This window comes from Peromyscus eremicus, chromosome 3 (genome assembly GCF_949786415.1).
Source record: "Peromyscus eremicus chromosome 3, PerEre_H2_v1, whole genome shotgun sequence".
Classification (NCBI taxonomy): Eukaryota; Metazoa; Chordata; class Mammalia; order Rodentia; family Cricetidae; genus Peromyscus; species Peromyscus eremicus.
In genome coordinates, this window is record NC_081418.1 from 135,452,710 (window position 1) to 135,513,657 (window position 60,948).

Sequence of the window (60,948 nt, forward strand, 5' to 3'; positions counted from 1 at the left end):
GCATTTCTGAGGATGACACCTAAGGTTGTGTTCTGACCTCTACATGCATGTGTGCCCACGTGTGCACATACCTGCACACTCATGCACACATATCAACACACATACACATATACACACCCATATACAGGACACACTCACATTTACAAAAGTAAAGCCAAAACATTTCTGTGCGCACACTGGTCAGTCAGAATAGGGTGTACTATGACTTATGACCAAAGAATATGGAGTAATAGGTGGGGATAAAATGAGAAGTATATGACTATGATGCTGAGGGAAGACAGAAAAGGGAACCACAGAGGGATATTGTTGTTGGTTATTTTCTTACTCTTTGTCTCTTTAGGGGCCTGCCACCCAGCTCCCAAATAAATCACACACGGAGGCTTATTCTTAATTATAAATGCCTGGCCTTAGCTTGGCTTGTTTCTTGCCAGCTTTTCTTAACTTTAACTTAACCCATCTATCTTTTGCCTCTGGGCTTTTACCTTTCTCTATTTTTGTATATCTTTCTTTCTTATCCCATGACTGGTTGTGTAGCTGGGTGGCTGGCCCCTGACATCCTCCTTCTTCTCTTGCTCCTAGATCTCTCTGTCTCCCCCACCCCCCAGATTTCCCCTTTTATATATTTTCTATGCTTGCCAGCCCTGCCTATCGTTTCTCCTGCCTTGCTATTGGCCGTTCAGTTCTTTATTGGACAATCAGGCCTTTTAGAGAGGCAAAGTAACACAGCTTCACAGAATTAAACAAATGCAACATAAACAAAAGTAACACACCTTAAAATAATATTCCACAACAAGATATGGCTCTGTGGTAAAACATTTGCTTAGCATGCATGAGAGAGTTGGATCAGAGCCCCTACTATGAACAACTAGTAGGCTGGCTTTATTGTTATGGGGAGCTCACCAGAGATGACTGCTCAGAGTTTAGAGAGTCTTTATCCCAGCTGCCTGGGACCCAAGTGTAATGCCAAGTGTTTAGAGCAAGGGGGTTTAAAAGGCAAAAACCACATCCTGGTATCTGGCTCAGCAGCTGGAGGGGGAGGTTTTGTGCAATTAAGCAGTTTAACAGAAGCTAAGATAAGTTAGCTGGGGCATCTTGATCTCAGGTTCTTAGAATAGAGTTGGATAATTTTCCATTGGGCTTTCCATCAAGGAGATCAAATTCTAGATAAACCTAAAATGGCCCCAGAAAATTGAATATAAGATGGAGGAGCCTTTGCACTGTCTTGACCTGTCCCATTGTCATGCATATTATTTTTTAAGAAAATATGGTTTGAGGAATTAGGTGTCATGATTCACTCATCAATGAAGATACCGAGTTTCTATGAAGTTCAATGTCTTGCCTAAAGTCATAATTGCTAATGAGTGGCATGGGTAGAAAACCCAGGACTTTTGATTTGGAATCCTATGTGCTTACTGTGATCTATGTGTCTCTGTGTATGGATTATCTCAAACTGCCAATCTTTTACCACTGCTAGAGTTTTGGCAAAGGGGGCAGAACAGAGCTGAGGAGAGGGACAAGGACCTTTTGCAGCCAGGTGTGTCAGAGTGTGAACCTTCTTTGGAACAAAGATCACAGTCCATTGTATCCTGGCCTTTGTTCACAAGAACACATCCGGGAGAGGTAGTGCTCCAGGTCAGGTGAGGCCTGGGGAGGTGAACATAGGCTCTAGAATCCATGGCGTCTTGGGGCTGTTTGTGTACAGTGTGACGACTCTGCCTATAATCATTTTCGGGGAGGAACTTTGCAGGCTTTTGGCAACTGTCTCTAAGGCCTGTTTTTTCATGTCCTGACCTACAACTGGCTGCTTTTACGGGACTGGATACCAGCCCAAAGGCAGCCTGACCGTAGGCTGACAGAACCACGATGCAGATTTGGTGGCCAGGGATGTGACCAGACAAGAGAGTAACAGTGAGCTGGGCCTCTTGGCAAAAGGCAGAAGCAAGAAGATAACAGAAAAAAGGAACAAAAAGGCCACCTGCTGGAAGGATGACCGTCTCCAAGGAGTCCTGGGATCCTGACCCCCCAGCCCCTAGGCCCTTTTTCTGTGAATCCCTTGAAGAAGTCCCCTTATGATATAGTCCAGTGATGGAACACTTGTCTGGCATGCATGAGACCTGGGTTCAATTACCAGCAACACATACACACACACACAAAAGAATTTGCTCATCTTAGAGCTCAGTTGGGAGGTCCCTTAAGTAATCTGCTGCTTGTAGCATCAAGCACTCGTGTGCATTTTATATTTACTCCTTTTTGTCTTTCTCCAATGCTAAGGACAGAACCCGGGGCCAGCTAGGCAAGTGCCCGCCACTGATCTGTATGCCAAGCCTCCATGTTTCCTTCTTCAACTGTTTCCAAAAGGCCCAGAAGGGAACACGCTGGAATATCTCCTTCCTTCTCTTCTGGCAGGCTCTCTCCCCCAGAGGCAACCGTCTTTACAGATTTTGGAGGCATCTTTCCATCTAAGCAGACAATCACATTCTGTCCCGTTCTTCCCCTTTTGCACACAAATCTTAGCACACTATTCTCATTGTTCTGTGGCTTATTTATTTATTTATTTTCTTTGTAGTTGTGGAGGATTAATTAACTTTTCCTCTCAGTGAGAGCAAAGATTTTTGAGATGCTCTCTGTAGCAGGATTGTCATCCTCTTTCACACTCCTTTGTTCCTTCCTGGGTGGTAGGGGGGAGGGGCAGCAGAGGCCAGGACCCGTTGGGAGGGTGTGCGTTTGTATCCATGCATGCACGCACCTGTGCATCTGCAGGAGGGGCTTCCAGAGAGCTCTACTGCGGATGCCTTTGTGAGTCAGCTTTCCGTCACTGTGACAAAATACCTGGAATAATCACCCTGAAGGAGGAGACATCTACTTAGGCTCATGTTTTTGTAGGTTTCTTCTGAGGTCCTGGTCCTGACTATTGGGTCTGTAGTGGTCCATCATAATTGGGGGGGGTGTTCACCTTGTGATAGTCAAGAAGGGAATGGAGAGGAAGAAGAGGATATTGGTTGGGGTCCCATTATCCTCTTCAAGGGTCCATCCCCAATGACCTAATTTCCTCCCGTTAGGTTCTGCCTCCTGAAGATTCCGTTTTAGCCCCAGGTGCTGGAGACCAAGCCTGTAATCCATAGGTCCTTGAGAAACGCCTCAGATCTGGTTGAAAGGCCAGTTCTAGGGCTGAGGTCTCACTGACAAGCCTCAAGGCCTGACCCTTGCTTCAGTTTCTGCCTCACAATGAGGGATGATGAGAATATTTTCTGGACATGTTGGAAGGATGGACTGAGGACAGGTCCAGCAGCTCTTTCGTGAGTTCTCAGGCCCTAGGCAGTCACAACCTAAAGGATGTCCTGACCTCTACTCCCATGATCATTCTTAGCTGAGAGCAAGTCCCTGCTTCCTGGTGTAAATAGAAAGCATTCCCAGCTTCCTACCATTCAGGAAGCTGAGGCAGGAGGATTTCCTTGAGTTTGAAGACAGCATGGCTACACAGTGTGTTCTAGACTGAGTTACAGTATGAGATTTGAAACAACAAAGTGGTGTGTGAAGTGATATTTTGATGAGATGTGTCTGAGGAGATGGAGGGTAAGCATGGGAAGGTAGTGAAGCCAAAGGAAGAAGGGAACAGTAGATACCTGAGGCTGGGGAAACCCTGGTGGCCATGTGTCTGTGTCCTCCAGTGCCTTGCGTGGCCAGGAGTGTCTGGGTTCCCAAGTGTGATGGGCCTGGTTCCTACCCTGGCCACCTGTGACCTCTGTTCCTCATCTACGGAGTGAGCCCTCTCTCAGGGCACCTCCATGTTTTAGTCACTTTTGTCTGTTAGACTTGTCACATAGTTTGCCATCAGAAGCATGTGGACACAACAGGAACGTCTTTCTCTGAGTGTAAAGATAGGGATATTTTACCTTTCAGTGATGTACCCATGAATCAGTGTGCCAGTGTGCCCCAACCAGTGGAAGGGCAACTAGAGAAACTGTGTGACTGTGTGTATTGTCTTCTTCTTCTTCTTCTTCTTCTTCTTCTTCTTCTTCTTCTTCTTCTTCTTCTTCTTCTTCTCCTCCTCCTCCTCCTCCTCCTCCTCCTCCTCCTCCTCCTCCTCCTCCTGCTTTCTCTTCCTCATCCTCCTTCTTTTTTTTTTTTTTTTTTTTTTTTTTGGAGACAGGGTTTCTTTGTGTGACCGTGGCTGTCCTGAAACTAGGTCTGTAGACCAGGCTGGTCTCGAACTCACAGAGATCATCCCCCTACCTCTGCCTTCTTAGTGCTGGGATTAACTGTGTTCTTACTGGACAAGCCCCCTTTCCACCACAGCCTTTCCAAAAGCTGCTCGAGGGGCGAGGCATGGCTCAGTGATAGGGAACTTGTGTGAAGCCGTGGGTCTCATCTAAGAAAGCTGCTTGAGAACCGCACTAAAGTTGGAAGGGACAAGACTTGGCAAGACTTTGTGTAAGGCATGCTGCTGTGGGATGTATGGCAAATGTGTTGCTAATTAATCAATAAAACACTGATTGGCCGTTGGCTAGGCAGGAAGTGTAGGCGGGACAAGGAGGAGAATAAAGCTGGGAAGTGGAAGGCTGAGTCAGAGAGACACTGCCAGCCACCACGATGAGAAACAGCTTGTGAAGATGCCGGTAAGCCACGAGCCATGTGGCAAAGTATAGATTAATGGAAATGAATTAATTTAAGCTGTAAGAACAGTTAGCAAGAAGCCTGCCACGGCCATACAGTTTGTAAGCAATATAAGTCTCTGTGTTTACTTGGTCGGGTCTGAGTGGCTGTGGGACTGGCGGGTGACAGAAATTTGCCCTGACTGTGGGCCAGGCAGGAAAACTTAAGCAACAGCATGCAGTTGACGGCTTCTCGAGAAGCCGTCTAGATATAACACTCCTGGTGTGTGATGGCTGTAGAGGCTGTATTAGTCAGGGTTCTACAGAGGATAGATAATAGGAGGTGTGTAGGTGGGTGTGGGTGAGAGAGAGGAAGAAAGAGAGGGATGTGGCAGGAGCAGGGTGAAGGAGATCTTTTAAAAATTCTTTTTAATTATGTCTCAGTGGGAGTATGTGCTCATGGGTGCAGTGGCCATGGGGACCAGGGGTGTCAGGGCCCCAGGCGCTGGAGTTAGAGAAGCAGTTGTGAGTCATGTGGTGTGGCTGCTGGGAACTGAACTCCGGTCTCTAGAAGAGCATCCTGTTCTTTTAACTGCTGAGCTAGAGAGATTGACTCTAAAGTCGTTGACCTTGTAATTAGAGTTTTAGTGAGTCCAGACTGCAGGTGACCATCAGGGCAGAGACCTAGGGAGGGGTCCATGCTGCAGTTCAAGTTTCTCCAGGTTCTAGTCAGTTCCTCAACAGACTGGATGATGTGGATGACGCCCACCTACGTAACCTGGTTTATGCAGAGTATGCAAATTTTCGTGTAACTCTTATCCAACCAAACGTTTGACCAGTTGAGCCCTGTCGTTCAGCACGAATGACACATAAAATGAACAATCTCACACCTGTAATCCAGCACTCAGGAGGTGGAGGCAGGAGGATGGAGAGTTTGAGACTAGCCAGGGCTACACAGTGAAACTCCGTCTTAAAAACCGAAACAAAACTTGGCACACATCTTTAATCTTTAATGAAATCTTTAATCTCAGCACTTGGAAGGCAGAGACAAGCAGATCTCTGTGAGTCCAAGGCCAGTCTGGTCTCCAGAGTGAGTTCCAGGCCAGCCAAGGCTAAAGACAGATTCTGTCTCAAGGGTGGGGCGGGGTGAACCTAAGCTAAGGCTGGGACTGTACTCCAGTGGTAGAGCATTTGTCTGGCAGATGCAAGGCTCTGGGTTCCATCAGCAGCATGCCAACTAAAAACAAAACAAAGTGAACCTCCAAGCAGGCACTAGCCTGGGCACCCACCCCTCAATATCTGGGTAAGATTGTCTCATATCTTTGAGCCCCAGTTTGTGGAAAGCCTAGAGACTTCCCCCAGATTTCGGAGACTATGTGAGTGTGTATCGGGCTGCATTTTCTTTTCTTTTCTTTTTTTCTTTTCTTTTTTTTTTTTTTTTTTGAGACAGGGTTTCTCTGTGTAGCTTTGCGCCTTTCCTGGATCTCGCTCTATAGACCAGGCTGGCCTTGAACTCACAAAGATCCACCTGCCTCTGCCTCCCAAGTGCTGGGATTAATGGGCTGCATTTTTCTCAGTCAGTCTGGCCCCTGTTTTCCACTTGTATCTAGGCAACCATCTTAACACTTTCATCATTCCTATTTGTCAGCCCAGACACCTTTCTTCCTTTATTTCAAAATCCACCCCCTCACGACCTCACCCAGAGTGGTGTGTGAGTGTGTGTGTGTGTGTGTGTGTGTGTGTGTGTGTGTGTGTGTGTATGTGAAACTTTCCAATGATCTAGCAAGACGGGAAGAGTTTAGGCTGCAGTGACCATAACTGGAAAGTGGGTGTCAGATCACAGGGCTTAGAAACGGAGTCTTGCCTGGTGTGTCCACCGTTCCGGTCCTGGTTGCTGGGTGTCCACCTCGTTTGTGCCTGTTCCCTCTTCTTCTGAGTTCTCTCATCACCGCCTAAAGTTTCCCAGATGAAAATCAAATTCCTCCATTTTCTCTGGCAGTGAAGTCCCGCCCTCTCTTGCCCTGAGTCTCTGTCCTGGCTCCCAGCCTCCTTTTGGGTGCTCAATTACAGGCATCAAATGTCTTTCTTGGGTGCCTTTGGGAGGGTGAGGCCAGAGTCCTCCCACAGGAGCTGGGAAGAGGTGACATTTGAGGCTACCTTACACTGGCCTTCCCAGTCCTGGCTAGGTGAGAAGGTCACCTTCATTTGTTTAGCTCATGGCAAGTGATTTGATCTTGTGAGGACAGATGCCCAGTCACTTGTGAGGACAGATGCCCATCACTTGTGAGGACAGATGCCCATCACGTGTGAGGACAGATGCCCATCACTTGTGAGGACAGATGCCCAGTCACTTGTGAGGACAGATGCCCAGTCACTTGTGAGGACAGATGCCCATCACTTGTGAGGACAGATGCCCATCACTTGTGAGGACAGATGCCCATCACTTGTGAGGACAGATGCCCAGTCACTTGTGAGGACAGATGCCCAGTCACTTGTGAGGACAGATGCCCAGTCACTTGTGAGGACAGATGCCCATCACTTGTGAGGACAGATGCCCATCACTTGTGAGGACAGATGCCCAGTCACTTGTGAGGACAGATGCCCAGTCACTTGTGAGGACAGATGCCCATCACTTGTGAGGACAGATGCCCAGTCACTTGTGAGGACAGATGCCCATCACTTGTGAGGACAGATGCCCATCACTTGTGAGGACAGATGCCCATCACTTGTGAGGACAGATGCCCAGTCACTTGGGCTGCAGACACCAGGCTTGACTTCAAACAACTTAATGATACATCTATCTACCTCTGTGGTTCATCCATGGGGAGGGTGGCCATAGGAGGGTCTGGTCTGGAGGTTGTACTTGATGTCTCTGATGGCCACTAGGAAGTCACAGTCCTTCTGCTGGGATAGACGGACTCTTGTATTCTGGTCTTTTGTGTTGCTGAGGTGTCTGCTCTCTGTGAGTGGCACTGACGGCCACACATCCTGTATCCTGGAGTTCAGATCCCAAGCTCTTAAGCCTTTGGGTTCCTGAGAGGTGTGCAGTGGGATGCTGTGGGTTAGGTAGGTCGGCAGACATGGCTGAAATCCTGACTCCATTTCCTGCTGTGGCTCCTGAGTGCCGGCGGCATCAGCAGAGACTGAGCTCCTGGCATAGGCCCCAGTACACCAGACTACAAGCAGACCCGGAGTTCCCTCCGACAAAGCTGCACAGTGACCTGCAGAACTCAGTGGTAATCCGACCTCCCAAGAAACCAAGGCGGGTTAGAGCCAGTGTTCTCAAGCGGCCTGGATTCAGTGGCCATGATAATGAAGTCTCTCGGCTTTCCTCCTTACAAAAATCTCACCTGAAGCAACCTGACCTTAACCAGTTGTTTCCTGTCGCTCTGTCTCCCTGTCCTGCCAGGCAAGAAAAGTCACTTTGAGGTGGCCCTTTTTTCATTCCTTCCCATTACTCAGGCTCTTCAAACAAATCCTGTTTGACAGGATGAAGTGTGGTCTCACTCTAAAATCTCAAATAAAGACAATTTAAGATCTTTACATTTATTATCATTTGTTCGGGGACACTGCATTCCTTTTAGTGCATTCATTCCTTCATTTTTAATTAGTATTGTGTGGATGTGATGTGTGTGTATGTGTGTGTGTATATGATGTGTGTGTGTGTGTGTGTGTGTGTGTGTGTGTGTGTGTTGCCAGGGTCGGGGTGGACATGCTCTGGGATGTGTGTGGAGGTTAGAGGACAACTTTGTGGAGTTAATTCTCTCCTTCCACCTTTCTGTGGATTTGGAAGCTTGAGCTCAGGTCACCAAGCTTCCACAGTCAATGCCTTTACCCACCGAGCCATCCTACCTGCTCCTATAATTTATTTTTATTGGGTTATTAAGACAGAGTCTTGCTGTGTGGTCTAGGCTGGCTTCCAACTCACGATCCTCTTGCCTCAGCATCTCCAGGGCTGGTGTTACAGGCATGCACCACATATCTGGCTTTTCTGTCTTTTTCTTCTCTTCCTTTTTTCTTTTTCTTTTGTGTTTGAGACAGGGTTTCTCTGTGTAACAGCCCTGGCTTCCCTGGAACTCACTTTGTAGACCAGGCTGGCCTCGAACTCACAGAGCTTCTCCTGCCTCTGCCTCCTGAGTGCTGGGATTAAAGGCATGTGCCACCACAGCCCAGCAACGATGGCAACTCTTATAAAGGAAAACATTTAACTGGGACTGGCCTACAGTTCAGAGGTTTAGTCCATTGTCATCATGGTGGGCAGCATGATGGCACGCAGGCAGAAACAGTACTGGAGAAGGAGCTGAGAGTTCTACATACTACAGGCAGCAGGAAGTGAATGCCACTAGACCTTGCTTGAGCTTTGGAGACCTCAAAGCCCACCCACTAATGACACACTTCCTCCAACAAAGCCACACCTACTCCAACAAGGCCACACCTCCTAATAGTGCCACTCCCTATGAGCCTATGGGGGCCATTTTTATGCAAACCACCACAACAACCAAATCCAGGGTGAAATAATGAAAAGTCAGGACAATGATTTCCAAATTGAAAGATTCAATTATATTAGTGGGTTGCAATCAACATCTCTAAATGGAAAATAGTGTAATATATGTAGCAAGGGTAAGTATGATATAGTTGTTTCATTTCATTTATGTGTGTGTAGACATGTGGTATATTTGTGTGTTCTGAGCCACACCTGTCTGGCCGGGTCATAAGACCCAACAATGGTTTAAATGCCACTGGCTATGAGAGCAGGTGAGGAGATAATAGATGGGAAGGTCAGATCACTGGAAAGATCCTTTTTGGGAGAAAGGACAGGTCTCATGATTTGCCAGGGCTTCCTACATGCTAAACCCATGCTCCATCCCCTAGAATGGAGCTACATGCTAGGCTACATCCCCCAGAACCCACTGGAAGAATTTTATTATGAACCCTGAACTCTCTAAGACTAGATAAGATATGGTGCTGGAGAGAAAAGTATTTTTCCAGGATCAAAACTCTCTAAGAGTTGGACATGATGGAACATATCTATAGTCTTAGTACCCTGGAGGTAGAGGTCATAGGTTACCTCAAATCTGAGGCCAGCCTGGTCTATACAGGGAGATCCAACCAGCCAGGATGATATAACAAAACCCTGTCTCAGAAAAATATAAAAAGCATGGGATGGCGGAGGTGGCTCAGTCAGTGAAGGGCTTGCTGGGCAAGGGTGAAGACCTGACTTCCGGTCCCCAGCACCGTGTCAAAACACTGGCTGTGGCGACGTGTGTCTCTCACCCCAGAGATGGCCAATTAAAACCAGCTGGGGCCTGGAGCTCACTGGCCAGGCAGGCTAGCCATTTCTGGTGGAGCACCAGATTCAGTGAGAGACCTTGTCTCAAAGAATAAGGTGGAGAGTGACTGGGGAAGACATCCAGCGTTGACCTTTGATGTCCACACTTAGGGGTACACATCCACAAGTCATGCACATGAACACACATATGATAAACACAGAGAAACATAAGAAAACAAAAATAATCCGTAAGGCATGTCACAGGAGCGGGGAGAGAATTACTTCAAGGTGTCCCTAGTACTTGCTCGGAGGCTGACTTTCAACTGTTGTGTCTTTTACGTCTGAGCCTGCTGCTGGCTCTCTGCTCCCTGGCCATTGTAACCTGCGTTTGTGGTCATCACACCACTATTACAGTTCACCTCCAACCTCCTGAGTCCAGCCTCATGCTACATTCCTGGTTCCTCCTCTCCTCTCCTCTCCTCTCCTCAAAAAAAAAAACCAAAACAAAACACCACCAACAACAACAGAGAGAGAGAGAGAGAGAGAGAGAGAGAGAGAGAGAGAGAGAGAGAAGGAAGAAAGGAAGGAAGGAAGAAAGGAAGGAAGGAAGGAAGGAAGGAAGGAAGGAAGGAAGGAAGGAAGGAAAAGAAGTGTGGCCTTGTTGGAGAAAGCGAGGTTCCGAAAGTTCATGCCAAGCCCGGAGTCTCTCTCTTTCTTTCTCTCTCTACCCGTGGATCAGGATGTAGCTGTCAGCTACTGCTCCAGCAGCATGTGTGCTGCCATGTTTCCCTCCACGATGATAATGGACTAAACCTCTGGAACTGTAAGCAAGCCCTCAATGAAATGTTTTCTTGTATAAGAGTTGCCTTGGTCATGGCGTCTCTTCACAGCAGTAGACCAGTGACTAAGACAACTGCTACGGTTGGTTCTTAGATGAAATGTTGGAGACTGAAGCCAGGGCTTCATGAGTGCACTCCGTCAACAAGCCTACATCCCTAGTCCTTGGATTTCCTTTTAGACCCCCACTGCTTATCAGTGATGACAACATCGAAACCAGGTTGACCAATTTGTGCTCAGCCCTTCCCTGGGCTCTATTAAGTCACTACCCTGCAGCATAGAACGTTTTCCTATCTACGGAGGAAAGCCAGGAGTTCGGGGGTTGACTGACTTACCCAAGGCCACTTTGTGAATGGCTCAGGCAGGATTTGAACTTGAGTCTGTCTCTGCGTTCATAGCCTCCCTCACTAGTAGACTGTCCTCAGAGTCGGTTGACCAATCCCTTGGACCATCACGCTGTATTGTGTGGGGGTTTCTCCCCAGCTGGAGTGTAAACACTTGTGAACATCCACTGTCTTCGCTGAATGTCAACCCTATACCCAGAGCTGTATACAGAGGAAAGGCAAAGACCAGCCTGCTGGCCTCAGGAGATTCCAACCTTTGAGATTAGACAAATGATAAAACTGTCACAAAGCAGGGACAGGTTAAGATCCTGACACTGAGCAGTCAGGAGTGCCCCACCATTTCTTGATGTTTTTAACTCCCTGTTTTTCAGTGGTGGAGGTGGGCCCCAGGGCTATCACTGAGCCATACACTAGGTCTATTTGAAGATTTTTGGTACCTGGTAAAACATCTGTCTCTCCAAAGTAATTGTATAAATCCTTTTGTGGTGTTTGAAAGAAAATGGCCCCCAAAATGAGTTGCACTATTAGGAGGTGTGGCCTTATTGGAGTAGGTGTAGTTTTGTTGGAGGAAGTGCGTCACTGTGGAGGTGGGCTTTGAGGTCTCATATGTGCTCAAGCCACACCCGTGAGATAGGCCACTTCCTGTTGCCTGCAAGATGTAGAACTCTCAGCATCATGTCTGCCTGCATGCCACCATGTCCCACATGATGATAGTGGACTGAACTTCTGAATTGTAAGCAAGCCAGCACAATTAAATATTTTCCTTTATAAGAGTTGCTGTGGTCATGGTGTCTCTTCACAGGAGCAGAAACCTTAACCAAGACACCTTTATTATTATTTATTATTTTATGCATATATGGTGGTGTGCACACATGCATTCATGTTCACATGTTGTTGGCACATGCATGTGTGAGTGCATGTTTGTAGGCCAGAGGTTGACGTCAGGTGCCTGCCTCAACCACTCTCCTCTTTATTTACTGCAGTATGGGTCTCTTGTTGAGGCTGGAGTTTGTGGATTCTACTAGTCTAGATAGCCAGTTTGCCTCAAGGGTCCTTCTCTACTTCCTAAACTTTGGGATTGGACGTGGACTGCCATGTCTGCCCAACTTTTACCTGGGTTCTGGGAATCCAAACTCCAGTCCTCATGCTGGCCTCTGAGACACCTTCCCAGTCTAATTGCTACAAATTCTTGAATACAGATATATTGCTTAGCATTTATACCTTTTCCAGGCTGAGAATGGAGGAGGAGAACAATAGACTGGTGTATCTGACCTACAGGCAAGGCCCTGCCCAGGTGTTGTGTCCTATCTGGCTCCAGGTATCCACAGGCCACATGCCTCAGCTGAAGTCAGACCCTCTTCAGGCCTGGGCCTATTTAGTCTATCTAATCCAGTCACTTTAATCCCACTCTCCTCCGTTTGTCATAGAAAACAGTCACGTGGCCAGTTCTGACCAAGGAGATGTGACAGGATGTCTCCTGAGAGAATCCTAGGAGTAATTTATGTATTTTTAAAGAGCTACATATGGGGGGGGCTACACCTGTAATCTCAGCACTTGGGGGGGTCAAGGCAAGAGAATTATGAGTTTGAAATCAGCTTGGGCTACTAGTGAGACCGTGTCTCACCCCCACCCCCAAACAAAACAAAACAAAATCTCAAATAGCACATACATACATACACACACACACACACACACACACACACACACACACACACACAGAAAGAGAGAGAGAGAGAGAGAGAGAGAGAGAGAGAGAGAGAGAGAGAGAGAGAGAGAGCTCTTCCAGTCTTTAAATACAGACACTATGGGACAAGATGAGGCCTTGACTCGCTGCAGCGATCACGTGACCACACTGGAACAAATTCAAGAGCAAAAACCAATCTACGGACATTCAGCCATGGAACACCCTGACTTTGAACTTCCTGTCTGTGATACAATTTCCTCACTGCATAAAAGTCTTTGACTTGACTTGACGTTAGAGTATGAAGGCCTGGATTTGACCCTTGGAACCCAAGTGGAAAAAGCTGCTTGGTGGTGTATGCTTGTAATCCCAAAAAAACAGATCCCTGGGGCTTGCTGCACAGCCAATCAGATCCACTTGGAGGCATGGCTTCTGGGGAATAATACCCGAGGCTGATTTATGACCTCCACATGTGTGTGTACACACACCTGTAGACCCACATGCACACACACACACATACACACACACACACCCTCATGCACGCACCTCTGACTTTGAGCTTCTCTGCTAATAAGTGCTGGAGGGGAGGGTGGACAGAGAAAAGGGGCGGAGCCAGAGGCATGGGCTGGCTGCTGGAACAGAGATGCAGAAAGCTCAGTCAGTGTGTGGTAAATATGAAGCCAAACGGTCCTCACTGCATCATTGTCCATGCGGCCTCACCAGCATGACGTGTGGGGTCATTCCAGGCCCAGGGTACACGGGCGCATCTTCTCCATCCATGAGCTGTCTCTGCTGAGCCAGTGGATGGGGAGGGCACGAAGCTCCCTCAGTCCTCTGTGCTGCTAATGACACTCATCACTTCTACTTTAGTCCGCTGGCCAGAGGCAGTTACGTGGTCCCTCCACATGAAGCCACTGCCTGTACGATGGTTACGTACCCAAGAGAGGGCAGGGGCCTGGAACCATCAGGTGTGTGTGGGGGGTCTCTGTCATCAGTTCCGTGATGGGTTTAAGCTGGGTCTTTATGGCAGTGGCGGCCAAGGACTTGTGTGTGTGTGTGTTTGTGTGTGTGTGCACATGCATGTGAGAAGTCAGAGGCTGACTTCAGTTGCCTTCCTTAATCACTCTCCATCTTGCCTTTTGAAACATGGTCTCTTACTGAACCTGGAGCTCACTGATTGGCTAGGTTGGCTGGCCAATGAGCTCTAGGGATCCTCCTGTCTTCACACTCCCAGCCCAGGGTTTCAAATGTGTACTGCTGTGTCTGGCTTTTTATGTGGGTGCTAAAGATTTGATGTCATGGCCTCATGCTTGTGTGGCAGGCAGTTTAATGACTGAGATATCTCTCCAGCCCTGGAAAGGGGGGCTTTGAGTGGGTGGTGGGCACAGCAGGTGTTGAGGCTAGGTGTTGATCCAGAGGAGAACCCATTGGGTGGGGTCTGCACTCAAGATGGAGAGGTATATAAACACAGTTAAGAAGAATGAGAATAGAGAGCCTGGAACTTGTGTCAACCTACCTCTGCCCTGAGTTCCTCATGGTTAGGAGCTGCGGTGTGAGCGGGGCTATGTCTTATCAGTTAAGCACCTAGGACTCAGGATGAAATCCACTGGATCCCACACCCTGGCTAGAAGGTAAGGCTCATCCCTTTGAGGGTGAGGATCAGAGGAAGGAAAAGTCACAAACCCAGTCAGCAGGACACACAGGAAATGTCATCATTATCTTGCTAATGAAAGGACTGCTTTCATCCTCTGGATTTGGGCATGTTAGCTTAGGGCGGCTGTGCAGAACGGCCCAGCATCTGCAGATCTCTGCTGCTGGGAAGCTGAGCTGGGGAGAGCCCTGCCCACAGAGCGGGGAATTCCAGGCCCTAACTGAGCTTTGCAGTGTAACCCACAATGAGTGTCCAGTGACTTCAGACAATCCTGCTTTTAGCTCCCTAGAACCTGAGGACTTCGTAATCTTTCAGGGAAGTGTGTGTGTGTGTGTGTGTGTGTGTGTGTGTGTGTGTGTGTTCCTAACTCCTCCCACACCCCCCACCCCAGTTCTGGGGACTGAACCTAGGGCCTCATACATGCTGAGCAGGATCAGGTCATGTTTGAAGCCAGCTTGGTCTTAACATACTGAGTTCCAGACCAGCCAGGGCTGCGCAGCAAGACTGGAAAACAAAATACGAAGGGTTGGAAAGATGTCTCAGCAGTTAAAAGCACTCACTGTTCTTCCAGAGAACCTGAGTGGGGTTCCCAAGTACCCACATTGGGCAGCTTACAGTTGTCTATGGCTCTGGCTCCAGGGGATCCACTGTCTCTGAGCACCTTCACTCTGGTGTACACACACACACACACACACACACACACACACACACACACACACACACCAAACACTCCCAAAACAATGATAATGAACCAAATGAGCTTCAGTCAGCCTCATCATTGTGTGTCTGTACCAGGCACTCTTCACATTTGCATACAGTGGGCCGATCCAGCTGGGCCCACAGTTGCCCAGGATCCACATGTGGTGGTCTCAGATTTCTCCAGTCACTTCCAGGTGAAGCCTTGCGACAATTTTGGGTAGCACAATAAAGTCTCGAGTTCAGAATTTCCTTGTTCAAAATGACCTTTGTTGCAGGTAGTGGTCAAAGTCTCTAATTATAGTTAAAACAATGGTTGCTGTCCCTGTTCAGGGCAGGGACCACCTTAGGGAAGAGAGCTGGGAAACAGCTTTGCTCATTTCTGCTCGCCTAACTGCATTTATTGTTTTTATTTAATCAACATATATTTATACATCTATTAACTGGACATACTAGCGTGGTTCAGTGTGATGTATCTGTATGTGCACACACCGTGTACTGATCACATCAGACTTCTCTCACACTCCGTTCCCCACCTTTCCCTATCCCTTGCAATCACAGTTCTACCTCCAGGATAATCTTTAGTTTCCACACAGGACAAGGAACATGGGAAACTTGTTTTTCTGAAACTGGGCCCATTTCATCTAACATCATGTCCTCCAGTTCTGTTGTGTGACGGACGGCAGATCTCTTTCTTCTTTGGGGCCAAATAATACTCCGCTGAGTATGCGTACCACAGTTTCTTTATCCCCTTACCAGTTGATGGACATCTAGGCTGAATATGCTTGTCGACTGTTTTGAATAGTGCTGTGATAAACACAGATGTGCAAGTATCTTTGTAGCAGGCAGATTACATTCCTTCAGGTATGTATCCTGGAGTGGTATGGCGGGATCATGTGGTAGTTCTATTTTTAGTTGTTTTGAAGAAGAGTGCTGATTTCCATAGTGGCTGGACTAGTTTACATTCTAACCAGCAGTGTATGAGAATTCCCATCAGCACAGCCATTCTAGTGGGAATGGGGTGGTACCTCATTGTAGTTTTGATTTCTGTTTCCTCATGGATAATGATATCGAGCATCCACCCCCCAAATATTTGCTGGTTATTTGAGCCCTCAGGGAACTAGAAATCACCAGCCAGGGTTCAGAGAAGTGTGTGGTGTGATGGGTAATATTACATGTGGACTCCGACATTCTGAGAATTAGCCTCTCCCAGTCGCCCTAAGGGAACCTACAGCTGGAGGAACATGCCTTTCCTCCAGGCAGTGCTGCTCTGCAGGGCCCTAGCCACAGGGCTGGCAGCTGTTTCTTCAGCCACATTACTGCCTTGTTCTCCGAGAGATCCCTCAGTCTGCCAGGACTTAACCAATTTCCCAGATTAAATTTATCCTGATGAGTGACCTATTTTACATTTTGTTTTCCCGGCTAGACCCTGACTCTCCTCTGGTCATTTAACATTTCCCAATCAACTACAATCGAAAGGAGATATAAATTATATACTACATACAGTGGCCGAACTGCTTAAGGAGAAAATGATTAATCTTTGCTCTCGTCGGTCAGAGGCTCCCAGGTGACCTGCACTCAGCCACTTACCTTCACCTTAAACCCAGCAGGTGGCCGAATCACTTAGTCTAAACTATGGCTGTGCTGTCTGGCGCTTGGGCATTGCCCGGAGGATGTGAGGGGGCAGCAGTTGGTGAGGACTTCCAGGCTTGCCCAGAAAGAAACAAGAGGGCAGCCTGATACAGAGGGTGTGGTCGCTGACCTCGGGCTGGGTTTTTCCAGGTCTTCTTGGGGCCGGGCCTTTGTGGGAAGAGCTGGAAGTTCTCCTACCTCAAAAACATTTTTTAATAAAAGATTTATTTTTATTTACGTGTATGTGTGTATGCCCCCTGTGTGAGGGAGCTGGAGTTGTGTTACAGGTGGTTAGGAGTCTGGGAACTGAGCAAGAGCCGAAGTGTTCTTACCTGGACTCAATGTCCTGGCCCCTGCTGTCTCTTTTGATGCCACAAGATTATTTGCCAGACAGTCAGGGGAGTCCCACTTTTTTCAGTTTGTGTGTTTTATCAGCTCCTTCTCTTCATTCCTTTAGGTACAGCAGGAGAGCTGCTCCATGTGGTCCTCAATGTTTCTGTGCAGCTGCGTGCGTGCGTGCGTGCGTGCGTGTGTGTGTGTGTGTGTGTGTGTGTGTGTGTCTGTGTGTGCGCGCGCGCGCGTGTGCGTGTGTGTGTGTGCTTGCGCCCGTGTGTATCCTGGTTTTAATGCCAGGATGCTTTCTCTTTCTCCTTCCTTTGAAATGCCTTCAGTGTACTATTTTATTTATTTTGGTTTTTTGAGACAGGGTAACCCTGGCTATCTTGGAACTCGCTCTGAGACTAGGCTGGCCCTTAAACTCAGAGGTCATCCACCTGCCTTTGCTTCCTGAGTGCTGGGATTAAAGATGTGCATCATTATACCTGGTTTATTTACTTATTTTGAAACAGGGTTGTAGCTCAGGCTTACCTCAAACTTACTTCCTAGCCTGAAGCTAAATTCCTTGATCTTCCTGCTTCGGCCTCCCAAGTGCTGAGATTAAAGGTGAGTACCAGGAAGCTCTGGCCTAGGTATATTCTTTAATTGTGACAGCATCCTTAATCTAAGCCATACCCTCTGACACTGTGGTGCATGCTTGTAATACCAGCACAGGAAGCTTGCACAGGACTGTGAGTTCAAGGGCAGACTGGGCTAGATATCGAGATGCCATCTCAAAAAACAAAAACAAACAACACAACAACAACCACCACCACCAGAACCAGCTTTGCCATCCCACGTGTCAGATGTCAAGACTCATCCTGACGGAAATTCACGTAAGCTACTGCCTCCCACACTCCCAGGCTACCTCAAGGGCTGTGTAACCTGGTCATCAAATGAGTCCTGGGATATCACACCTGTTGGGCCTTGATGTGTTGAGGCCACCATGTTGCTGCTCGGTTACACACAGTTCATACACCCGACCATGGCACACACAGGAATGCCCATGACTTTCTTCTCAGTACTGGGGATTAAATCCATGGCCTCACTCAAGCTATTCAAGCCCTCTACCACCGAGTCCCACCTCAGCCCTGGAAATGCTTATTCTAACTACTGCCCTGGATGTTTCCTAACAGGTGACATGTCTGAGGTAATGGACTCAACATGGATCCAATGTCCAGGGCCTCTGTTCCTGCCACGAGAACAATGTTTTTCCAGGCTTTCCTGAGCGCTGTGGTTCTGTGAGTCAGTCTGAGACTTGTGGGTGCTACTGACTGCCCAGGTAGGTAGAGGTTGGTAGAATACACCCTGCCCCCACAGGGGAACGAGTCCTCAAGGTCTTGCCTGGCCAGAAAGGCAGATCTGGCTTAGGGGCTTTGCAGAGTGGAGGTTCTATGTCAGGAGAAGGGCTGACCTTGTCTGTATTTCCATAAGGGAAGCAGATGGTTTGGGAAAATCCAATTTAAAAGGAGAGAAATTGAATTACTTTTCCAGGGGTCTGATGGCCAAGACTTGAGTGGGGACAATTGCATTATCTGGCCAGGACTCACCAAGCCAGCACGAAGGCTGGGGGTGGCTGCACCCCTCCACGCCCCCTGGTCACTTAGGCCTGCAGAGTGCGGGTTAGCAGAGAACAGCTTCAGTGAGGAGTCCTTATATGGACAACCCTGTCATGGGACTTCTCCTTTTTCCTCAGACCCATTCTGCAACTTAGACAAAACTAATGGCTGACCTGTTTCCACAACCAGAACCATACTACCTGTCTTCAAATGCTTGAATAGAGAAGGGATCCGGGGCCACAGTGAATTGTGGGATTTGAGAAAGCTAACTTGACTCACCCTTTTGGCTTGTCTAGCAAAATATACCCAACATACAACATTCCATTTCCACCATTTTAAACCGTACAACACACTAGCCCTGTTTCTCTTCCTACTTATTTATTTATTTATTTATTTATTTATTTATTTATTTATTTATTGTTTTTCGAGACAGGGTTTCTCTGTGTAGTTTTGGTGCCTGTCCTGGAACTCACTCTGTAGCCCAGGTTGGCCTTGAACTCACAGGGATCCGCCTGCCTCTGCCTCCCGAGTGCTGGGATTAAAGACATGCGCCACCACCATCCAGCACTAGCCCTGTTTCTTTACACCTTCCCCAAACAGAATCTCCAGACTCATTAAACAGTAACTCTCGGGCCAGCAAGATGGATGATGACTCGGTGGGTAAAGGCGCTGGCCACTGAGCCTGAGGACTTGAATTCAGCCCCTGGAACCCACACGGTGGGAAGAGAAGTAATTCTCACAAGTTGTTCGTTGAACTCCATATATGCATGAACTGTGGTATGAATTCCCCCTCCCTGGCTAAATATAAAAATATGCAATTAAAAAGTAACAACCCCACCTCTAGTTATTTCCTGTTTTCCTCTCCCTAGCTGAGTTCCCTCTGATCTACTTTCTGTCTACTTTGTGTCTGGCTTATGTCACTTACCATAGTGTCTTCAAGGCACATTCACGTTGCTGTGTCACACTTCATTTCTTTCTTTCTTTTTCTTTCTTTCTTTCTTTCTTTCTTTCTTTCTTTCTTTCTTTCTTTCTTTCTTTCTTTCTTTCTTTCTTTCTTTCTTTCTTTTTTCTGAGACAGGGTTTCTCTGTGTAATTTTGGTGCCTGTCCTGGATCTCGCTCTGTAGACCAGGCTGGCCTCGAACTCACAGAGATCTGCCTGGCTCTGCCTCTCAAGTGCTGGGGTCAAAGGGGAGCACCACCACTCTCTGCCCTTTTCAAGGACAGGTAATATTCTGCTGTGGTCAACAGTTGCTATGAACATGTCATAGCATTCAGGAATATTAAGTCCTTTTTGTTTTGCTGCAGGGCCTTGCTGTGTATGCAGCCCACACTGGTCTGGAACGGACAGTTCTGCCTCAGTCTCCTGAATGCAGAGGTTATAGGGATGTTTCCCCATACAACACATTTAAAAAAATGTGTACTGGTGTTTGGTTTGACAGTATGTCTGTGCACCACGTGCATGCCTGGTGCACAGAAGAGGTGCATCATATCCTCTGGAAATAGAGTTATAGACGGCAGTGGGCAGTCATATGGGGGCTGGACTTGAACCTGGGTCCTCTTGAAGAGTGGCCAGTGCTCCTAACCACTGAGCCATCTCTGCAGCCACTACTCTCTTTTCTTTCTTTTTCTTTTCTTTTTTTTCTCGAGACAGGGTTTCTGTGTGTAGCTTTGTGCCTTTCCTGGAACTCACTCTGTAGCCCAGGCTGGCCTCGAACTCACAGAGATCTGCCTGGCTCTGCCTCCCGAGTGCTGGGATTAAAGACGTGTGCCACCACCATCTGGCTTCTTCTCTTATTTTTAAAGAATGTTAAAAAGAACCTAAACCAAGCAAAGAGTAGATAACGACAGTGTTTCCTATGCTGCGGTTCCTCACCTCTCTGCACTGCCTGTGGACCAGACTGTGCATGGGCTAAGCTGGAGTCACTGCCTATACTGTGGGGCTCTGTGATCTCTCCATCTGGTGCTGAAGTACACCTCCCAGAATTCCCCGTCCTGGTACTTTTGGTTCAGAGGGGAATGAAGTAGTAGATTCCCTGGGGCCTACATTCTGTCCCTACTCCCCTGGCCACACCTCATATCAGCTCGGCTTGCCCAGCCCTCTTGCCGAGGATCCAGCCCAGGCAGGACTCTCCCGGGGTCAGAGACAAGAACTGTCACAGTTGCCTGTCCCTGGGCACCAGTGGGAGCTTATGGTTCCAGCTGGTTCCTGCTCCCCGCTTGACATCCATCAGTCTCCTCGACTAGCTCCAGGGACTGTGCAGGGACAGATTTCCTGCCATGAAGCCACACATAGGAGTATCTTAGAATGGTTCTGTTCCTTTGACTACATTCTGATGGATGTGTACTTCCTTAGCCTTTCAACCAACAGCTCTTCATAGATAAGACTACTGAGCACTGGCTATGCCCAGCTACCAAGGTCTTGTGCTGGAGGCTAAACTGTGAATATACAACACACTCATGAGACCCTAAAACACCGCCCACTGCTGGGTGAGACATCCCAAAATTGTGTGACATCAGATCAAAATCTCTCATGCCTCAATTTCTTTACTAGTAGGTGAAAATTTCTTTATTAGTAGGCGAGAATGAGACCCACCTTCCAATCTGCTTCTCATTTAGTGCCGTTAGAATACGATGTAGCTAGAAGAGCTGGATGTGGTGGTGTACAAAGGACAACCTCAGCACATGGGAGGCATGGGGGCTTCCTGGAACCCGAGGCCAGGCTGAGCTACAGAGAATTCCCGCCCAGCCTGGACTATAGATTTCATTTCACTTATTGATTTACTTGGTTTTTCCAGACAGGGTTTCTCTGTGTAGTTTTGGGGCCTGTCCCAGAACTCACTCTGTAGACCAAGCTGGCCTCCAACTCACAGAGATCCACCTGCCTCTGCCTCCTGAGTGCTGGGATTAAAGGTGTGTGCCACCACCACCCAACCAAGGACTACAGATTAAAATAATAAAAAAAAAAGCTGAAAATACCTTCAAACTAAGCAGCTCCAAAAAACAAATTTAAAGAAAGCAATACCCCAAGCAGTCCTAGACATTGTTATAATCTTTTATTATGTATCAAATTGTCTTCAATATAACTTACAACCTGATTAAATCTGATAGATACTTTTATCTATTTAAAGGCAAAAAAATTCTCTTTATGTACATCTTCTGTCTAGAGTCTGGCAAATGTAGTACCTTTCATTGCAGGATTTTCGCTTAACATAACAAGCAAAAATAAACAACCAAAAAAAAAAAAATCAAATTGAACCCCCAGATCCCTCGACTACAAATGTCAATGATGAACAGAGCATTAAAAAGACAAACACAGAATAACTTTTGTTTAGAAATGCATAATGAATACTACTATTAGTGGCAAAAATCCAAACAGCCTGACTGTTCAGGGGCCGTTGTTCCTGCTCGGGGTCGGGGCAGACTCTAGACCATTTCTCGGCTCCTGCGGATGGCACAGCACAGGATCATGCTGAAAATCATGCCGAAGATCTGCAAAGACAGGGAGAGTGAAAGGGGAAGAGCGTCCCTCAGGCCAAGACAAGAGACCAGGGCAATGAGGTCCAGGAAGGGCTCTGATGCTGGAGGGATGCAGGCAGGATAACAGGAAGGACAGCCGACTTGGATTCCAACAGCCAGCCAGCCGCTGAGCTTCTCAGCTTGAGCCATTTCCTCAGAGAACATTCAGCTTTAAATGCCCAGTTCAGCGTCTCCAACACAATATGCAGAGGAAGACACTCACCACCCTGTTTCCTTTCTGCGGTGCTGGGAATGCAACCCAGGGCTTTGCCCATTTTAGCCAAGTGCTCAACCTCTGAGCCACAGTCTCAGAGCTCCTACCTCTTAGTAGTAAAAGGGAAACGCTGACAGCACCCACCTGGCCAGGACAGCCAGGGCTGCACTAGCTGCTGACCTCACAGCACTCCTGACAGTGCCTGGGCAGGGCTTAGGAAGAGCGAATCTTCCGTGGACCCCCCACCACTTACCATCACCACGGCAATGCCGATGCCCACTGCTCCAATGATGTGGAACTTGCTGTTGAAGACGTCATTGATGGCCTCTGGGCAGGACTGAGGGAGGCAAACAAGACACAGGTCACAAACAGTTTTGACTTTGAGAAGGCTTCAGAGCAGGGGGAGGTTTGAGGTCTTTCTTTCCTTCCTTTTACGTGCGAGTATTTTGTCTGCATGTGTGCGTGTGCGCCACGTCTGTTCCTGTGTCTGTGGAGCTCAGAAGTGGGTACTGGATCTCCTGGGACTGGAGTTACAGATGGTTCTGAGACACAATGCTGGGAGTGGAACCTGGGTCCTCCGGAAGAGCACCAAATGCTCTTACCACGGAGTCAACTCTCTCAGCACCCCCCCCCCCCCCCACACACACACACCTTCTTTCTCTACTTGGCAGTACTGGGGATGAAACCTGGAGCTTCACCCACCAGGCGAGTATTCCGCCACTCAGAGAGCCCCCTCTGGGGTCTCTTCCCACGTGGCTGGAGAATCACCTATTATTCTGCTTCTGGATTGAGGAAGACTGACCCATCAGGACCTGTTTCTATAGCTTTAGAAGCAGGCTTTCCCTCCCTAGAGTATGCTTGCTTTAAGGCTTTGGGACTTGGGCAGCAGTTGAGGGATCCCAGGTCCTAGAGGACCTTGTTGTATCTCTGATCTGGACTTGGTCTTGCTGCCTCTTGAGGAAAGAAGCCCCAGGGAAGAATGTTGCTAAATTCACCCTTGCCTTTGCAGGGATTTGTCCAAACAGTGGGGCTGGGTGCCAGAAGTTTGCTCTAACTTTACCTTAACCTGGATGGCTTCAAAACCTTGCTTCTTGGGGCAGGTGTCTGAGATAAACTGCTCCACGACGCCCAGCAGGCCACAGCAGTCCAACTGAAGAAAGGAAGCAGGGGTGAAGATGAGCAGGGGGTGGGGTGGGGGTGAGGGTCGGGGTGGGGGGGGGCGGCGGCAGGGCGGGTGGAGAGATAATTAAAAGAGGCATGCCAGCCTGGTACAGAAATACCAGGGTGTGGCTCTGTAGGGGTGTAGCCCAGGGGTCAGTGGTTTCCACTATAGAGGTTGACCTACCGCCATATGGATGGCTTTGAGTGTTTCCCGCTGGGGCTCATCCTTGGTCTTCAGCTTTTGGTAGGTGTCCTTGTAAAATTCCTGGACTTCCTTAATCACCTGCGAGGGACAAACGGATCAGCAGGAGAGATGAGTTTCTAGAAAACGTCTTCACAGATCTCTTCCAGTGTTCGGTTAACCTGCCACCCACGTCATCTCTCTCAGCGTCGCTCCTGCTTCAGCCTCCAGAGCGCCGGGATTACAGGAGTTGACCATCTTGCCTGGCTAAGTTTCTCCTAAGGTGGTGGTGTGGTACCGGGGATCCCCAGCCCCTAGCTCTCCTTCTTTTATCAGTTGGACAGTGTCTTGAAAACAGGGATCCTGCCTCAAGTGTCCATGTTCTTTTCCTCTGTCACCAGGAGTGTCAGGTGCCCCGCCTTCAAATGCTGCACTAGTCTGTGCCAGCCTGGCCTACAACTCCTTCAAGCTCACCATAGAACCTCAAGCTCAGACATGCTCAGCCCAGCAGTCCCCACTCCCATTTTCCCCCCAAACCCCCTATATCATTCAAGGTCCATATTCCCTTCTCTACAAATCAAAAGAGACCCCTCTGTCCAACCTCACCTTTTAAATCCCAAGGTACTTGTTCTAAGAAGCCTTTCTAGGGGGTGGGGGGAGAGCTGCTTAGCTGTGATTGGCAGATACACAGATGGGTACATATATACAATGGCTTCCAAAATGAATAGTTCTTGAATGTTTACTGTGTGGTACCCACACAGGGCAGGCTAAGCTCCACGTTCCCAGCCCTGAGGAGTGCCTGTCCTGCTCCCACGTGGAAACCATACTGGATAAAGAGGTGTGTTCTGTGGAAAGTCCAAGCAAGTGACTAGCCTGGGCCCTTCGATCTTCACCAACCCCCTTCCCAGCTCCGAAACTCCAGTCACTGCAGGACCCAAGAGTTCTTTTGGGAAACTCTTACCTCATCCTTGTGGGTGTAGCCCCAGACGGCCGCAGCTATCTCAATGGCGAAGATCACCAAGAGGAAGCCGAAGAACTAGAAGACATATGGGCCGCGGTGAGGGGGCTCCAGCGAGTCAGTCAGAAGCACCAAAGGGGTGGAGAGCAGGCAGCACGTAGATGCACAAATCAACAGGCAGGAAGGGGGTGACCGGAAAAGCAGAGAGTCCCAAGGCAATCTGGGGAAAATGTGGGCTCAGCCCACTCTAAACTGGTGTTTGAAGGCTGTTAGTTTGGAGTCTGGCGGCAGTATAACACCACTGCCTGGGGCCGTGGGCAAGATGGTGGTGGAAGCCAGGCAGATGCTGCTGGGGCTGAAGTGAGGACACAGGGGAGGCTGAGCAGAGCCCAGCTGTCTGGGCGTGCGCCTTCGTCACTCCGCGCACTCTACCTGTCCTCTGCGTTGGGTCTGGTGACATTTGGGGAAAGGAACGGGATTAAGGTAAGACTGACTCGCTCCTGGGAGTAGAGAAGAATACTCACCAATCCCAGCATGCACTGGGACTCTTGCACAGCTCCACAGCAGCCCAGGAAACCCACCAGCATCATGAGGGCCCCAGCTCCAATCAGGATGTACACTCCTGAGGGGATAGGGAGGGAAAGGACACAGGTTTGGAAACATCAGTTTGGAGACCCAGGCTTCTTCCTCGGTGAGCCTCCATGTTTATTACCTCCACTCCTGGGAAAGAGCCCCCTTTCTTAACCAAACAGCACTCTCCACCTCTGTTCCTGGTTCTTCTCTCCTCTCTCTTCCCCAGAACTCTGCTCCGTCATGTCTATACTCTACCTTATCCTTTGTTTCCCTAGAAGGGGTCCGAGGACAGGAACCCTCAGATTCTACTTAGGACACAACTCTGGTTCAGTCAGCTATGCTCCTTCCTGTTGGCTTGCCACTTGAGCTAATTAACTCAGACCCCTCAAACTAGGGCTAACTGCCTGGGACTTGAGAATATGAGTCCCCTTAGAAATCCCTTCTGCACGCTGCCAGGCACATAATAGGCAAGTGTCCATGTTGGAAATGCTGTTTCTTGTTCTAGTGCAAAGGACACGTATGTGGGTATCAAATCAGAAGATCCTTGTCTTAGCCTCAACACCGCTGCTAACTGCTGTGTGACCTTTACTTAAGACGTGTTTCTCAGGTCTGGAGAGACGGTTCAGTGGTTAAGAGTACTTGTGGCTTAAGGACCAGAGATCGGATCCCAGTACTCAAGTTGGGCAGGTCACAAATGCCTGTAACTTCAGCACTCAGGATCTGATGTCCTCTCTTGGCCTTTGCAGGTACCTCGTACTGCACACACACACACACACACACACACACACACACACACACACACACACTCACATCAATCTTACACGCCAAGAAGAAATGGTTCTGTTGGGAGGAAGTTACTCTAGATTAAGGGTGAACGGATTCATCATGCTGGGGGACAGTCAGTGACGCCACGCCTAAGTCTTCAGTGTGAGTGGCTAAGGGGGAGAAGGGGTAGGAGAGGGCAACGAGTCTTTAACTCTCATCCACATCCAGAGAATGCAAACCCCTGCATCTGGAACCACAGTGGAGATGTATACATGTAGCCACAGCCCTGGCTACATTTATTCCAGCTCATCATGGCTATGCCCATAGAGTCCATCGTACTGTGACACTCCCAAGGAGCCATATAGCTGCTGGGCAGGGACTACCCCTGTGAAGCCCCCTCTGTCCTAAGTCCTCTGGGAAAACCAAGAGAGGTTGTAGTGCCTCCCATAATTAAAGAAAAACATACATATACATATATATATAATTTTTAAAAATGTATTTTAAAATTACGTGTATGTGTGTGTGTCTCTGTTGGTGTATGTACTCATACATGCAGTTGTCCTTGGAGCTGGAGTTATAGGCAGTTGTTAAGCCACCTAACATAGGTTCGGGGAATTGAACTTGGGTCCTCTGCAAGAGCAGTATGCACTCTTAACCCACTGGGCCACTTCTTCAGCCCCAATACCTCCCATCTTGCTGCCCAGAATGCTTGGTTTTGAAGGCCAGTTTTGTAATCCCAGAGAAATTTATTCAGAAAAAAAATTTTATATTTATTCTATAAGATTTTATATATATATATATATATATATATATATATATATATGCATAAAATTTTGAGACAGAGTCTCTTCATGTAGTTCTGGCTGGCCTGGGACTCTATATAGAACAGGTTGGCTTTGAACTCATAGAGATCGACTTGCTTCTGCCTCCTAAGTATTGGGTTTAAAGGTGTACATGACCAGTCAGGTGTGCTGGCAGAGTATTATTCTTTTTGTGTGTCTGTGGGTGGGTGGGGGGGGTGTTATTTCGAGACATGATCTCCATATGTGGCTCTGGCTATCCTGGAACTCTCTCTGTAGACCAGATTGGCCTGGAACTCACAGAGATCCACCTGCCTCTGTCTCTATGCTGAGACTAAAGGTGTGCACCATCATGCCCGGCTAACACACGTTTAATCCCAGTACATGGAGGCAGAGGCAGACAGATCTCTGTGCATTCCAGGTCAGCTTGGTCTACAGAGTGAGTTCCAGGACAGCCAGGGCTGTGTAGCTGGGGTTGGGGAAAGGAGAACTCCAGGCTCAGTGAGACCCCCTCTCAAGGCAATGATCTGGAGAACACAGAGGAAGACACCCGGCTTTCTCTTTTGGCCTCCACGTGTCCACCCGTGAATAAGGTGGTTGGGACTTGGGATGGTGGTATGTTTACTGTATGTGAGGCATGGGTTCCACTTTTAGTACCACAAAAGGGGTAGGGCAACAGTGCTGTCTCCTGGAACTGTGAGGATGTAATCCACACATGCACAGGAAGTGCCAGCGGTTATTAAGCTCAATGATGCAAGGACTTGGTAACCACTGTAAAAACACGTCGTGACTTTTACATCCTTGATACTCTCTCCCTATTCCCCCACTGGAGCCCGAGAGACTTCTTCAAATAGGGGCTGAAAACGAGAGGGAGAGATAGGATGCTTTCTCCCACCACAGAGCACGCTCCATGACAAGAACTTTTGGCAGGTGCCACAGTGACTTCACTGTGCCGCATCTGCAGCACCCGGCATAGGCCTGGACTTTGCAAGCAGGAGACTGTGGGACTGGCCTGCAGCTGATGCTCATAGGCAGCACAGAGCAGAGCACACACAGTGGCCATTTGTGCCTCTCTCGCCTCCTCCCATCTGCCGTGACGTGAAGTCACGTGGGGTTGCTGGCAAACCCCAGGGTGGATGAATATGGGTATTGTTTCTGTGCATGCCTGGCCTAGACCGAGCAAGGGGACAGACGCAGCTTGTCCTCAAGTCATCTTCCTAGCCAGTCAAACGGAGTGGGGCCTGAACTTGGGAGGCGGTGCAGTCCCGTGCGCGGCCCCTGGGGAGGGGTGCAGCGCCAAAGGGATACCACTGAGTGAGTGAGGCATAGTCCAGTCCTGATTTCCGACTGTCACATCAGGGCAAGACAATGAAGGATGAGGTCACTCCTTTGAGCTGCAGAGCGAGGGCTGAATAAATGGGGGGTGGCATTAAGAGATCAAAAGGATTTGTGAGCACATGAAATAGAACCAAGTGCAAACAGACAGGTGCACTTTCCTGAGTCCACACCCCAGTACGGGAGCTTGGACCCCCTGGTAAAGCCAAGGCAGTTGTGGTAGCAGTAAGTGACTCTAAGAGGAGAGAGCATTTCTCATGTAGAGAGAGAGTGCTCCCTGAACGGGCCTCTCGGTTCACATGACAGATCCACCCCAGAAAGATTTTAAATGAAAGGGTCTGTTGGCTTTGACTCTTGCTCCGACAGCTGCAGCTCTGGAGTGTCTGCTGGCCTTCTCTAGTCGGGAGAAAAGACGGCAACCCTTGGAGCAGCCTTTAAGCTACAGAGTGGCCCATCTGGAACGAGGTCTCCCAACCCTAGTGAGTCACGGACCCAGTGTGAGCCTTGGCTTGTATCCACTCCCCACTGTGGCCCTGCAGGGGTAGAGCTCAACCCTTCACGGCTTCCTGAAGGCCGGGTGAGCGTTCACCTCTGAGCTCCACCCCAGCACTTGGCTTATTTATTTTTTTTTAAAAGGAACTGTCCACTGCTTCCTTTCGGGAAAGCTGCTCACAGCCCCACACCCCACACTTGTTAGCAAGGGCTGGCAGTGATAAATGACAAAGTGTTCCCTTTTGTAAAACAAGTGAATGTTAGCTTTCTGTCTGACTCATGGAAAAATTTATTTGTCAGAGGGCCTTCTCCAGGATCTCCGCGCTCAGTTGCTTAAGGGCTGTTTATTGTACTTTTTTCCCCCTTGGGGTCCTTTGCACAGGAACTAGGGTGTTGTGTCTCACCTGTGTATTGGGCTCTGGCTCAGGCTAGGGAGGACACAGCAGCCACCCCTGAAGGCCTCAAATCTGCCTCATAAGCATTTCCCTTTGCCCACTTGTGTGGAAGAGAAGCCAGTCTTCTAGGCTCATCCACACTTGCCTAAAGTCATTGACCCCCAAATAACTGGCCCCCACTCCACTCTCCCACCCACAGCTCAGTGCTCTCTTCCCTCCCACGGCCGGTTCCTCTCAACTCAGAAGAGCCTCATCCCCATTCCGTGCGGCCCAGCATGCTAACTCAGAGAGGTGTGGGTATGCACGCCATGCCGGCTTCCAGTCGGGGAAAACGAGGCAGTGGGCAATCACGGACCAGAGCAGGGAGGCCAGCATACCGAGGACATTTACATCCGGAATGTCCCAACGAGGGGTGGACACTCATGGCTTCCGGCCATGGTTCTAGAAAGACACCATATTAAGAAGAGCTGTGGGTGTGGGACCAGAAAGAATGCAGTTCTGTGACATGTTTGACGTGTTTGTCAGCCTGGGACAGGGTCCTGCTGACAGGATGAATCTACCAGGGCTTGAACTGGAGAGAAGGCTCATGGGAAGCTATCAGCCGTTCTAAAGTCCTGCTTCTCTGCTTCATTACACACGCTGTTTTGACTGTGCAAGCTGTGGTCTCCCCCCAGGAAACCTGAGCAGGTTTCCTGAAAAGTCAGTTGATAGTTAGGCTGGCCTGAGGGTGCCATGTGCAAGGAAGGTTGGCCACCACATGATGTCAGCCTGGGTGTAGCTGGCATCCCTACTTCGTGGGCTGGGAGAACTGTGGTCCACACAAAAGGCTCATCTCACAGTCCAGTGGGAAAGGGGACACGGAGGACAAAGGGTCCTTGGCCCTTTGCCTGGGGACAACAATTTCAGTTTCCCAAAATGTAATGGTCGTGCAGGCAGGGCCCAGACCTACACACCACTCGGTTCCCTGATGTTTTAGTGGCTTTGACAATAGCCCATTGTCCCGGAAGCAGAATAAAGTGTTCAAAGCTTAACTTTTAGAAGGGTTGGTGGCACAGGCCTCTGATACCAGCTACTCCAGAGGCTAAGGCAGGAGATTAGATACCAAGGCCACTCTAAGTAGGTTCAAGGGCAGTGTGAACAACTTTGTGAGACCCTGTCTCAAAGTTTGAAGGGAAAAGAGGGCTAGGGATACAATTCAACGGGAGAGTCTGCATGCTGCAAGCCCCGGGTTCAATCTCCAGGAAGCCCCTACCCCCAAATCAAAAAACCACCCTAAAAACAGGGTCCAATGCAAAGGGGCTGCGTACTGACAGAGCTGAGGGGCAATGGATGCCAGGCCCCAGCAAGGGACTGCTGTCTTCTGCTTTGTTGGTTTATTTGTTCTGTTTTTCGACAGGGTTTCTCTGTGTAGCCCTGGCTGTCCTGGAACTCACTCTGTAGACCAGGCTGGCCTCAAACTCCGATCCACCCGCCTCTGCCTCCTGAGTGCTGGGATTGAAGGCGTGCACCACCACTGCCTGGTTGGGACTGTGTTTTCAATCATCTTCCGGTGTCTTCAGGGAGGACCACTGAAGACCACTTTGACTGCATCATAACCTGCAGGATTAGAATGCTAGGAGGTTCCCAGAGCTGTGCTCCCATGCCTCCACTCACGTGGTCACCGCTCTCTTGCCTCCTTGCATGATTTCCTTTTTCTTTCTTTCTTTCTTTCTTTTCTTTCTTTCTTTCTTTCTTTCTTTCTTTCTTTCTTTCTTTCTTTCTTTCTTTCTTTCTTTCTTTCTTTCTTTCTTTCTTTCTTTCTTCGAGACAAGGTTTCTCTGTGTAGCTTTGCGCCTTTCCTGGAACTCACTTGGTAGCCCAGGCTGGCCTCGAACTCACAGAGATCCGCCTGGCTCTGCCTCCCAAGTGCTGGGATTAAAGGCTTGTGCCACCACCGCTGTCTCCAGCTAACCAGGGCCACGGGTGCAGAGGCTTTTCTCTTAGCCTCCACTTGTGTGAGCTCAAAAGGCTCAGAGAGCCTTACCCTGTCCCCGATAAGGGGGTGTGATAGTCACTTCTTACAAGGGGAGCTCCCTTCACAACCTAGCACAGGGACCTCCAGGGGGACCTGGGGTTTATGATCTAAGACTGAGAACTTGCCCAAGTGCCTGGGCTCTCTAGGTTATGAGATGGGAGGTATACCCTGTTTCTTGTAGCGTTTCAGCGATGGAGCCAGGGAACTACACCAGGAAGAGCTCAGACTTGGGAGCGGTTTCCTCCCAGGAAACCAGCCACCACTGAGAACTCTTCTTCCCACATCTAAAAATATACAGCATTAGCCTGAGTCCTGGGTGATGGAAGAACGAGCAGGTGACCAGGAGCAGTCAAAAGGACGGGAGGCTGAGGACTCAGGATTCTCAGAAGACGCACGGGGACTGTGGGGCCCTTGCCCAGGAGATGGGCCTGAAAAGGTACCCATTCCTGCCCGGGAACCTGCCATCCATCCCCAGGGAGGGATCTCACAGCTCCCTGTGTGCTAGGGCATAGAGTACGAAGGGTCCCCTTGGCATCCTGCTCCCCATCCTCTGTGTAGTGTGGCCCTCCACACCCCACCCCCTCCTGCTCTGGCTGTGGCATTCCTGCAGCCAACTCAAAGCTCTGTTGCTAAAACAAGTCCGGGCACTATGGAAACCTGCTCCCTAAAAACTCTGCTTGTAGTTAAAACACACACACACACACACACACACACACACACACACACACACACACGCACACACACACAAACCAAACAAAAGGCCAAACCATAAACCACAAGTGTTCCTTCTCCCACTTTCTTTTTAACAATAGGGTAACACATTCAGCCCTTCCCCACCCCATTGCCAATGAATAATAATAAAAGGCAGGACAACTAGGAGATCTGGACAGAGAGTTCGGGTGCTTTGCGATTTAGAGACCTCCCTGTTCCCCTGCCTGGCCATGTCTGGCCCCAGGGAGGAGGGTAAGGGGAGACTGCCGGAGCCCTGGAGGAGGGCGGGGGCTGGGGGGCTGGGGTGGGGAGAGGCTGCCTGGAGCCTCAGCCCCTGGTCCCCGCAGCCTGGGAGATGATAACCATGTCAGACGACTTTCTTGTCTTTTGTAAAAATAACTTTGGTGGGTGGAAAGGAAGTGACCACTCACGCTGGGTCCGATGACTGACAGGGTCACTCTAAAAATAGGGGGTTTCCTACTTCCAGACCAGGCGGAGGGGAGCCGAGGGCCGAGTTTACCCAAGCCGGCCACTGTATGAGATGAGGGTGCTCAGTGCCATCTCCTCTTACAGAGGCAGAGGAAGGGACTGAACAGAGGCAGGAAGGACCAAGAAACCCGTGGAGACAAGGGGACCAAGCTGCCTCAAGCTCGGGTGATCCCAGCCATATTGGAAGTGGAAAGCCTCCCCTAAGGCAAAAACAGTCTTCACCAAGGGTGGGGTGGCCTCTTGAGTCTCTCCTATAAACCCCCTTTTTCTTTTCTCTCCTTTCCATATTCTCTCTGTCTCCATCCCTCACCTCTTTATTTTCTTTCTATCACTTGACTCTTAGCTTCTCTTTTGACCTCTTCCTCAGGGCCTCATGCAAGCTCCTCCACCAGAGGCCCCCCTCCCCGCCCCCCCTCTACTCCCATTAATCTTAATCTTGACTGTATACCCAGGAAGCTAGTTTGAGGCGGGGAGGGGAGTCCCTTCTCTCCTGGGCTCTGCAGATCCACGCAGGACAAAGGTTTCTGACTTAAGATTATGACTTAGTTTGGAGACACACTGCGTGTGAACCAAGGCTCCTGACCCCCCAGGAGTGGTAGCAGCCTTGTGAGACTCAACTTCACAGAGAATGGTCAAGATGACAGAGCCAGCTGGCGAGGAGAGAAACCACATCAGTCAGACGCAGACGCACGGACACAGCCCTACACACTCACAAAGCCACCTCACTTGAAAGGGACGGACGGGGCTGGCTCATGCAGCCAGCCTCTCCCAGGCCCAAGTCCCCAGGTCAGCTTGGAGTCTCCAGAGCTGAAGTGCCAACTCCCTGTCTCACCTGTGTAGAAACTGGAATGATTAGATTCTTGCTCAAAGATGCTCTTGGTCTGAGAGTCGAATCGGAGCCATAGTCCAATGGCAAGCACCGCAATTCCGGCAAGCTGCAAGACACACAATACATTGACTGGCATTAGTCCTGACTGCCTGGGATAACACAGCCAACACATGCTGAAGAGATTCGCAAAGGACTCTGGCACCATCCTTTCCTTCTGCCCTCCAAGTGCATCTGGCAGTAGCAGAAGGCGATGGGAAGTGTGTGATCAACCCCTGTGCCAAAATGATCAGTAAACTTGGATTAACAATTCCCTACCAAGGGTGATGGTGCCACACATTTAATCCTAGCACTCAGAGAGGCAGAGGCAGGTGGATCTCTGAGTTAGAGGCCAGCCTGGTCTACAGAGTGAGTTCCAGGACAACAAGGGTTACACACAGAGAGAAACCCTGTTTCAAACCCTTTGAGCCCCCAAAAAGAAAAAAACAAAACAAAACAATACCCTACCAGAAGTAATAATACAGTAGGCAGGTACAGAATACCATACAGCCGTGAAGATACATCATGATGGCTACCAGCTACAAGTATATCTTACAATGTTTAGCAAAAGCAGGGGCCACTGAACTCATAAACTAGGATTCTATATAGTTAAATACCAGTATGCTGTTTAAGCTGCACGCATATAAAAATCTATGTGATAAAGGGAAAAAAAGCAATGGACATAAACTGAGTGATGAGCTCCAGGTAGGGGAGGAAGTGCTAAGCAGGGTGAGTGAGTATCTGGAGTGCTTAATAGGATGCTTAATGATATTTTTAATTGTCATGCTGTGTTGTCCAGGCAAGCCTTGAACTTCTGGGCTCAAGCGATCGCCCTGCCTCAGCCTCTTGAAAGACCAGGTATATACTACCACGCCAAGCACAAATTTGTGACCTTTACCTTGAGCAATGCTAAACCCATGCACGGGGATTGGGGACAGCTGTGAAGTGCTCAGCACATGACATATCAAGACTACTCCTCGCTTACCCGCATCAGCCCTTTACTCCCCACTCGCCCACCCCTGTTCCTGGCATTGTGGAAGCAGATGCTGTTGGGGAGGCTTTCTGCCAAGCCTCTTCATCCCTCACTCCCCAGGACCAGCTGACCTCTCATCCCTGGTACCAGGGCTTGCTGGGGGAGTGACTCACAGTCCTCCAGTGTAGTGGCCGGCTGGATGAGGGAGACAGACCTGATTTTGCTCATCTACCCATCCTAACAGATGCTGTGGGATGGTCTGTATGTCAAGTGTGTTGCTGATTGGTCAGTAAATAAATCACTGATTGGCCATTGGCTAGGCAGGAAGTATAGGCGGGACAAGGAAAAGAATTCTGGGAAGTGGAAGGCGGAGAGAGGCACTGCGAGCCGCCATCAGGACAAGGAAGATGTAAGGTACCAGTAAGCCATGAGCCATGTGGCAAAGTAAAGATTAATAGAAATGGGCTAAATATAAGAGTAAGAGCTAGACAATGACAGGCCTGAGCTAATGGCCAAGCAGTTTAAATAATATAAGAGTTTGTGTGTTTATTTTATAAGTGGGTTCTGGGACTGGCGGGATTTGGTGGCGGGAGCTGGAGAAAAGTTCTCCAGCAACAAATGGCGTCCAACGTGGTGGCAAGAGTTTCCACCTAAAAACTGAGAAAAAAGATTCTAAAACGGAGCTAAAAACAGCTTCCTAAGTGTCTCTCTCAAATAAGCGGCAGCTGCCGGTTTGAGCTACTGGCGGGTTCCTGGCGTGCATGCTCGACCTGCAGTATGGCGGGAATAAGGCCTCTGCAAGTGGCACATTAAGCTGCGTGGTAGATTTAGCCTTTGCAGGTACAAAACAAAAAAAGAGGTTTTTGGGCTACACGCTGCTTGGATAAAAGCATAGACCCACGATAGCTCCCAGAGCTGGCGGTAAACGTAGCCATGTTGGGAAGCTGAGGTGGGCGGAGCCAGCAGCCACAGCTGCTGCAGTTTAAGGCAAGAGATTCACAATAAGACAGATTCAGATGTAATAGTTTACAATGTATGTAAAAGATACGTAGGCTTGAAAGAGACAAAAAAAAGTGATATATAGAGTTATAGAAACAAATACCTAGTTTTAAAAAATAAAGTCTTTAAAGAGACAGTAAAGGTAGTATAAAAAATAAGCCACGTAAAGATGACTACCACACAGAGAATCTGGATTATGTTCTCTTTGATATTCGTAACTACAGAAAAACATTTGATTGTAAAAGCTGTTGAGTTATGCCAAAATGTATATTTTAAAGGTACCTTGACTTCAAAATTTGGATATAAGGATATGTTGCTTTGGAAAAGAGTCTCTGTTCTTGTTTCCACAGAAAGCCAGAGACTATGGATTTGTTCCAGATTAAGATACATCAGGTTTGACCAGCCAAGACCCCCTGAAAGGTCTCCAATGACACCATGGCCCAGATGATTCAACATCCAGAATGGTTTCAAGTCAACTGGCTCAGATATACAGCCTCACGGACTACTCCATGATCCTAAAATTTTCTTTCTGTCTCCAGAAGATACAGCGCCCCCCTCCAGCAGGAAGTAGTAAGAGAAGCTACGCCCAAATTCCCAAATATACCAAGCTGGCTTTAGAGATGGAATTGGCTCACTCCCCCTCTAAACCCAGACATATTGCTCAAAAAAAAAAAAAAAAATGGTTAAGAGATTCTTGTGTCCCAAATCAGAAGAGCCCTCTGGTGTGGGACAGAGAAAAAACAATATTTTTATTTAAATCAGGTTGATTATAAATACAATCTCTTTCTAAAACAAAAAGGGGGATAGTTTAGATATGATAGGATGAAAGGGTAGATTAATGAACCTACTTTTAAAGAGTAACAACTTGTTTAAAATGTTTTACATCGCTATAGATTTTAGTTTATTGATACAAGTTTAAACTTAATTTTGTTATACTGTATATATATTTCTATTCTTGTTTGAGGTATTATGTTTATGTAACTCATTTAAAATTGTAATGGATAATTAAAAAATAGATTAATAGTTAGTCATCTATGATAATATTTGTAGCCATGTTAGTTAAGTCTTCTAGGTATACATAGATATATTTCAGATAGATAGGTAGTCTTCAAACACTTCAAAGACCTACAGAATATGACATTTAAAATGTTTTAAAAATTTAGACTTTCTGGACAGTGAGACATGTCTGCTCCTGACAGCACCGATTTACTTCAGAGAGGAGGATGGGCATCGAAGACACTCCATATGGAATTTATCTTCACCTTGACAAAAATAGCCATTTGGGCAAGAAACTGTTCTTGCCTGGACTGCCTGATCAACTGGACATAGAGGACCCATACAAAGGTGACCACTGAACTTTGCTTGACAAAATGGTCCTTCAGGTTCCTGCTTTGCAGAGAAAACTGCCAGACATTCTACAGGACACAGAGAAAAGTGAATAAGAGACTCTAGGCCTGTGGGCTGAAGACAGATGCCCCAACTTTACAAGAAAACTTTGCATGACTGTCCAGGCTCAGCTGTCTCTGTCTACCCTACAAGACTCCTAAAAGTTGCTTATATCCTTCTCCATTTCTCAGGTAGTAGTATATCCTTCTGAGGTCTTTGATGTGGTTAAAGACTAGATACTTACAATTTTCCTTAGTTATAATAAAAGATAAGTTAGATATAAAACCTTAAACTTACAAATATAAGATAGATAGGATCTCTTCTTTAATATTATAACTGTAATTCTTGCTTGATAATTTTGTTATATGTAATTTTACTATGTTAAAGTTAAAACCTTCCTTTTTAAGAAAAGAAAAGGGGAAGTGCTGTGGGATGGTCTGTATGTCAAGTGTGTTGCTGATTGGTCAGTAAATAAATCACTGATTGGCCATTGGCTAGGCAGGAAGTATAGGCGGGACAAGGAAAAGAATTCTGGGAAGTGGAAGGCGGAGAGAGGCACTGCGAGCCGCCATCAGGACAAGGAAGATGTAAGGTACCAGTAAGCCATGAGCCATGTGGCAAAGTAAAGATTAATAGAAATGGGCTAAATATAAGAGTAAGAGCTAGACAATGACAGGCCTGAGCTAATGGCCAAGCAGTTTAAATAATATAAGAGTTTGTGTGTTTATTTTATAAGTGGGTTCTGGGACTGGCGGGATTTGGTGGCGGGAGCTGGAGAAAAGTTCTCCAGCAACAAACAGAGGTACTTATTGATACCAATACCGCCACCTTGCTTTTTTGGGATCTTGATTCTCTGCCCTAGGTAGGAGCTGTGAGAGTCTGCGGTGTGGACATCACCCCCTTCCCATCCTTTCTCCCTGAATTTACCCATGAAGTAGCAATTGGATTCTGTGCATTGAGTGCCCAGCACACGTGGTGACAGTGGGTAGGGCCACCCAGGACATCAGCCTATAGAAACCACCTCGCCTGTACCCACAGTATAGGCTGATTCAACCCCATCATGTACTGAGTCCCCACAGTGTGGGCTCTTTCCTGGCTTAGAGTCCTACTGCTTCAGCCTTCCCCCCTGTAAACAGGAAGGCGGTTGTGGCCTGCCTGTGCCTCCCCAGTTGGCCAGAGGATAAAGGGGCTTACATTAGAGCCCATGCTCCTAAAAGAGGAGGTATTCACCGGGCTTTAGGAAAGCAGCTAGACCTTCTCAGTGCAGGGTCGCAGGACCCAGCACCCTCTGTTCTGTGGATGGTCAGCCGGCATCTTCCCGCACTGCTCAGTCCTCCTCTTAGAGAAGACATTGCTAAACACCAGTAAGAAGGTCCCGAGGCCGAGAGTCTCTGGCTGCATACTGGAAAAGTTCATGAGTGGCGGGCTTGATGGTGCAGGAGTTACAGGGTTAACATGAACCCAAGAACTGTGTGTTCAAAGACACAGGTCAGGTTTTCCTCCTCAGCAAGGGAGTCTCTTTAGGCAGAGTCCAAATAGAGCACGATTTCATGCTGGAGAAGGGAGAGCCATGTCTGGTCAGAGGCTAGCTCATCTCCAACAGAGTGCTCCCGACCACAGGGAGCATCAGAATCAGGGCGGGGGTGGATGGGCTTGGCGGGGCCCTGAGTTAGACTCTGGTTTAGTATCAGAAATGATCCACACACATATTTGACATTCCTATCTACCTTAGGCCACAAAACTTTTTTCTGTGGTGAAAAGGGGTGGAAAAAATGTGAGAAGCCCTGCTACCCTAGTCTGTGAGCACAGGTGGGAAGAAGAAATATGGGTCAGAAAACAGAAACTTGGCAAGAAAGAGGAATCGTAGGTCTCATCTGGGGCCATGGCTGAGGGTAGAAGTCGATTCTACCTGTGGGCTCCACCCTGTGGGCTCCACCCTAAGCCGAGTGTGACACCACTGGGGATGTCCACACCACAGTGCCACACAAGCCGAGTGTGGCACCGCTGAGGATGTCCACACCACAGTGCCACACAAGCCGAGTGTGACACCGCTGGGGATGTCCACACCACAGTGCCACACAAGCCGAGTGTGGCACCGCTGAGGATGTCCACACCACAGTGCCACACAAGCCGAGTGTGGCACCGCTGGGGATGTCCACACCACAGTGCCACACAAGCCGAGTGTGGCACCGCTGGGGATGTCCACACCACAGTGCTGCTTAACAGTGAAGAAGCAGATGCAGCCAGCTGCAGAGACTTGGAAAATGTCACCAAGCCCCGGGTATTTTGTTGAAAAAGTCACCAGGGAGGAGGAAGGCTGAAGAGAGTGGAGGACAGGCAGGCTGAGGGACGCTGGAGCAGTGTGTGGACACTTGATCAGGGCTGTGAGCCACCTGCCAACTTCTTGTCTGTTTAGCTGTTTTCCCTCTGAGACAGGGTTTCTCTGTGTAGCCCAGGCTGTCCTGGAACTCACTGAGACCCGCCTGCCTCTGCCTCCCAAGCGCTGGGATTGAAGGCCTGCGCCATCACCTCCTGCCTTGTTTTTGTTATTTTGTGAGACAAGGTCTCACTATGTCGCTCTGGCTGACCTCTGCCTCGGAGGCTGGGATCAAGGGTGTGCGCGACCCCCACCCCCCCCACCCCCCCAGCTTTTGTTTGGTTGTGAGACAAGTTGCAGCCTGGTTTGGGAGAAACGTGCTGTGTAGACCAGGCTGGCCTTGAACCTGTTCCTGCCTTCCAAGTGCTGGGGTTCCAGGCATGTCCCTCTTACCGTGTTTGTTGATCTCTGGTGCTAAGTGGCTGCAGGGGATGCTATGGAAGTCTTTAGCTGCCTTGTTCTGCGTAATGGAAAGACAGCCACAGTCGCTAGGGTGGTGGGGCTGTAAAACCTGAATAGCTCACAGTTGGCTACTCAGGCAGTATTGTTTAAGGAGCCGAATACTTCCCAGAGGCACTTGCTTTTGGTGGCCAGTAGTTGGGGTACTTCCATAGCCCCCTTCCTTGCTCTCCCCCCAGCCACTAGAACTAGGCAGCTCTGGCCTTTAAAAAAGAATCCTGTCAATCAAATACCAAGGGACTCCACTGTCTGAGCAGGAGCTACCTCTGCAGGTTCGTGTGCAGTGGGTAGTTAGGCCTCTCGTGCTGCTGTGCTGAACGTGTATGTATAGGCTTTTTGTTGGATATTATTCCCTCAACACTGCTGTAGAGCTACTTATACAGCATTTATACAGAATTAGGACACGTGTGGGTTACATGTACATGTAATACCATTGTAAGGCATCCTCAGATTTTGGCATCTGCAGAGGTAGGGGTGGGTGGGGCAAAGAGCTGCTGGGTAAGGGTAGGGTAGGAGTTCCTGGAATGGAGACTCTGGAGACAGCGAGCAAGGAATGGCTGTATATATGCATCTGTGAGGCAGAGATTGACTGCCCAAGCTCCGACCCCAGGACTTCTCTTCCTTGATGGGCTGTGTCCTTCAACTGGAGCCAAAATTCACCCTTTCTCTCGAGTGGGTTTGTCAGTATTTTATCACGAGAAAAGTAACTAATAAAAGTTTCCTTCCAGGCCAACTAACCGACGTTGGGCAGCCACATCAGCTACAGAGCTGCCCAGGCCACTGCTCTGGTGTCCGTCAGCACAGGACCCAGGCAGGTTTGACGCGGATGCTCAGACAGGGCCCTTAGAACGGGGCCCGCAGCGTGCCCGACCACCAGCTGGAGAGGAGAGCAAACACAGTCCCGGGGCGGCATTCCCAGCCAGAGGCCCTGCCTGCAGTTGGCCTTATTACCTTTTTTGTTTCCAACAAAAGCCAAATGGAAACAGTCTGGTTTTGCTTCGAAAAGCTCCTTTGCCATCTGGCCCCAGACGGTTCCATCCATGTGACAGTGAAGGAAAAAAGGAGTTTCCCCCATTGTTTCACGGGGCCTTGCTTTGTTCTGTCACTCATAGGGACTTAAAAAAAATTAGTATTGTAAGATGGGCCATAAGGAAAACGAGACAAATCTACACTGTATACAGTCCACCAAGAACCTTGACCAGAATTTCTTCCTCCTTTCCTGTTTTTTTTTTAAAAACTCTGTATGTGCGTGTGTGTTCTTTAATGTTCACTATAGCTCTGTGTGTGTGTGTTCTTTAATGTACACTATAGCACACATGTGGAGGTCAGAGGTCAACCGCATTCCACCCTAAGACAGGGTCTCTTATTTGGCTAGCACCGGAGAGCTGCTGGGGCTTCCCTTCTCTATCTCCCTACAAACTCCAGTACCACCACGCCTGGCTTTATGTGGGTTCTGGGGACTGGGACTCACGTCCTCAGGTGTCCTGGGAAAGCATTTAACCCACTGAGCCATCTCCCCAGACCCCATGTTTCTGTTTTGGTTTCTGAGACAAAGTTTCGTGATGTGGTCCACGCTAGCCTTGAACTCTCCTTCATCCTTCTACTTCAGCTCCCCAGGGCTAGGTGACCAGTATCTTCAAAAACTCCAGTCAGGATGATGAGGAACGAGCAAAGTCAGAAGCTGTCGTAGGCAGCGGTTTAGGACAGCACGGCTGTTGTGTGGGGTCCTGGGTCAGAATACTGCATCAGAAAGGACACCAACGGAAGCAAGTTGGCACTGGTGAGCAGCAATGTGTGGTGATGCACGCCTCTTCTCCCAGAACACGGGGCAGGGAGACAGGAGTTCCGGGTTTGGTAGTGAGCTCCCGGATAGCCTGGGTTCTAGCATAAAAACGTATTTCACAAAGCCTCCCCCAAACTCAAACCTTAAGCAAACAAGAATCCAGTAACACTGTGGGAGCAGGAACAAGGTAAGGTCTGCTGTGACACTGGCAGCCAGCAGAGGCTACACTATCTTGGCAAGTGCTTCTGCACTAAAAAGCAGCTGCCGCCTGTCTGTCTCTCCCCCACAAGGCTTCCGTCTCCTTCAAGGACTGCTCAGTTAATTAGCTCCTTTACTGCCTCTGTGTTCTGTCTCTGCCAACACTACACTGGCAGGTCTCTCAACCCTAGAAAGAAAGAAACAGCAGAATGGAAACCTGAGCTCTCTGTCTGTCTTCAACCTTGCGCCCCGACACTGTCCCTGCAGTCCTGAATCCTCACGGACAGGTCACTAACTGTTCAACCGTCCCAACCTGCAGCTGATGCCCAGGAACCCAGGCTCCTGCTCCTTTGATGGAATCTAAGATTCCCAACTCAGCACCTAGCATTCCTGCCTCTGCTCACCCAAGTCCCTCCTGAAATGCCACCCTGGCCACTAGGCTGCTCTTGCTCCAGCACTCAACTCCCCTCTCACCAGGACACACACTCCTTAAGATCAGGTTACTCCTTTCCATATCACCCCACTCCCCACCATCTGTCCTTTGGATGGACCACGACGACGATGACTCCAAAGGAACCCTTTCCTAGTATCTCACAACAGATGAAGCTGGGCACAGTGGCTCCTGCCTGGGATTTTAGCACGAAGGAGGCTGGGGCACGGGTGAGGTGGCGTGGGCTTTAATCATAGCACTCAGGAGGCAGAGGCAGGAGGATCTCAGTGACTATTATATAGTAAATTCCAGGCCAGTCAGGGCTACATCATGAGATCACACCTATAATCCTAGCACATGGGAGACTGAGGCAGGACATCTTTGAGGCCAGCGTGGGCTATACAGTAAATCCTGACTCAAAATCAAAACAGAGTAGCTCAGTGGTCGGGCACTTGCCTCCCTTGGAAGGGCCTGGATGAGGGAGGGGCCAGTCCTTATTAAGTCTTTACTGCCTTCCAACAGTGACTCTCTATGCACAGCTGGGGCGGATCTCAAATTTTCGAACCTCCCATGTTTTCCAAGGGCTGGGATTACAGGCACGTATTGCCACACCCGGCTCCTATAAAACCTTCTGAAAAGCCAAGTTTCTGCAAACCTGCGGTCCTCTCTGTGGCCCCGCCCTTCGAGAAATCTAGCCATGCACTCCAGCTTTGGGTGAACCACACAGACAACCTGATCAGGTAAGGCTTAAGCCAATTTCAGAATCACAACACCTCTCTCTCCCTGACTTTGCTTTCTGGTGTTAATGCTGGAGTCGAACCCGGGCCTGGCACTTGTGAGGCAAGCTCCCAAGGCCTCCACCATCGCGCCACATCCCAGCTCATTTTCTGTTTTCCCAGATCCACAGGAAGTGCAGAGCAGGGTTTTAGTGAGTCACATCGCAAATCTCACTACAGGGACAGTCTCACCCTGAAACATGACTGCAGCCGATGGAAACATTTCCAATTCCAAAGGACTATTAAAAAAAAAAAAAGATGAAGTGTAATAATGGAGCTTAGGAGTACCGGGCCGCTCAGTTGTTCCTAGCCAAGCTTGCAAAACTGGATTCAGCCAGATCCTGTGGAGATATGCACCCACTGGGGGAAGGGGAATTGTTAGAAACTCAAGTCTGTGGGCAGATGGAGGAGGAGACTAGAAGCTGCATCCGGCCCCTCAGGTGGGAGGCAGCATGTGACCCTCTAGGACAGATCCCCGTCAGAACACACTGGGTGTACTAGGTGTTCTGCGCTGGGCCATCTCCTGTACTGTGGCCTGACCGGCCATGCATTTTTTTTTTTTTTTTTTTTTTTTAAGGACAAAATTCTTAGCATGTTTTTCCTAGTTGGGGTTAGAGAATCCAGAAAACAGAGAGGTTTTGAAACAAGGTTTCATGGGGCCCAGGTATAAACTTTACATGTAGCCTCCACAGTCCTAAGACTGCAGGCACATGCCACCAAGCCTGGTTTATGCGGTACTGGGGATTGAACTCACGGCTTTGTGCACGTTAGGAAAACATTCTACCAACGAGCTCAGCTACACTTCCAGCCCACTCTGCATGGACTTGAGGTAGCCTCATCTGCCATATTGGGAGGGGTGGAGGCGGGCTGTGGGGAGTGGAGGAGGTCAGGGAAAAGGAGAGGGTTTTCTTTCCTACTTCCTGTTGACCTTCTGGAAAAAAACAATGGCTATTTTAGGAGAGGATGAGGATGGTGACATAATAGAAATGTAGCAAGCAAGAAGCAGGAAGCCCTGTAGCTGCCACCTGTCACCTGCACGGCTACACCACCAGTTCCTGGCTGTACATGGGGAGGATCCCAGAATCACCTGAGGAATTCTAAACACGCGTTTGCCCTGGCTCTACGTGGGTGCCAGGTGATGGGACCGCACACCTCTGTTGGGAAGGACTCTGTAATTCCGACGCTGCCGTCAGAAGCTCCGACACAAAGCACTTTCCTCAATTCCCTTCATTTCTCCTCACCTTACCCTAGCTCCGTGATACATAGCTAGGCTGGCCTCGAACTTGTGGTAATCCCCCTGCCTCAGGTCCCTGAATGCTGCTGGAGTTACAGGCATGCAAAACACACACACACACACACACACACACACACACACACACACACACACACACACACATACACACACACCATACTGTTTCACTTTCATAGGTTGAAGGTGAAGGTAAGGTCAAAGAAATCCATAAAACCTCTGGAAACTTTAGGGTGCCGTGGCCACCCCGACTCTGTGGGAGGAAACAGTAATGAAGACAACAGTAACAGTAATAAACCTTGAGAGAGACACGGATGAGCGGGGCGGTCGCGGGTACTCCTCGGACTTCGGATGTCCTCCTGTGATCCCAGAAGGCAGCTGGCAGAAGCGGATCATTCGGGACACTGGGTTTCTGTTTTCTCAGACTGTGTGTCTTGGGTGGTGGAGGTAGATGGATAAATTTACCTTCTCCACACCCACAAAATGCTTGCCAGAGCCTGGGAATTGGATGGAATGGCAGACGTGAGGTGGGAGCGGAGGAGAGGCTGGAGAGGTACGCTCAGACCCCAGGCTATGGTCTCTCCTGGGGTTCAGAATGGGCGGGGAGCAGGGAGGGAGGGGCTCTCCCTGGATCTCAAAGGACAAGACACCAGCTCTTAACTGTCTTTCAGCAGTCGCCCATTGCTCCACTTCATGTATTTGTTTTGAACACGGTGACTTGGGCACCTGTAGGCACAGCTGCTTACACTGTCCCATAAGTCAGTGACAGACCAAATTACTAGAATGCAGTTTGCTCCATCAGCCCTGTTCCCAGGCCCTAAAATATCAGTCAAGCTTGAAGAAAGCTGTTGAGGATGAGATAAGGCCCTTTGTGTCCAAAGGCAAGTCAGGCCACCGGGACCTGCGGGCTCCAGGCCTCACTCATCCCCATGGCAACCTTCTCTAGCCAACAAATGCCAAGCCTGGAATGGGCCGAGTCACCCGTTAGGAGGCTGGGCCAGGCAATGCCAGCAAGAACACACAGGATCCCAAGTTGCTGCCTCCTCTAATCCTCTCCTTGACCCCCTCCCCCACCTGGCACTGGAACCGTTGGCTGAAGGGCAAGGGTGTGGGCAGTGCTAGAGGTGGGGGTCCTCACAGAGGGCCCCTCTCCCCAGTTATGAACAAAACCCAGGTCCACTCCATGGCTGCCCTTCCTTGAGGATCAAACTCTTAGCTTGTGGTAAAGTTTAAAGAGCATGGAACGAACTTGAGTTTAATAGAAGGACTGGCCGGCAGGCCCAGGCCAAGCCTCAGACTGCTGCTTTCTCAGCTTCTACCAAGTGAACAGCAAGCATTCACATCCACAGCAAGCCCACGGGGACCCCTTCGCCAGCCAGCGCTTCTCAAGGGGTAGTTCCCAGAACCTGTCGGACAGTACACTGACCTCCTAGCCCTGATGCCAACCAGCCAGGGGTGGGGGCTGTTACCCAGGAGCCGGTGTTTGAGCACATGCCCTGGGGGATTATACTTTCACGGTCGTAATCACTACCCTGGGCTTTTGTTTAAATACGGCACAAGAAGGATGGACAGGAAATGGCTTTCTCTGGACTTGTGAGCCCAGAGAGGAGCGTTCCTCACACCCTTGCTGAAAAACACCGAGAGGGAGGTAGTGTTTCCTGGGCGCATGCTCTGAGTCTGTGGGAGGAGCCTCAGCTGAAAGGAGCAAGGCCGTTTGCCCACAGGACACAGACACAGGGCGTGAGGCTCCGGCACGCTAACCAACCCAACCCCAAAGGCACAGGAAGTCCACCCGGACTGCTGGCTGGTACCGGTGAAGGCCAGGGTGGGAGAGGGAAGCCTGAGAGGCAGACTCACTGGCTGGGCAGCTCCACACTGAAGATCAAGGTCAGGAAGCAGAGGCAAAAGGCTCAAGTTGGAACCTGCATTTGGCTCCCAAAGGTGCATTTAGCTCTCCCCAGCTCTTCCCCAGTGACTCAGGGGGTGGGTAAGAGGCTCCCACGGCCAGCCAGGGCTGACGTGTGGTGAAAACCACTCCCGATTTTCCTGGGCCACACAGCTATCATGCGTGAGAGCAGACTCGGGCTTCATGCTATCCCAAACTCTTGAAGAGATTTCGTTTTACACAAGAAAACACACAGAGATTGTAGCCAGGTTGCAGGTTCTCTAGCTTGAGCACTGACTCCGTTTCTGGCGGGTTTTCCTGCCAGAGGCGGGTGATGGTGAAATACACAATGGTCACAACAGAGTCGGACAATAACGGCAGCAATTCCTATCTGTGAGGACCCACGCATGGTGGGATGTGGTTTATTCTGCTGGTGCCCTTCTTTTATACATGACTAGGGATCCTCAGAGATGGTAAGCAACACACTCAGAACCACGCAGTCAGAACAGGAAGGACTCAAACTGAACCAAGGTCATAGAGATTATAAAAACTATACTTCTGAGAACTGCCCAGGTGGGACTGGGAATCCCCAAGTCAGGGATGGGTGGCCTGGGCAGGTTGGACTTGGAAAAATACTCTAGCTTCAACCTTAGTGACAAGGATTTTTCTTCTTGCCCAGGCTTGAAGATGAAGTGCCAGCTGCCTGGTGAGGGAGGGCAGAGACCGGCTAGAGTTCACTGTTCTTTGCCTCTGCTGAGGCCAGAGGGGAAGTGGTCCTTGGAAAAAGTGCTTTAGGGAGCTCCACCAGGCACCCCAGGTTTTCCGTCCCCGATGTCTGCACAGAAGCAGTGGTGATTCTGACCTGACACCCTCTAGGACAGTCGTTCTTAGCTTATGGGTCAAGACCCCTGGGGGTGTCCATCGACCCTTCACAGGGATCAACTAAAGACCATTGGAAAACACAGATATTTACATTATGATTCATAACAGTAGCAAAATTAGCCGAGCGGTGGTGGCGCACACCTTTAATCCCAGCATTCAGGGAGGCAGAGGCAGGTGGATCTCTATGAGTTCCAGCCTGGTCTACAGAGGGAGATCCAGGACAGACCACACAGAGAAACCTTGTCTCGAAAACCCAAAACAAACAAACAGACAAGCAAAAGGAGTTGTAAAATTACAGTTACGAAGTATCAACAAAAATGATTTTATGGCTGGGGGTCACCACAACATGAGGAACTGTATTAAAGGGCTGAAGCATTGGGAAGGTGGAGAACCACTGCTCTAGGACATGGTTTTTTTTTTTTTTTCGGGGTGGTGGTGGGGTCCATATTGTCTAGAAGGTTCTAGATGAGAGTATTCAATCCTCTCTTTGGGGAGGGGGAGGGGCAGAGGTCTTAGACTTGGGTCTGGGGTAAAGTAAGATTGCTTCTTTCATCTGCCGCCCCCTCCCCCATTTCATTCATTCTGTTGGTTTGAGGCAGGGTCTCATGTAGCCCAGGCTGGTCTCTAACTTGCTACAGAGCTGAGGATGTCCTGGAAGGAGGCTGGAGCTAATTTCAGCTCTGAGCCACCCTGTGCTGTGATTCCACAGCTGGAGGAGGGAGACCTGGCTGAAGAGAAATGTTTGGGACCGGCTCTAGGCCCCAAAACATTTATAGCAAGCTAAGCGGTGCTGTGACTCCAGAGATGGCTGCTGACATTAAGGCTAGCTAACCTAACCCCGGGCTCTTACTGTGAGCCAGGAAAGTGAGAACAGCTTTGCATTAAGTGTTGCATTACCGCCGCCATTATGCAAACAGGGGAAACAAGGCTAAGACACTAATTTGCCACCTCCTCACAGAAGCCTGTGCTTTCAACAAACCAACTCCCTCAGCAATTACTCTGCTTCATAAATGGCCCCGGCTATTAACTTTTGCTCTTTTTCTTTCTTTCTTTTCTTTCTTTCTTTCTTTCTTTCTTTCTTTCTTTCTTTCTTTCTTTCTGTCTGTCTGTCTTTCTTTTTTTCTTTTTTTTTTTTGAGGCAATTTTTCATGTAGCCCTCGCTGGCCTTAATTTCACTATGTATGTAGTTGATAAGAACCTTGAACCTTTGGTTTTTCGAGACAAGGTTTCTCTGTGTAACATCTCTAGCTGTCCTGGAACTTGCTTTGTAGACCAGACTAGCCTGGAACTCACAGAGATCCACCTGCCTCTGCCTCCTGAGTGCTGGGATGAAAGGCATGCACCACCACCTGGTGAACCCTGAATTCTCTCGATTCTACTGCAGGCATGTGGCACCTGGCCCAGGTGCCAAATTTTGAAAAAAAAAATTATGATACTCATATAATTCAACTAAAAAAATCCAATTGTGAAATACACAAGTTAAAGAAGTCACCTGTTACCTTGACTTCTCAGGCTTTTCTGTATGGCTGGCACCCTGAGAACACGGTTGGCCTGCACACTGACCTAACCGGAGCTCTGTCTTAGGGTTCTGGCGCTCTTAGGGGCTTCCATAGTCAGGATCAGTCAGTCAGTCAGTCAGTCAGTCAGTGATGAGGAATCAGAAGTAGAGAGCTGAAGCAACTTGCCCACGCTACAGCAAGTTCAGGTGACTCAGCTGTGGACTCTCTCTGTCACCTGTATGACACAGGCATGAGAGAGAAATCTCATTCTTGGTAGAAAGGGTGTATATGTGTGGATTTACCTCTCTAGGGTGTGGAAGAGAATCTAGGGCCACATCAACGTTTTCTCAGGGTATCGTCCTAATAATGAGGCAGACTCGGTCTGGACAAGTTCAGGAATTAAGAAATCCCCCCTTCTACAGACAGAGTCGGCATCTAAAAACCAGAGCCCTTGGGCTGGGGGTGTCACTCGGTAGCAGAGTCTGTCTTGGCATGCTTGAGGCCCAGGCTAACCTCTTTCTTTCAAAACCAGACATCTCAGTTGAAATTTCCACTGCCTGCTTACCAGACACACAGCATCCCCCGGCCAGCTCACAAATAATCCCTTTCTGCTGAAAGCAGGCATTCTGACCTTAACCAGATCATGTGACATGGTGACGGGGGTTGGAGGATGTTTTGCTTTAGATTCCAGAACACCACACATGTTTTCCATGGTGCGCATCTCGCTCCTAAGGTGTCTGGTGATTAGATGTACACGCACACTCCTGCTTCCCCACATTTTACTGGGTGGACTAGCAGCTCCCATCCCATTTGCAGAAGAAGTAGAGATGGGCTGGCGTGGACGGCCCGAGAGGTGTTAGGTGACCCTTCTCTCACAACTTTCAAACAGGGCCACGGAGCATGCGCAGTGGCAGCATTGGCCAAGGGCACTTACAGCACTGCTTGGCTGAATCTCCTCTCCCATCGTGACATAGTTTGAGTGCTAAGGCAGGCACGTTTTCCAAATTTCTGTGTCTCACCCATCACGTCTTGACCTTTGCACAGTCTCTTCCTTCATATTTTAGGTCTCTTAATTTTACATGACAAGCGTCCACACACCTGCCCTCACACCTACACCCTACCCCTAGGCAATCAATTCACTTAAACTATTTTCACAGTGGGCCTTTGGGTAGATAACACTGACCTCCTTTCTATGTATGTGTGAGAAGCAGGATCTCATACAGCCCAGGCTAGCCCACTAAGCAGCCTGCCTCCACCGCCTAGATGCTGAGATATCAGGCTGGGGCCACCACGATCCGTTTATGTGGGGTTGGGGGGTGAAACCAGGGTTTCACACATGGTAGGTAAGCATTTTATCAAAGGAGCTGTATCTAGACTCCGTTTCCCTTCTTTCTTTCTTCCTTTCTTTTTCTTTCTTTCTTTCTTTCTTTTTTTTTTTTTTTTTGATTTTTCGAGACAGGGTTTCTCTGTGTAGCTTTGTGCCTTTCCTGGAACTCACTTGGTAGCCCAGGCTGGCCTCGAACTCACAGAGATCCGCCTGCCTCTGCCTCCCAAGTGCTGCGATTAAAGGTGTGCGCCGCCACCACCCGGCTTCCCTTCTTTCGATATAGGAAAACTGGGCCGTAGAAGTTGAGTTACTTCTCTAAAATAATATCACAAATAAAGTATTGAACTCGATTCCGATTGCAAAGTGCGTATTCGAAATCATTTTGTCAAACTGTATCTCTTCTACCCCCATATCGGGAACCGAATCCAGGGACTCTGAAGTTACATTCCCAGTCCCAGAACTGTTGTGTCTGGCTTGAGGTGCTTCTGAGCCTGGCCTTCCTCGGTAAGCTGCCAATGGACAGGCTAAGCAGAATCCAGGCTTCCTTCCCCTGGCTGCTGGCCCCCGAGCTTTGTCCATGCGAGCAGGGCTCTGGGAAGCAGAGTCCTGAACGATTCGGTGCCCCTTCTAAGCTTAGCTTTCCTTCCACTGCAGCTGCCCACTCACTGCCCACTGCCTCCACCGGCCAGGGCTGCCAGGGCAGTCCATTTCCTTATCTCTTGGAAAGCTGACTTCTGAGCTCCAACCCGGAGACTCTGCCCACCGTCTGGAGCAATGCAATAACACCAGCTCTGAAGATACATCGTAGGGTCCTAGAGGCAACTGTGGCATGAGGATGATGTCAGCTTCCCATTACAAAGGACTAAGGGCTCTCCACCCCCAGCACTGGAAAATAATCTAATTTCTGCTTGCAACAATTTTTCCGGGTCACGTAAAGGTTATGTGCCTTAGACCCAGAGTCACAATTTGATTAGTGGAAAGCAGAGTACACAAGACTGTCCCAGGATGGTCAAGGAGGTCTTTAACATTTGAGTGTTGCCAGGTGTGGAGCACCCACAATTCCAGCTTTGGGGAATTATTGGGAGTTTGAGGCCAGTAGTGTCTACACAGAGCATTCTGGGTCAGCCTGGGCCACATAGTTTCAAACACAATACACCACTCACGTTGGAGTGGGAGGGTAATAGATGGACGCTTGGGGCATCATAAAAGTGGTAGTACTCAAATTGTAAAGCGGCAGTAGGAAGCCGCCTTAGTGGGGAGGGCCCAATTCTGGGGTGCACATTCCTCTTTAGGACTAGCAGTGGCGGTTCCCCGGAATGAAAACACCCATCAGAGCTGGGGTGCGAATACGTGGTGGTGTCTGTGCAAACCGGCCCCCTGCCAGTGCTCACTTAGAAGTGACATGCACCCCAATACCTAAACCTCTAACCACTGGAAAAGTTACCCACTCATGAGCTCACAACTACTCATGGCTTTGCCGATCTTTTCACTCACTTTAATAAAGCCACCCCGTCACTCATCATACTCTAGACGCACTGTAGGTGGGAAAGAGATGGAAATTAGAATACTGCAGAAATCGGTTTGACTTTAATAAAGTGGTTCAATTTACTTTCTGGTATTTTTAGCCCAAGTCTAGGACAGCTCCAGTGAGGCACACAGGGCTGTGTTGTTTCTGATCTGGACATACTGGCAGTTCAAACCGGGGCATGTGTGAGTGAACAGGGGCTGCCTTCTGACGCTGAGAAGCTGTCTGGAGGTGGGTCAGCCACTAGCCTTCTCTGGGTTGAGTAGTGTTCACAGGACCCCCGATGGGCATTGGGTCGCTCGCTGTGAAGGCCACTTCTGTGCCTCTGCACAGTGCTCATTGTGTGCACTGTGTGAGAAGGACTCAGCACCCAGGCTGTTGACACGTCTCCAAGTCATCAGTCCCCAAACCACAGAGCCTTCCTTACAATCCAATTAATACGGGCAGTTTCCAAGCTAGACTGTTTTGTCTGTTCCTGTCATTCAGGTGGCTTGTTAACTCTCTGGAGACCCAGTCCTACCCCTGTCCAACAAGACATCCTGCCTTTCTGGAAGTCCCCAGAGGAGAGGAGGAGATAAGGCTGAGCTGGGTCTCCCAAGCTCCATGGGGTAGGAAGAGGGATCACCAATGAGCAACACCTGCCTGAAAGCTTCTGAAGGTGGATTCCTTGTGTGGACTAGATAAATTAGGCTAGTGTCCAGTCATCTTTTCAGCAATGAAGATGGGTGGGGAGAAGGCTCTGCAGCTCAGACAGCCCTGGATTGTCCCTGGAGTTCAGGGTTCCACTCCTCCTCTCTTCTTTTTGATACTGGGGACTCAGCATGCTATATCCTCAGTCTTTAAAAGTTTTAAAAAGAAGCCGGGCGGTGCTGGCGCATGCCTTTAGTCCCAGCACTTGGAAGGTAGAGGCCGAGGCCAGCCTGGTCTACAGAGTGAGTTCCAGGACAGCCAGGACTGTTACACAGAGAAACCTTGTCTCAAGAAGAAAAAAAAAGTTTTAAAAAGAGATTGATTTTATTTTATGTGTATGGCTATCATGCCTGCAGGTATGTATGTGCAGCAGGAGCACACCTGGTGCCCTCGGAGATCAGAAGGAGGTACGGGATCCCTAGGAAGTGCAGTTATAGACAGTTGTGAGACACCATGTGGGTGCTGGGAACCAAACTTCAGTCCGATGCAAGAGCAGCAGGTGCTCTTAACCACTGAGCTATCTCCCCAGCCCCACAGAACCAGTCCCGAACTTACAATTTATTTTTTGTTCTTTTGTTTTTGTAGAGATACACATGAGATAGTTATTGAAAACCATGCTGATTAAGCCAATTGAAAGTTTTAAATCTTTTTTTTTATTGATGGCCAGACCAAGAGCAGACTTGAGCCTCTGGAAAGTCTCTTGGTGTCTAAGTTCAGGGACACAGCATTATAAAAGGTAAAACCCAGTTTTATGATCGTCAGAGTAACCTTGAAATGTTCATTCACAGCAGAGCACAATAGGTATTGTAGACATAATTTGCCAATTATTTTGGTTAATACATCTGCACCATCGTCAAAGTCATAGAAATCTCAAATGTGTTGCCAAGGCAGATGTGACTGATGTGCGGAGGAGGGTGGAGGGCTGGGAACTGTCTAAGCAAACTCCAAACGGATTCAGAACAAGATGGCATTACCTTAGTCATTTCAGCTTTTTCCTTATTTATTGATTTTTGAGGTGGGGTCTCATTAAGTAGTTCTGGTTGTCCTATGTAGACTAGGCTGGCCTTGAACTCAGAGATCCACCTGGGCCCCCCTCCTCCGCTGGGATCAAAGTCATGCACCACCACGCCCAGCTAAACTTAGGGTTTCTAATATCACTTTTAAATACCCTCTATTATTCTCCCATCCGATTCCAGGAAGTCACTTATGTTGGAAACATGGAATTCAGGATATAGCAGAAACCTGGAAACCAAGAGAAACAAATCAATATGGGGGCCATCCATGATCTCAGGTTCATGGGCCTCCATGACAAAAAAAAAAGAAAAACAAACCATGTGTAACATTTTTCCCCTTGGAAGAAAGTCCTACTAATTTCATGGGAATCCCTAAAAAGGTTATGACCTGGAAGTCTACAATAACATACACACAGTACTTATTAAAAATTTAGCCGGGAGTGGAGTTGGCCCACGCCTTTAATCCCAGCACTTGGGAGGTAGAGGCAGAGGCAGGAGAATCTACTGAGTTCAGAGTCCAGACTGGACTACACAGAGTGACCCCGTCTCAAAAAACAAAACAAAAAACTTTCCACAAAAACAAAACCCCAAAGAAACAAACCGCTCCCCGAAGTAATCCATGACTAAGTATTTTCTTGGGTGGATGGGGTAGGAAATTACCCGGATGGATATAATTTTTATAAAATTGTCTCATCTGGGGACAGGATGTTACTTTCCACAGCTGCATGCCACCACTTGACGGAAAATGAAAATATCCTTGGACCAGCCTGACTTTTTCCACAGCATGGAGAAGCCAGGTGATGAGCAGTCAGACCTCCAAAATACAAAAATCATATAAAAAAAATACTAAAACTGGCCTTTTTTAAAGAAAATGAATCTTGAATTTCTTTAGTTGAGATACAGTTCTTCTGATGGTAGTTCAGGGTCAGGGAGATTTTCCCACATTTGAAACGAAGAGCTTGTTGCTCTTCTGTGTGTAAAAAGTAAAATGCATTTCTGCAAGGCTTTGACTGGAAAGCAAAAACAAACCCCAAAACTTTGAGGGCTGGGGGGGGGGGGGGGCGCTGCAGCTCAAGGGCAGAATGCTTGCCCTCTCATGCATGAGGCTGCCGGTTCAGTTCCCAGCACCAGAGACGGAAGAATCCTTCTGACCCAACCGGGACAAGGGAGGAACTCAGAAGTCACAAGGTCATTTCTTTTCTCAATGCCACATGGGTTTATCCAGAACAAACAAGGCAGCAACAGGGATGCAGATCTGAGCCCCCTGCCCAGCCCCCCAAACCAGGAATATCCAGGCAGAAGCCATCTATCTACCTCTGTGTGCTACCAAAGAAAAGATGTCCCCCCCCCCCCCACGTAAATCCAAGGTATTTTTAGGTCCCAAACTGTGTGGTGACCAATTTCAGAGGCCACATCTCCTTATAAAAAATGAATTGAACCAAAAAAACCAGACAGAACCACCCCAGGATACACAGGCCTATGTGTAAGATTAAAGGTTCATGTCCAACACACTTCCCAAAGGGAGGGCCGAGAACGGCAATTTGGGAATGCAGAAGCCAGGCAAGGCTCATTTTGGGGAGTTAGCACTGACCAGCCACCCCAGATCCACTCCTATAAGGCTGCAGATCAAAGCCTGTCCAAATTTGGGGAGTAACCAGTAACCGGCAGCCAGCAGCCACGGCTTCTCTGGATCCATAGCAAGCTCTGGAATGTTGCCACCGGCACTTTGAAAACAGGGGCAGAGTCTGTGAGAGAGGAGTGTGGGTGTGTGTGAGAGCGAGTGTGAGTGTGTGCACATGAATCCAATTCTCACCACCACCCAGAGATCCAGATTCCTGATCTTGGTTGTTGGTAACTATGGCTGGGGTGGGGGAGAAACCAAAGACGCAGGCAGGGGCCAGGTCCTAGTTTTCCATCGCCGAGCAGACACTTGGCCTCAGCTCACCCTCTCCCCAACCTGCCAGCTCCAGTACAAGCAGGGCAGTGTCGCTCCAGCCCAGGCGCTCTGTGGGAAGCCATTTTATGCAACAGTTCAGTCCAACATCCAAGTCAAACAACTTCGGGGAGGCATCGAGCTGGGTGGGGAGGGGCTTTCGGCACAGCCACGCACCCCAGCATGCCCTGCCCGGATGCCTTAGGCCCCCCTAGAGGCTCTGCGCCTTTATTTTCAGGAGCGGGTGTCCCTTCCTCCCTGAGTCGGATGTGTGGCAACACACAAAATGGAGTCAGTGTTTTGCTTTGGAGAAGGAGGCTGGCTCGGATGGCAGGGAGATGTGGAAAAGATGGAAGGCCGAGCCACGTGGGAGTGTGGGCCAATCTGTGGTCTAAACATCCACACTTACCCAGGGATCTACTATCGAGGCACAACAGCTACAGGTTGGAAGCTGACCTGCACCCACTGCCAGACCTCTGATGAATGCCCAGCATACACTCAGGGGATGGATGGGGATGCTGAATCCAGGTCCACGCTTGGACCACTACAGCCTATGACCACAAAAGGCCAAGGCAGTGGAGTACTCACAACAGAACCTGAAGATAAGGAGACCGCCCCCCTAGAGTGAGGGAAGATGAAAGGAACAAAAAGATTCAAGAAACGGGTTTGTACGCCCAGGTCAAGGTCAAGGGAACAATCCTCAGTGTTGGTGGAAATCTGCAGAGATTTCCTGACGCCCAGCCAGAGGTGAGGTGGGGAGGATGGTGTATGGGGTGGGTGGCAGGGGTGAGGTAGGAGGACTGTGTATGCAGTAGCGGGGCGTGTGTGTGTGTGTGTGTGTGTGTGTGTGTGTGTGTGTGTGTGTGTGTGTGGTTGTTGTTGTTGTTCTACAGGCTGAACTTGAACAGACCTTTGAGATCATTTGCAGCAGCTCATGGATTTTGCACTGAGGAAACTTTAGTGTGGATCAGAAAAGTGATCTACAGAAACTACTCCCCGTAGTTTCAAAGTAATCTGGGGACAAAGCTGCACTCAGTCAGGCTCTGAGCCCCCGTCCAGCTCTCTGCCTATGTTTCTAAGCAGCTGCCACGACCTCCAGAGATGACCAAGACTATCTCTGGAGGAAGAGGACAGCCCCTCTGCCATTTCCATTCTTTAGGACGGGCAAGGGACAGGAATAGTGTCGAGGCGGGCAGAGGGGAAGCAGGGTCTGACTCTCAGTAGGGCCCATCTGACCCTACCTTTGCCTAGGCCAAGGAGGATAGGAAGTCCTCACTGTGCAGGCTCAGGATCTGGGCGGATGGGAGGGTTGGGGAGAGATCAGACAGAGGCAAGAGGACCAAGGCCAACCTGGCGGCAGAGCAAGACCCCAAAGACACAAGCAAAAACTAATGAAAAAGGCACATTCCTGGCCTGGCCCAAGGCTGGTCACCACATTACAGCCTGAAACACCTCTATCATCTGTCATCTAGACACTAGAAAGAGGTTTTCCTTCTCAATCCTCTCTCTCTCCCTCCCCCCCTCTCCCCAACTCTTTCTTTTTTAGAGGGAGGGAAGGGACAGACATGAGGTCTGAGGGAAACTCAGGAATAACCAAAAGAGGCTGAGGAGGGAGGTTTGGCTCCAAAGATATTGGAAAAACAGACTGATTGCTGGCGTGGTTGTGGGCATCAGACATCCAGTGTCAGGAGGGCAGGCTGGGAAGGCTCAGCTGTCACTGAGCAACCCACAGGGGACACCACGCTCAGGCTTAGGAGAGAGGCACAGTCCCTTTTCCTGGTCCTCCTTCTCCTCCACTGTCCCACGAAACTGAGGCTGGCTTCTTTGGATCCCTGCCACTCATCCCTTCGGCATCCTCTGCACACAAAGGTGGCCCCTGCTTTCCAGACCATATCGGGTTCCAAATGTCAAGTTCACAAATCACTGGCCTCAAGAGAGTGAAGTGGTGACATCATAATAATCCCAGCAGTCCCCTGAGATCACAGCCTGTCATAAAGGATATTTTGAGGAGCTTCATCTCACCTGCTTCTACTCCCACCCAATCAATAGCCAAACCCAGCTGGGTACCTCACTTGATAATATCCTGTTTCTTGACCCTGGGTATGTCACTTAACTTTTCATGGACTAGATTTCGGGTCATCGATAGGTAAAATGGGGAAATATGCTTCCTTCTTTGGTTATATCATGGGGCTAGGTGAGATCTTTGCAGACTGTAAACCCTTTACAGAGACTGTAACAGGACGGGGGCTTTGTCCCTATTAGACCCCAGGGTAGGACAGGTAACAATAATTAACTTAGGAAATTGTCCCCTTCCCATACACACATGGAAAGAGAGGTAGAAGAGGAAAGAGAGAAAACGAGGGGTCAGGGGATGTAGTAGTAGCTCAGCTTGCAAACTTGGGCAACACTGCCCTTGGCACTCTTGTTTCCCACTGTGAACAGGGGGGCTGGCACCTACAGTTGGTGCATAATCTCTAAGGCCGTTCCCAGCCCTAAAACCAAATCCTTCCAGAAGGAGACTGTTCTGTTCCAGGAGGCACCGGTCAACCAGCTGGGGCAGGGAGCTCTGGATAGGAATAGAGAGGCAGGCGGGAGACAAGCTGGACAGATTGCAGACCAGCAGGCAACAGACTGCGTAGACACAGGGTGGCCATGGGCACCTCCCCTCGGCCCCTTGCATACGCCATGGGTGCAGATGGGGGATGCAGACACGCTGTGGCACTGTGTGGCTCGCCCTCGCCCCAAACTTTCACCCGGACTAGGCAGACAGCTGAGGACTAAACCAACAGACAGGCAGGGGAGAGACCGCCCGAGGGTAGGGTGAGGAAAACTCCCCAAAGGACAGGGCGGGGTTGGGTGGGGCCAGCTGTCTGTAGACTTTGTTTTGTGCTACTCCATCAGATGAGTGGGCAAGCCAAGCCTGAGAGCTGGCCTGCCTGTCTTCAGAGCTGGGGAAACACCAGGAGGGAAAGCCCCTGTGACATCCTCTTAAGTTGTATGGGTGTGGTGACTCCTGGAAACCCAGGGCAGTCTCAGTAGGCTGCAGAACATTTCCAAGCAGCCCTGCAGAGTGTTACATCGGCTGGAGGACATGTAGGCATCCCAGCTGCCAGCTCCAAGGGAATAGTGCACTTTTTTTTTTTAAGTTAAAAGTCTCTGGTGGCACATAACTAGTTTCTACCGTCATCACTCTTGAGGGTGGCACAGGGGTTGCCTGGCCAAACCCTTTCCTGCTTGCCTGGGATCAAATGATGTCCACTGGTGTGTAAGAGGTGTGCCCTCTCAGAAGTAGGACACAAGGGTCGTCCTTGTACTTTCTTGCTGCTGTCCCTTAGAAAGCGGACACTCTGCTGCTTTTCCCAGACTTCCAAATGCCGAGAGGTAGGGAGTGTCTACTAGAGTTCCTCCCACCCCCACCCCCGTCTTCTCCAGGTGAACGGCCATTCCTGGCGGCCCCGCCTGGATAGTTCTAGGAGGGTGAGGCTTCTAGTCCGCAGGACCTCATTACCCGAGAAATGCAGAAACACCCGACTTATCCCACCTAGAGGCGCCAAGAGGCACCTTCCCCTCCCTCCTCTCCCTAACTCTCCCAGAGTTCTCTCCAGCCAAGATAGTTATCGCTCTTGAAAAAGAATCAGGACAATCTAGTCTTTCAGGTAGCTTGGAGGCATGGACGTTCTCACGGGGACCGAGAGCCCAGACTGTGAACACAGAAAGTCCGTCCTCCAGGTGCAGAGACGACTTCCCCCACCCGCTTCCTCTCCAGAGTGAGGGTGCCAGGAGCCCCTCGTGGGAGCCCCTTTGCCACTGTGGGATCACCGAGGTGGGAGACACTCACTGCCCTGCTCGCCCGGAGCCTTACGGGCTAGGAAGGCCCTCGAGTCAATCGAAAAGGGATGTTCCGCTCCTCCCTTCCACCTTCCCCTCTAGCAATCGGGGGGTGATCCGTGTGGCAGCGGACACAGACCCCATCTCAAATCTTCGGCGGCAGAGGGACCCAGGAGCGGAGTGCACAGCCCGGGCCACCAGGACCCCCGCTTCTCCCGCCCACCTGCCCGTCCCGCCCGCGGCCAGCTGGCAGCCGCCGCGCCTTTCTCTTCTCGGCCCGAGTCCGCCTGGCGCGCCCAGTACCAGCTCCCCGGAGCTCCCGGCCACCCGGCCACCCACGGCCCCGGACGTCGTCCCGAGCTCGAAAACAGGTGGCCTCGGAGACGAGCGCGCGACAGTCGCCTCTCACTCACCCAGAAGATGAAGTTAAATCCGAAGAGCAAGTATTTGATGCACTTGCTACCCCCTTTGACCGGCATGGTGCAAACTGGACTTGCGTGGGACAAGAGGCACGCACGGCTGGGACAGAAGAGACACGGCAACGGACCGAGACGCGCTGAGGCTGGGGGCTGGCCTACGGCTCCACTTTTAAAAAGTGCCACTCCTTACGGCGACCGGCCAGCTGCGATGCGCATGTGCCGAGGGATGCCGACCCCGCCCCCGGCCCACCTGCCCCGCCCATGCCTCGTCCACTCCCCAGGCCCAGGTTCTGGGACTCCGCTCCACTGCAGTGCGGAGCCCGCCCTGCGCCCTGCTCTTGCGGGCGGCGTTTCTGAGACCCTCTTTCCTTTCATCGTCCTCCTTCCCACCGTCTTAGGGTTTTTCCAGACCTCCAGACCCGGCTACTTTTGCCCGGGAGTAAAGTATAGGCCTCGCCTTTCCGCTTCATTCCGGGCGCTGCGCCTAAGAGTTTACTTTGGAAGACCTCCGAGGGTCATTTGCTCTAAAGGACCTTTTCAGATTCCCGCGGCAAGTCTGCCGGCCCGTTTGCCTGGTTTGCTTTCTCTCCAACACCACCTTGTAAACCTTTCCGGACTGAACAGACTTATTTGGGCACTGTGGCCGCTAGAATGCTTCAGGTGCCGATCTGAGCATTCAAAAATTTTCTTCATTCACAGACTTAGTCTAGTTGAAATCCTGTATTTACTCCTCACATTACCTGCCGCACCTGGTGCCACACCCTTACTCTGACCCACCTCGCAGTCTGCAGGTGGTGTGTGGCTGGCTGCCCCTGCCTCCTTTACCTGTGGAAATTCTGTTGTGTTTTGTCTTTTATTTACATTTAAACTTATTATTATTTTGAGACAGAGTCTTACGATGTAGCTCCGTCTGGCTTGGAACTCGCTGTGTAAACCAGGCTGGCTTCAAACTTATAGGCGTGTGCCATCGTGCCCGGCAATTTCATTATTTCTGAGGTAGGGTCTAGCGGTGTAGCCCTGCTGACCTGGAATTGCTTATGTAGTTCAGGCTATCCTCAACCCTGGATCCTCCTGCCTCAGCATTGCTAGTGCTGGTTGTTTCAGGCTTGGGGCTCCGTGGCTCTTTACATTCTTTCTTAATTCTTCTGGTTGGGTGGGGAGGTCCGTCTTAACATCCTTTGCAGCATTCCCTCCCTCGCCCCTGCAGGAAGTTCCCTTAGAGCTCTTTATTGCAAAAGTAAACCATACTCATTACAGAAACATCAGAAAATACCAAGAAGCAGAAAGAATGTGAGTTAAAATTTCACCAGGGTTACGCAGTGCGTTGGAGGCCAATCTGGGCTACGTGAGACCCTGTCTCCAAAAACAAAAAACAAAACAAGACAATTTTTCACGTAGCAAAACCAGCCTCTGTCAGCATAGCACAGCTCTCGTTTCGTTATTTATCAGTGGACTGGTTTCATTAATCGATCCACTTACAAAGATTTTTTTTTTTCCTACAGTCTACTTTAGAAAGGTACTTCACTGGGGGCATGAGTTGAAAGCAGCTGATTCTATCCTCTTTCTTCTCTGAAGCGGTTTAGGAGCTGGGGGAGGGAGAGAGGCAGGAGTCTGGAGGGGTGGGGTGTTCAATTTAGGGGTCTCCGAGAACTCTGAGGAGAGACCCTTGATTTTCCGTTTTAGGATGAGTATCCCAACTATCCCAAAGAAAGAGCTGCAGTTAGGGAAGCCTGGCCACGCTGGGGCTGGGGCTCCCATGGTGTCAGGGAGAGAACCTGTGAGGACTCTGTCCTCAGAGTGAGGGTGAGTGGATGAACCTCAGGGGTTCCAGGTGGAGCCCTGTCCGTGCACGGACGGGGCCAGAGGGCAGGCTGCAAGCTCTGTGAGGCTAAGGACCATTGCTTGTAGCTCCGGTCCCTGTTTTAAAACTTTGGGGCATTGGACAGAAAATCTGGGTGCGGTTGAGGAAGCGCAGTTAGGTAAGATGAAGGCTAGTAGTGGAGGGAGATGAAGGATGAGCTGGGGGGGGGGCAGTACAGAGATCTGTTAGATGTGAAGTGTTTAGGACAAATGGAAAGGTAGGAGGGGCATTGGGACCTAAAAACCTGCTGAGCAGACAAGGTGGGAGCCAGAGGGGGAGTCTGAGCTGGAGCCAGATCTCTAAAGGCTGGCTTCACTTGTCCTAAACTTCCTTAGGTCTTAGCTCATCTT

The 60,948-nt window shown here is 49.5% G+C and overlaps 1 protein-coding gene across 1 annotated transcript; it reads right to left on the reverse strand.

Moving 5' to 3' along the window:
- Positions 1-21,675: 21,675 nt before the first annotated feature.
- On the reverse strand, positions 21,676-58,934 carry Cd9 (CD9 molecule). Its single transcript, XM_059256908.1, has 8 exons — positions 58,732-58,934; positions 33,074-33,176; positions 25,192-25,289; positions 24,671-24,745; positions 23,713-23,811; positions 23,428-23,517; positions 22,621-22,704; positions 21,676-22,126 (listed from the first exon to the last, which is right to left on the reverse strand). The coding sequence occupies exons 1-8, from the start codon at positions 58,795-58,797 to the stop codon at positions 22,061-22,063; spliced, it is 681 nt and encodes a 226-aa protein (XP_059112891.1). The 5' UTR covers positions 58,798-58,934; the 3' UTR covers positions 21,676-22,060.
- Positions 58,935-60,948: the final 2,014 nt, after the last annotated feature.

What these genes read in the sequence shown, in the direction of transcription:
- Cd9 (XM_059256908.1), bottom strand. Translation starts at nt 58,797, where the DNA reads ATGCCGGTCAAAGGGGGTAGCAAGTGCATCAAATACTTGCTCTTCGGA. An exon ending in TCATTCCAGTTTCTACACAG is followed by an intron (nt 25,290 to 33,073) that starts GTGAGACAGGGA and finishes CTATCCCCTCAG; the next exon opens with GAGTGTACATCCTGATTGGA. An exon ending in CCCAGTGCATGCTGGGATTG is followed by an intron (nt 24,746 to 25,191) that starts GTGAGTATTCTT and finishes TATGTCTTCTAG; the next exon opens with TTCTTCGGCTTCCTCTTGGT.